The 72,089-nt window shown below is 40.0% G+C and overlaps 1 protein-coding gene across 2 annotated transcripts; it reads left to right on the top strand.

Moving 5' to 3' along the window:
- The first annotated feature begins 37,304 nt into the window (after positions 1-37,304).
- Positions 37,305-48,594, top strand: LOC136884039 (protein stunted-like). 2 transcript variants are annotated; one of them, XM_067156058.2, is made up of 4 exons: positions 37,305-37,422; positions 41,725-41,855; positions 44,164-44,205; positions 48,469-48,594. In XM_067156058.2, exons 1-3 carry the CDS (start codon positions 37,394-37,396, stop codon positions 44,178-44,180), a joined length of 177 nt encoding a protein of 58 aa, XP_067012159.1. In that variant the 5' UTR covers positions 37,305-37,393; the 3' UTR covers positions 44,181-44,205; positions 48,469-48,594. The 2 variants fall into 2 exon arrangements, with proteins under 2 accessions (XP_067012159.1, XP_067012158.1); XM_067156057.2 differs by lacking the exon at positions 44,164-44,205.
- The last annotated feature ends 23,495 nt before the right edge of the window (positions 48,595-72,089 follow it).

Here is a 72,089-nt window from a genome sequence, read left to right as displayed (position 1 = left end):
TGGAAATGAAGCGGCCGTGGCGTTAATTACAGATCAGCCCCAGCATTTGCCTGGTGTGAAAATGGGAGACCACGGAAAACCATCTTCAGGGCTGTCTACAGTGGTTTTCGTACCCACTACTTCCCGAATGCAAACTCACAGTTGCGCGCCCCTAACCACACGGCCAACTCGCTCGGTCGTACCGAGTATAACAGCCTGCCTGTATATTGGCGGGAACTAGCTGGGGAGTTAGATAACTTTCTTTTTAGGCATGCCATTTCTCTGGTTCATACATTTTCTGATACTGCTGGTACGTAAGAAACTGGTTCATCACAGCATTCGATCTATTCAATCCCTACCCTGAGGCACTGATTGGAATGAGCAGTGTGTGTATTAAACGGAACAATGGCAGAGGAGTGTTCATGGCTGTCTGCGGCCTGGTCATACCAGCGCTGGAACATTGGACTGTTAAGTTTCGATCACATTGCAGGCACGCTTGTGCAAGTAATTTGGTAGCGCGCGCGTGCGCAAGCGTGCACATGTAAACAAAATCTGCAGGAGAGCGACAGAAACAAGTGGTGACTTGTCCATCGCCGCTCACACTGCCCGCCACAAGCAAGTGCACGCTTGCGCAAGCTTGATCCGACTCCACTTCGAAACAAAAATATTTGTTTTGTAGTTGCAAGCGTGCGTGATCTCAGTTGATTTCTGACCATCGAGGCTTCTCTTCAGGTGATACACACTTTCGGAAATTAGATTGCCTCTTTATTCTAGGTGTGATTTTGTCCAGTATATAGTAGAAAGTGTCTGGTATCATTCTGAAGTATTATAAAACTTATCAGGCTGTCTAAGCTAATCGTTGAATATTCGTGCATACTCTCCATCTTCTTCTCTGTCTAAAAAAACTCGTTCACCCACTCTTCCCTGATTTCCTGCTCATCCAAAAATAAAAACTTTAAAACACCATTTTCCAAAACAATGTCCTCATCGTCTGACATCTCCATTTCGACTGACCTGTTTATAATAATTAAGTTGCACCAAATACTGTATTTGCTTGCACCTGCTTGCATTTAGTGTGAGCACATTGCTGTTCACGCCAGCTTGCACACGCGCGCGCCACCAAATTACTTGCACAAGCGAGGCTCCAATGTGATCGAAGCCTTATTAGATCGGCATCGTAGTAAAAGTGAGAAAAAAATGTGCTGTTTTTCATTTGTGCGAGTATTTTATATGATAACATTGCTTTAAATCTCTACATTACTACTGACGTTTATGTAATGGCCTAAGTTAACTAACAGTAGTTAGGAGAACCACAAAGACAGTCTTTCTTAGAATCCCGTAGGGAAGCACGGGTACATCAGCTAGTAATAATAAAAAACGTACTGTTCCGTACCAGCTTAACTGAAGCTCTGTGGATTACCGACGAACTTGATCGTCAACAGTCTCAAGTTTTGTCAAACATCACCTTACGTAACTCAAACACCCATACATCATGTCGTCCAACACTTTGTGGCATCAAACTACCCATTTCTTGTCTTGGAATTGTCCGCAAGGTCTGTGACGAAGGTTTTCTGTGGTTTCTGTGGCAACAGAGTAAATTTATTGAGAGGAGTTCAAATGAACTAACAGATCAGATTCTTAGAATAGATAAATGTAGTGAATTCTACAGTAACAATGCGGTTATTTACAGGTTGACAGCTTTCTCTTTGACAATCTGAACAATGTTCAATAATAAAGGGTAGGATTCTCCACCTGTTCAATATAACTTAAAATGTGATATAAATTAAAATGTCAAATTTTATTAATAATTTTTAGGTACCGGTTTCGGCATTTTTTTATGCCATCATCAGCCTAGGTTTAGCAAACAAGGACATTGAGTAAATTACATATGTATATACACAAATAAACCTTCTTTGCTAAACCTAGGCTGATGATGGCATGAAAAATGCCGAAACCGGTACCTAAAAATTATTAATAAAATGTGACATTTTAATTTAGATCACATTTTAAGTTGTATTGAACAGGTGGAGAATCCTACCCTTTATTATCGAATGTAATTTTTTTCAATACGGACCAGTTATGAAGTTTTTGACGTTAAATAATCTGAACAACCTCATTAATCCGGACTATGATTGAGACTCTAGGGTGTCTGGATTAATGAAAGTCTGGATTAAACAAAATAACTTTTGGAATGAGGCATGGTACTGAACCCTTTGGTCCATATTGAGGGATACCTACCTTTCTTACCTATCAGCAAAGTTCATGAGATCTGTCTCTTGGGTCGTATCGGGTTCTTCGTCACTTGCTGAGGTGAGGTAGGGTTCAATAATTCTAATCTATCTACTTGAATGAAAGGTCTGTTTAAAAGATTTATATTTATTCAGGAAATTTTGAAGCATTCTGATATGTCAACGGTATCATAAAAGTCAATTGTGTCCACTGGACACCACAATCATTTTTACATAAAGGTCAGAACACTGGTGTGAGACTTTGACGTAACTGCCTGATGGGCGTTCTTACTAGAAACCATTGTCTCAATTATTAATTATTTAAGAAAGGAAAGTCTGGAAATCCTTAAATTCGGCTTCCATGTGAGACCACATGTACCATCATAGTGATTCGTTATGGTCCAGCCCTCGTAACACGAACTCTGGACTCTGGGTATAATTAAGGCCGTCCAAACGGTGTGTGCCACACAGTGGTTCTACGGCATGGACCCTTAATTGAATCGATGTGACCTGCGTCTATGTCATGGACCGACATCTAAACTTCTAAGTTACTTTAAAGTCATTGTGGAAGATGACCGCAAGGAAAATGATGCTACAGTGGCATATGGCCCTAATCTAAGTCACTGATGTTGATGACCCCCTGACCATCCAAGTTTCTAGACTGAAGGCTAAACACAATTAAATTACATTGGTTGATGACCAAAGCTTCCACTTTACTATCCCCAGCACATTCACTGCTCAATCAATCAAAGTTAAATAATTACAACAATAGCAATGCCCACAAACTTTGTGGCAGTAAAATCCATTTCCTTCGGATATGTCCCCTTAATCGTTACTTTACATTTAAATATTCCCCAGAAAACAAACTAAGATTTCCAGAATGCATCTCCAAGTTATTCGCTTGATTAAAGTTATTTCAAAATGCGGTTTCACTGAATTTAATAATTAAAAAATTTAAATGTTTTAACGAAATGTTAAAGAACAACAATTTCTATCTCCGCGGACTCTGGTTTCTTCACAAATTCACACGCAGCTGTGATGTAAATTCAATCATGTGATGTTTATCTGGCTGGAAAAGAATTGTTACATAATTCATGTCCAGTTATATATCTTGTCTCATGATCTCACACTTTAAATCTAATCTAGTCCTAGCCATTATTAACACTTGGATATCCTAATAATCTACGTACAAACCAAACAACTCGCCATATAATTACGATGTCATATCTCGTCATACCAGTTATAAATTTTGCGCACCCCTCACAGACAAACCAATCATCACTACCATCGCTCTATATTTTGGACAACCCTGAATTTGGTTACTCTTGTTCCTTATACCCGAAGTTCGTGGTTTAAAATGTTCATTACGTCCCCAATTAAACAAATTTACAGTATTCCACAATACTCAGGTTCTTACCGGATATGAATTTCAACTAAATTCAACATTTAAAGTTCTCCCCGGCCGATAATACAATCTCAGTTCCACGTGTGTCCCGTTATCTTACGGCGAAACCCTCTCAGCTGAGGCCTCTCGTCCCCAAGTTCGCTTGGCAGTAACATGAAACACCTGGTTTGTTCTACTTGACTGGCTTCTCAAAATGTTCCCTTTTAAACTCTGCCGACATAATTAAACAAATACGATATTCTAACCAACAAAATGCACAGATTATGCTTCAAGATGCCCACAATAAATATACGCGTCGCAAAGTAATACCGCCATGGATTTCTATATATTTCTTTCCATTCCCAACATTATAAAATATTCCTCGGGCTTCCATGTCCCGGCTTCAATGACAGGACTCAACCTGATTCGCACATCTCATCTCAACTCATGCGACAAAACTAACCTCTGTTTCCCAAAGGAACTGGAATAAAATCCTTACTAGAATCCACAACGTCCAATACGCACAGTGCTTTAATAATGAATAACTTCGCATAAAATGATATCGTATTTAATAACTGGATTTTCACGAAAAATGGCTGAACATTTCTACTAGATCTTTTATTGTCAGTCAGACACAGTTTAAAATGGGCCTAGAAAAACGTTTCACTCCGTGACCAAATTCATCACACTAGATTCTCACCCGACAGCGCGCCTCCACTCGATTGAAAATGAGTAACCATGGATTTCTAAATTATTTACGTCAAAATTACAGACAGAAAAAAATTACGTCGAATGAACATCTTAATTTGACATCACAACATATAGGCAGTACACACACGGGAATGGCGATCTACATTGGACATGATATCACTTCGAAACCCTATTCAATAACTTTTTACAACATTATACGGCACTCGCAAGACTTCAAAATTTTATCCAAGTGGAAAATAAAACAAATGACTCTTTTAGTCGTATTCTCACATTTACAAAACTTAATAGGGGTGACCACTGCGTCGTATATCCCCATTCAAATACACTTTTAGAGATTATGAAACAAGATATAATAGGTAGTAAGATGGAAAGTCACATTACCTTATGTAGTCACACCATTGTTCGTCATACGGCTCACCTGCGACCCTGGCATTTTTATTTAGCCATTTTTACATTCATGGCTTTACAGATCATTATTATATTTCTTCAGGTTTCCTGGAATAAAGCATAAAAATATGCCCCTCACTTTTTTTGATCGCACACGATGGACTGTAATTACTTCCGCACACGAATCACTTTCTTTACAAATTTATTCGGTACCTTAACCGTCCTATCTGATACAATAATTTCACTCAAGAAAACTATCTCCTCATGGAGTCAAGACCCCAGCCACAATGGCTAAAATCTGTAGTTGAACTCGGTCTACTTTTGTTGTTTGATTTCGCAGAGCAGCTCAACAGTTTTTCGTCCGCTTTGTATCACAAATGCCGGAGGAGGAGACTTCGTCATGGCGTCCCTTCATATTTATACCAGTTACCCCCTCTCTTCGGGTATCTCCCTTTGCCGCCAAGAAAATTTCTATAAATATTCTGAGTTAACTAAACTGTAATTACACGAGTTTTGAAAATGACTACATACTTGCTACATTTCTGACGGTAGTGTTCATGGACATTTAAAATTATACGTGTTCGATTTGTGGGATAAATGACCTCCTTTGATAGGCACTATATTGTTTTGACTTGGCTTGGGTCACGCCATGTACACGCGCTTTGAAATAGTTCGCAAAACTGACTTAAGATTCTTCCGCCGTTAACACGTGCGGCTGACGTCACGTATCCCAGAGCGTGGGACCGAAGGTAATCACCCCCTCGTCACGTGTCAAATCCATGCTATCAAGAATCGAACTTCTAATGATTTGTCAATTTATGCATAATGTTCTTAGGGCACAAAGGTCATGGGTTCAGTACATATTTAAACACTCTGTTCAGTAAAAAAAGGGAGTGTACAGTACAGTATTTTAAATTTAAGAAATACAAAGGTTATTTAGTAGACAAGATACCATGCAATACAAAATACAGACTAACTAGTGCAGTACAGAATTAGAACTTGGCGGTCAAGCCACACCTTCATTGACCACACACGACTCGCTTATTGGTTTGAAGAAATTGCTAATCTTGTGTTGTATTCCTTTGAAATTAATCGCCTTATGGGTACAATACGTAGGCAAATTCATAGAGGACTTTCAAGGGCAATGTTTTGCCACAGCGAAGTGTTTACCAGTGGATTGAACAATTCAAAAGGGGTCGATGAGGAAAGATCCGTGCGTCCATCTGCAGCCGTTACTGATGTCAATATTGAATAAGTGCGCGAAATGATCCTGAATAACAGACGAGTGACTCTTCTATGAATTTCCGCTCCTGGTACACCCTCAAACCACAAAAACGGATTACGGAACGCTGTCCTTCCTTGGTGCAAACACAGAGTGTCACGGCCATCTTTACGTCGCAACAGCGCAAGCTGCACTGATCTAATAACTCTGAAACCAAAGAGGATATAATAGAATAGAGATGAAAGTCAATAATAAATTTCGTTTCCAAGACAGATGGCCCCTTTTAGTTTCAGTCCGCAATCAGAGATCGCGCCGCCATGCTCATTAATGCTATACTTTACTGTTATTATTAACAGATAGCGCAGAGAGCTGTCTTCCACCGTAGTGACGCACATCCGGTTATGCTCACCACCCTTCCCACGACCCTCAATTCTATTCCCCCTTCCTTCCCCTCCTATCAACAGCCACCCCTTTCTATGAAAATTATAATGCAGTTCTACTATTTCCAGTCACAATACATTATCATTAATGTCCTAAATAATGATTTGATACCCTCTAGTTCGTACGGCGTACTATGTTAATGAGAGCATAATCTCACACCACAAAGTACCTTTACCTTGAAATGAATGATTGACACATTACCACAAAGCTGATATTATGACAAATAATAAATCCCTTCTAAAGCAAGACAGCAGAGCACAGTATATGCAAGATATGGGTATCATATCAGTATCCAAGTATCAGATGAAAATAAAAATAACAGAATTAAAGTGCACTGAGACAGGAAATATATAGAAATACATTAATGGAACCATTCAGCTCCCAGCCCTTGAGGTGTACTCAAACAGCAAATATAGGATTTCAGGAGGACTGACGACGATATATTTCTAAAAAGCAAGCACAAGGAACAATGATTTACACCACAAGCACATGGACCCTTACTTGGAATTCAAACAACACAAATACTGTAGCACCATGGGAACTATCGCTTAAAATCGATATTAGTTCGAAGAAGATTAATCGATTGGGAAAAGTCGGATTCGATGCAATCCAGCAATATTATCTCCGTTATACGACTAATTCTTTGTCAGAAGGGCCCACTGATTGAGGTTAGACTTGAAACACTTCACTTTGAGACAAACGGCCTTTAATTATTAAAATTGCTCTTTTCATGCCTACTTGCCTGCCATCTACAGAACCTTCCTACAACTATCTACTCGTTGTTAATGACCTCCAGTGCCATCTAAAAATTAGGACTGGAACTACCTGAAGCTAGCTGCAGATTGGAACCATCATTTTTAAAGACTTTCACTGGGCTGGCTGAAACCTACCACAGACGTAGACAACGGTGCCATCTAGCGGCTGGTGGGCACAGAACGCCATAGAGCCAACCTGAAGACAATTAGAGCAAAATTGCAGATACGTGCTGACTTATTATTTTTGAGAGGTATAAAATGGCAGGGAGGGATTCAGCTGCTGGTGGTGTGATGGTGGAGGTGGTTATTGGTTTAAGACAAGTACGACGAGGAAACCATCTCCGCTTAACTCTAATCAATCACCGAGCAAGTGCACGTGCGGTTAGGGTCGCGCAGCTGTGTGTGAGCTTTCACTCGGGAGATAGTGGGTTGGAAATGCTGGGGCTGTACCTTAATTGAAGCCATGACCGCTTCCTTCCCAGTCCTAGCAGAGAGCTATTGCAGGTAACCCTTTTTAGTCACGCCCGACGACAAAATTGAAGAAATTAAACTGAAAAGTTTCAAAAGAAATTCTAAAGGTTTATATACTACAAAACACACCGCCAGTCAGCATCAAGCTGAGAATTTCTTATTGACAATTATTGGAAGAATTTAATATATATCATTAGAGACTCGTCGAGATATATATCAACAATTGTTTCTGCATAAAATCATAAATGGCAGTATAGACTGCGGTGATTTGCTCACCAGAATTAATTTTAACGTAAACAAATGAAACACGTAGCCGAAAATACTTTTACAATCCTTTATCAACTATATTAATTCACAAAAATTCTCCGTTCGTAAGAATGTGCTCTGCTTTTAATATACTAGGTAAGAACCACGACTTATATTTCTCAATATCCCTATCAGAGTTCGAAATTTGCCTACTAGATAATCTCACCAAATATAAATAAAAAGTTCTTTACAAAAGCAACGTAGTTTAAAAGGAAAATAGAATCAACAATGCAAACTTATTCAGGGCCATTATAATCACAATCGTAATGAATTTCAACAGTGTGTAATCATTGGCACATTATTTAATTAATCAAGCACCTTATCTGTCTTTAAACCTCTGTGCCTGCACATATATACAGTAAATGAAATTAAATGGCCGGGAGTGTCCGAGGACATGTTCGGTTCGCCGGGTGCAGGTCTTTTGATTCGACACCCGTTGGCGACCTGCGCGTCGTAATGAGGATGAAATGATGATGAAGGCGATACATACATCTAGCCCCGTGCCAGCGAAATTAACCAATGATGGTTAAAATTCCAGACCTTGCTGGGAATCGAACCAGGGGCACCTGAAACCAAAGGCGAGCACGCTAACCATTTAGCCATGGAGCCAGACACATATACTGTATAACTTATAGAAGTAATAGTCAATAGTACATCTAAAGTAAAATCTTATCTTGACTGACCTGAGTATGCCAATTCCTTTAAATATATTCTTCATTGTTGTGTTATTTTTTCAAGTGTATTATTGTAATGTTAAGTATGCAATGCTTGTTGTAATTGGAGTACAACTCTGTTATAAGCATACTAGCTGATGTACCCGTGCTTCGCTACGGGATTCTCAGAAAGAATGACTTTGTGGTTTTCCTAACCTGAGATCAACATAGGTCATTACAAAAACGTAAGTATGAATGTAGCGATTAAAAGCAATGCTATCATATAAAATACTCGATCAAATGGAAAGCCGCACGTTTTATCACTTTTAACGAACAGTGCTGCGGTTAGATTGCGGTGCTAATCTAATAGTCCAAAGTTCCAGAGCTGGGATGACCAGGCCGCAGATTGTCATGAACACTCATCTGCCATTATTCCGCTAAATATGCACACTGTTCATTCCAATCAGTGCCTCAGAGTAGGGATTGAATAGCCCGAATGCTATGATGATCCAGTGTGTTACGTACCAGTAGTATCAGAAAATTTATAAACCAGGGGAATGGCATGCTAAAGAAGAAAGTTACCGGTATCTAACTCCCCAGCTACTTCCCATCAATATTCAGACAGGCTGTTACACTCTGTACGACTGGGCGAGTTGACCGTGTGGTTAGCGGTGCGCAGCTCTGAGCTTGCCTCCGAGAGATAGTGGATTCGAACCCCATTGTCGGCAGCGCTGAAGATGGTATTCCGTGGTTTCCCACTTTCACACCAGTCAAATGCTGGGCCTGTACCTTAATTAAGGCCTAAGGCACTCCTAGCCCTTTCCTATCCCATCGTCGCCATAAAACCTATCTATATCGGTGCAACGTAAATCAAATGAAAAATACTCTGTACGCAGCAGTAATCCTATCTACCGGAGATGAGGGGCAACAGAAGACACAAAGCACATCACGACAAACAATGGTCAATGTAATGTTATTGTTGATCAATGTTATGAGCTTTCTATATTGTAGGCCTTCACAATTAGTTTTCTTTCGACTCTGTGATTTGTAAAATATTTTATACCATAAACTGTAGTTTCTTATTCTCCGACTTTACATACCGACTTTCATTAAATACTGTTTACCTATTTTCTCGTTACTCGGCGCTGATATGGACTTAGTAACAAAAATCCAAATTCATGAATATCTTTGTGATCATAGCCAGTACGGTAACAATGCATAAGACATGAATAATATGAAATTTAATACTATATAACCTTAGTTATGTAGCATTTATCGATTACACCTCTAATAAGAAATATTTGATAATTATATTTTAGGCCTTCCCCCAAACTACCATTTTACTCGGCGCGAATAAAATAATTTACAGCCTAGACTATAGCGACTTATTTCCTGACTTTGCATACCGATTTTCATCAAGATAGGACTACTAATAACAACAATATTTGAGAATTAAATTTTAGGCCTTCCCCTAAACTACCATTTTTCTCAGCGTGAATACAATTATTGATAGCCTAGATTATAGCAACTTATTCCCCAACTTTGCATAACCATTTTCTTTAAAATACGACCACTAATAACATAAATAGTTGAGAATTCAATTTTAGGCCTTCCCCTAAACTACCATTTCACTCAGCGTGAATAAAATGATTTATAGCCTAGATTGTAGAGGTTCATCCTCCGACTTCACATACCGATTTTCATTAAATTCTCTTCAACCGTTTTCTCGTGATGCGTGCACATACATACAGACAGACAGATAGACAGACAGACAGACAGACAGACAGAAATTACGGAAAAGTAAAACATGCATTTTCTTGTTACTATGGACATGACCGATACAGAAATACCATTATTTTCAAATTGTGAGCAATGTACAGACAAAACTCTTATTTTATATATATAGATAGATATAATAAATACCGGGCGAGTCGGTCGTGTGGTTAGGGGCGCGCGGCTGTTTGCTTGCATCCGGGAGATAGTGGGTTCGAACCCCACTGTCGGCAGCCCTGAAAATGCTTTCTCGTTGTTTCCCCATTTTCACACCAGGCAAATGCTGGGGCTGAACCTTAATTAAGGCCACGGCCGCTTCCTTCCCACTCCTAGGCCTTTCCCATGCCTTCGTCGCCATAAGACCTATCTGTGTGTGCGACGTAAAACAAACAGCAAAAGAAAGCTGTGTAATAAATAAATAAATAAATAAATAAATAAATAAATAAATAAATAAATAAATAAATACTTCAAAATTGGGAGTGTATTCTACAGCCCCCAACCAAAAGGGGTTGAAAGACTCCCTAGGATTGGAAACTTAATACTGGCAGGGTAGGAAAAGAACGAGAATTGACCAAGATAGGTCCGATAGGAAAGATGAGGTAGTGGTGGCTATTGTTTTAAGAGGAAGTACGGGTAGGCAACCATCCTGTATTAACACTGATCAGAGGAGGGAAAAAATGGAAGGGATCCGACGCTTCGAAAAATGAAGGTATGGGCCAAAGAAAGACAAGGGCCACGAACGGCGAGAAAATGAAGAACTCCCTAGAGCTCGCAACTCAATGCCGTCGGGTAGGAAAAGAACAAGGGTTGACCAAGAGAGGTCGGGCATGATAGAGGATAGTGAGGAGCCTGGCACAAGTAAGTGGAAGCAATGCCGGGACTCAGCTAAAGCCCCTGTGGTCGCCAACCCACGCTCCCAAGTTAAGAGACCGTAGGGTCCCTTTCATTCGCTTCTTACGACAGATAGGGGATACCGTGGATGCTATTCTACAGGAGGTAGGTACAAGTAGGCGGGAGGAGACCCGCATCCACCTACTCACTCTCCAGACCCTCTTGGTCTTCCCCTGTTTAGTTGGCTCTTACAGCGGTAGGGATTACCGTGGATGAAGTCTTAGTTTCCATCAACAGGGGTATTTATTTCATGAATACAGCAACAATCCAGGAACTTTATTTTTCCAACAGATGAAGGGTACTCTTAACTGCCCTATTTCATGAACAGTGTTGTACTTGACAGAGGAAATTCTGGTTTCAAAACGGCTGTAGTCTCAGCCAAGACAAGACCAGAGTTGATGGCCAGCGAGGTCGTTTGCGGGGATTCCCTGCAAAGTCCTGTCCCGTTGAATATTTGCTTCTCAGAAGATCCTTTCGAAGACCTTACACGTTCTGGAAAGTCGTTTATGACGTCTGAGTACACCAGGTATACGCTGCAGGCATATTTTGTATCAGATAATAAAGAGATATTTGTGTTAGTAACTTCCTTTTAATCAATATTTCAACGTAAAACCTGCGGCTGGCATGTTTCGTGGAATACTTAACAACAGCAAACAACACCTTCTAGAATTCTTTGCGGGACAGTACAGTCAAGAACAAAGTACTGTATATGCCACGTCGTGTCAGACACAGTGTTTCTCAACCACCGAGTCACGGCTCAGAACCGGGTCCTGGTATCAATTAGAGCGGGTCGCGAAATTGTTCCCTGGAGTTTGACATTTTACTTTTCAAATCATTTTTCACAAATACATATTTTACAAATTTTGCAGTCCGCCTCTGTGGTGTAGTGGTTAGTGTGATTAGCTGCCACCCCCAGAGGCCCGGGTTCGATTCCCGGCTCTGGCACAAAATTTGAACATTGGTACGAGGGCTGGAACCGGGTCCACTCAGCCTCGGAAGGTCAAGTGAGTAGAGGGGGGTTCGATTAGCTCCTCAGCCATCCTGGAAGTGGTTTCCCACTTCTCCTCCAGGCAAATGCCGGGATGGTACCTAACTTAAGGCCACGGCCGCTTCCTTCCCTCTTCCTTGTCTATCCGTTCCAAACTTCCCATCCCCCCACAAGGCCCCTGTTCAGTATAGAAGGTGAGGTGGTGGTGGTGATTATTGTTTTAAGAGGAAGTACAACTAGGCAACCATCCTCTATATAACACTAATCAGAGGGAAAAATAGAAGGGATCCGACACTTCGAAAAATGAAGATATCGGTCAAAGAAAGACAAAGGCCACGAAGGGCGTGAAAATGAAAGACTCCCTAGCCCTCGCAAACCTAATAGCGTCGGGGTCGGAAAAGAACAAGAATTGACCAAGGATGGTCGGATAGGATAGATGAAAGTGAGGAACCTGGCACAAGTAAGTGGAAACTATGCCAGGACTCAGCTAAGGGCCCCGTGGTCGCCAACCACACTCCAAAGTTCAGAGCCCCTGGGGCCCCTTTTAGTCGCCTCTTACGACAGGCAGGGGATACCGTGGGTGTTATTCTACCGCCCCCACCCACAGGGGGATAGAAGGTGAGGCCGCCTGGGCGAGGTACTGATCATCCTCCCCAGTTGTATCCCCCGACCCAGACTCTGAAGCTCCAGGACACTGCCCTTGAGGCGGTGGAGGTGGGATCGCTCGCTGAGTCCGAGGGGAAAACCGACCCTGGAGGGTAAACATTACGAACAAACATTTTTGCAAATATTTTACAGTCTGTATAAAAATCGAGGGATTTGAAAAGGAAGCGGCAGTCCAGAAAGGAGTGAGACAAGGCTGCAGTTTGTCGTCCCCCCCCCTCCCCCTTTGTATAGAACAGACAGTAAATCAAAGAGGAATTTGGAAAAGGTAATCACAGTCCAAGGAGAGGAAATCAAAACCCTCAGACTTGCCGATGATATTGTTGTTTTATCTGAGACTGCAGAAGATACGGAGAAATTGCTGAATGTTATGGACAGAGTCTTGTGGAAGGAGCACAAGAAGAAGATGAATAAGTAAAAATCGAAAGTAATGGAGTGCAGTCGAACGAAGTCGGGTGATGCAAAAAATATTGCATTAGGGAATATTAGTCTTAAAAGAAGTAGATGAATATTGTTACAAATAACTAGCGATGGTAGAAGTAAGGAGGACGTAAACTGCAGAGTAGCAAAAGCAAGGAAGGTATTTCTTAACAAAATAAATTTACTCACTTCGACCATTGATAAAGGAATTAGAAAGATGTTTTTGAAGTCTTCCGTCTGGAGCGTGACATTGTATGGAAGTGAAACATGGACGATAACTCGCTCAGAATAGAAGCTTTTGAAATGTGGTTTTACAGAAGAATGCTGTCCGACTCGTTGGCTGAATGGTCAGCGTACTGGCCTTCGGTTCAGAGGGTCCCGGGTTCGATTCCCGGCCGGGTCGGGGATTTTAACCTTCATTGGTTAATTCCAGTGGCCCGGGGGCTGGGTGTTTGTGCTGTTCCCAATATCCCTGCAACTCACACACCACACATAACACTATCCTCCACCGCAATAACACGCAGTTACCTACACATGGCAGATGCCGCCCACCCTCATCGGAGGGTATGCCTTACAAGGGCTGCACCTGGCTAGAAATAGCCACACGATATTTAAAAAAAAAAAACAGAAGACTGCTGAAGGTGAGATGGGTAGATCGAATCACGAATGAAGAGATACTGAATGGAATTGGTGAGAAGAGTTTCATTTGGCTAAATTTGATGAGAAGAAAAAAAAAATAATGGGGCACATCTCAAGACACCTAGGAATTGTTCAGTTGGTTTTTGAGGGAAGTGTAGGTGGCAAGAACGGTAGTGGTAGACCAAGGTATGGATATGACTGGCAGATTAGAGCAGATGTAGGATGCAGCAGTTACGTAGAAATGAAAAGGTTAACACAGGATAGGATGCCATGAAGAGCTGCATCAAATCAATGTATGGACCGATGACTCAAACAGCAACAATAGCAACAACAACTATTCTATAGTGGAAATATTCTGATGATAATAATTTTGGTGAATGCGTCGCACACCCAGGTCGTCCCTAAATTCTAAATTCTAAAATTTAACTAAGTGACACAGTGATTAAGCCTATTTTTCAGAAATTTCAGATGCAGGGTGTAAAAATAAGTGGTAGTAGTAGTAGTGATTGTTGCAGCCTGGCTGAGTGTCTCAGACGGTTGAGACGCTGGCCCTCTGAGCCCAACTTGGCAGGTTCGATCCTGCGGGACTAAATTCCCGCACCTCGGTGTCTCCGAAAAGCTGTAAAATTAGTTAGTGGGACATAAAGAAATGTAGTGTTTTAAGAGGAGGTACAGCTGGACAACCATCCTCTATTAACACTAATGAGACGGAAAAATTGAAGGGATCCGACATTATGGAAATGAAGGTATCGGCCAAAGAAAGACAAAGGTCACGTAGGGCGTGAAAATGAAAGACTCCCTAGGTCTCGACACCTAACACCGCCCGGATCGGAAGAGAACAAGAGTTGAGCAAGCGAGATGGGATAACATAGAGGAAAGTGAGGAGCCTGGTACAAGTGAGAGGAAGCAATACCAGGACTCAGCTACGGACCCTGTGGTCGCTAACCCACGATCCCAAATTTGGGACCCCTTTTAGTCACCTTTTACGATAGACAGGGGATAGCGTGGATGTTATTCTGCCACCCCGACCAACACTGGGTGTGTAACTATAAAGCACGCCCAAACTTTCAGGACACATTTCTCAGATGTAGAAGAAGAAAATATGTTATATAAACACGGGTCTGGAAACGCTTTATTTCTGTGTTAGGACTCATGTTCTACCACTGTACATTAATTCTGGGAAACACACAGGAACAGAGCGTACGAGCTACGTCATATGACACTTATAGAACATGGACACAGCACGAGATGGCGGTGCGTTGGACAGGTACCACGCACAGTGATGGGACCAAAGAGGACAGAATAGAATAGAGACGTCACTCAATGATAAATTTCGGTACCAAGCTACTAGGCGCTATACTAGACTTAACTAAAGTTGGTGTCTGACAGGTAAGGTTGGAGGGAGGAGCACTGCACGTGCCATTTTACGATGTTGCCACATTCCAGCATTCCTTTCTTACCCCTCGCTTCCGGCTCACTTGTTCCCTCCTTCATTCTGACCGCTGTGATCTGTTGTAGACTACCTGGCCAGGCGGTGTTGTCCCATTTGTGCGATCACTCTTATACAAACAATTAGGTTCTTATCAGAGACACTGACAGGTTTGGCAACTCCCAGCAAGACGAGCTGCCCTGAAGTTTTATCTCCATGGCAACCGTAGTCGCCCCACCCTCGTTTCCATGGCAACCACACAGCCACTCCCTTTATCCCGCCTCGGCAGGCAGTAAACGGACCTTCCTCTAAGAAATGTCAGACACCAACTTTTGTTATTAGCTGTATAGCAGCACAAGAACTTGATTCATAAATAAATACTTTGAAGGAGTGTTTTATGTACGAAGCTATCAAAAGTAATCACAAGTAAAAAATAATAGGACTTACTTCATAAAAGTCCTATCGCTGTACATTATGTATTTCATGATACGAAATGTAAAAAGCTCTACCATCAGATGTACTGCCTGAACAGTCTCCATTGGGAAATGTAGTTCTCTAAAGGAATGCTCGCTTTCTAAACTCATTCCTTGATTTAAAACTATATTTCTCCTTCTCCAGATTTATCATGTGTGATCATCATGGGCGCCCATGCCCGGGGGCAAGATGGGAACGCGACCCCCCCCCCCTAGTTCTCAGGGAAAGGAAAATATCTAATATAGTCAGGTGTTTTTCTTTCAAGAAAATGATTTAAAAATCGTTATTACGTAGAAGTGGTAGGGGATACCGTGTGTGGTATTCTACCGTGGAATACAAGTCGCCATTCATCTTCCAAAATATTAAAAATACTACATACCCCCAGGTCTAGCCTCCGCCCCACTACAAACTATCCTATGGGCGCCCATGGTGATCATTGTTAAGTAATAAACACTTTCCTCTTCTTTTACGACGTCTTCACAGCATGCTTACCTTGAGACCATTGACTATTTAACAGACCAGGCTGATTTGAAATGTACAATCAACTGAAAACAAGAGTTTGAAAATACGCTTTACGTTGTTGTCAGCAATCCCCAAATACATAACAAACAAAAATCAACATTAGACGTTATAATCGATACATTTCTCCCAAAACGTGATAAAAAATACGTCGTTTTATACGATATGTCGTTATAAGCGAGTTTTTAAATATAATGTTTATATGGGATTTAGACGCGCCGTTAGATTTCACCGTTATATCCGATACGTCGTTAAAAGCGAAGTCACAAAAATTGTTTCCACGTATTTTCTTATGAGAAATATCCGAGGACAAGTTCGGCTCGCCAGATGCAGGTCTTTTGATTCGACTCCCGTAGGCGACCTGCGCGTCGTGATGGGGATGACATGATTATGGAGGCAACACATACAAGCGACGAGCAGAACGTTTAATTAACAAACACATCCCCTTAAACACAGCCAGGTCATTGCCACCAGTGAACTCGTTATGTACACACATAGATGTAGCCTTCCTTAGGAAATCCCTGACAGATAACACACACATCTCCCCTTTCCACCGCCTGCAGCTCAATTACCGCTCTATTAAAAGAGGTCGGAGTTACTCTTGTCCCTCCCTTCGCTAGAACAACCTCATATTTAAATGGGTTTTACGCAAGGTCTGCTCGTACCTGGAACCTTCTACCATCAAAGGTAAAGCTGCTTCCTCTTCCTCACTTCCTCCGCGAAGTAAAGAAAATGTATATGTAAATAGAAACCCATATGCGATGTATATAACTTGTATAAATTAGAATTGCAAGAAGGATGGGTGCAAGTACAGGTGTATGTGGGCGAATGTGTATGCGTGCGCGTGTGGGAGTGGTTGTGAATGGGTGTGTATACAGGGGTCTGAGTGAGAGTATAAATGGCCGGGTGTTCTTACTCTAATATTTTCAGGGTAAATCAAGATAACTATTATTCTAAGGGTACAGTGTTTGTAGTGGAAATATGTAAATTTAAAATTGTCTGCATAAGATTATAAGTAAATATTCAGTAGAGTTTATGTACACATGTGGAGATGGAGGCACTTCCGTGTATGTGTGGCTTGCCCTTTCTCCATCTACCACCCCTACATTGTACATGTACAATTTAAGGAAAATAAATTAATAATAATAATAATAATAATAATAATAATAATAATAATAATAATACACCCCGCCCTGGTACCAGCGGAATAAGCCAATTGCAGATGAAACTCCCAACCCTGCCGGGAATCGAACTCGGGACCCCTGTGACCAAAGGTCAGCACACTAACCGTTTAGCCATGGAGCCGCACATTTTCTTATGAAAAAAAAAAAAAAGAAATGCTTCTTTATATCAGCCGTACTAACACGTACATTACCGAGCTCGATAGCTGCAGTCGCTTAAGTGCGGGAGATAGTGGGTTCGAACCCCACTGTCGGCAGCCCTGAAGATGATATTCCGTGGTTTCCCATTTTCACACCAGGCAAATGCTGGGGCTGTACCTTAATTAAGGCCACGGCCGCTTCCTTCCTATTCCTAGGCCTCTCCTATCCCATCCTCGCAATAAGACTTATCTTTGTCGGTACGACGTAAAACAAATAGCAAAAAAAAAAAAGTACGTACATTATGTCCTGGTTTTGGACTCGGGGATAACGACAACCTTATTCTGCACATATGCACCTGCCCTGGTGTGAACCTTGAAGTCAAGTGCACCTACACTGGAGAAATGCGATAACATCACGCTAACATTGCAGATACGGTGATTTTTCAAGAGCCCCAGTAATAACGGTTTGGCCAGTTAACTGTCGCTGGTTACCATGTCGTAATCCTGTACACAGATAGATTGTTAGCGAAGGCCAAGAGCTTGTTACTATTGTGTGTGCTACTTTCCTTGACTGCATTACAGTACAGTACATGCGACGTTTTCTTGGAACTGCTGCTCTCCTGTGGGAAGTATGCATGCATAATGAGTAGTCTGTTTGTCCAAAACACTTGTGGTAAACAAGTTCATTGAAAATCGCATTTTGTTTATCAACGATGATGTTATACTGTATAGAGTAATAAATAAGTTACAGGAATGTGTGCAACTGTAAAAGGATCTCGACAATGTTGTGAGATGGACAGCAGACTATGTTATCATGATAAACGGGGTTAAAAGTCAGGTTGTGAGTTTCACCACAGGAAAAGTGCTCTCACTTTTAATTACTGTGTTAATGGGGGTGAAAGTTCCTTATGGGGATCACTGAAAGAACCTAGGTGTTATTATAAGGAAAGATCTTCATTCAGATAATCACATAAAGGGAACTGTAAATGAAGGTTACAGATCTATTCTCAGGGTATTTAGGGGTTGTAAGAATGTAAGGGAGAGGGCATATCATTCTCTGGTAAGATCCCAGTTAGAGCAAGGTTCCAGTGTATGGAACCCTCACCAGGATTACTTGATAAGAGAACTGGGAAAAATCAAAAGAACGCACGATTTCTTCCGGTCGATTTCCGACAAAGGAGTACTGTTACAAAAATATTGCAAACTTTGGACTGGGAAGACTTGGGAGTAAGGAGACGAGCTGCTCGACTAAGCGGTATGTTCCGAGCTGTCAGTGGAGAGATCGGATAGAATGACATTACTGTAGTAGACGAATAAGTTTGAGTGGTCGTTTTTAAAAGTAGGAAAGATGACAACGATATGAAGATAAAGTTGGAATTCAAGAGGACAAATTGGGGAAAATATTCGTTTATATGAAAAATATGCGGTAAAGGAAATCAAACAAAGAGGAATTTGGAGACGGAATCAAAACTCAAGGACAGGAAATTCAAACTCTGAGATTTTCGGATGATATTGCTATTTTATCTGAATCTGCAGAAGACCTGGAGAAATTGCTGAATGGTACTAACACAGTCTTGGGTAAGGAGTACAAGATGAAAATAAATAAGTCCAAAACAAAAGCAATGGAGTACAGTCGAATGAAGTCAGGTGATGCAGGAAATATTAGATTAGGAAATCAAGACTTAAAGGAAGTAGATGAATATTGTTACTTGCGTAGTAGAATAGACAAGGAAGAGGGAAGGAAGCGGCCGTGGCCTTAAGTTAGGTACCATCCCGGCATTTACCTGGATAAGAAGTGGGAAACCACGGAAAACCACTTCAAGGATGGGTGAGGTGGGAATTGAACCCACCTCTACTCAGTTGACCTCCCGAGGCTGAGTGGACCCCGTTCCAGCCCTCGTACCACTTTTCAAATTCGAACCCGGGCCTCCGGGGGTGGCAGCTAATCACACTAACCACTACACCACAGAGGCGGACAATGATAACTCTATTTTTTAAATATTCATACATTTCTGTCGAGATGTCGCTTGACAGTTGAGTTTACTGAACAGAGCGCATGCGCTGGGTTATTGATTTTCCGTGAGTGGATCAGAGACCTTGACAATGTCATATGTTTTAAAAGTTTTTATAGAAGGTTATCTTAACCTAGCTTTAGTTCAAATACATATTGTTTATTGTACAGTTGGTGAAGTGAATTTGCGGGAATGTGCCGTGTGGTTGTGGAATATTGGAAGTAGTTTTTTTTTTTTTTTTTGCTAGGGGCTTTACGTCGCACCGACACAGATAGGTCTTATGGCGACGATGGGATAGGATAGGGCTAGGAGTTGGAAGGAAGCGGCCGTGGCCTTAATTAAGGTACAGCCCCAGCATTTGCCTGGTGTGAAAATGGGAAACCACGGAAAACCATCTTCAGGGCTGCCGATAGTGGGATTCGAACCTACTATCTCCCGGATGCAAGCTCACAGCCGCGCGCCTCTACGCGCACGGCCAACTCGCCCGGTATATTGGAAGTAGAAGGTGCATTGATGTCAATATGTGTGTCCGACATGTTTGATTTTGGGAACAAGTGCGTTGAGCATAGGTGTTATGCTATCCTTACCTAATTGGTCAAACAATTGTATCATAATGAAAATCTGAACTCTGATTGGTGGAGAACCTGTATCATAATGAAACTTGAACTCTAATGAGCCTCATTAAGATTCAGTTTTCTGACATATAATATTTATATTTCGGCATCGTCGAGCATAAATAAATAAATAAATAAATAAATAAATAAATAAATAAATAAATAAATAAATAAATAAATAAATAAATAAATAAATAAATAAATAAATAAATAAATAAATAAATAAATAAATAAATAAATACCTCAGTAACTTCGATATTGTCATAGCCATGGATGAGACTGTGTCTTCGGAGAAGCTACACAGTGCTCTGGATTGTGCTAAGGCCTCTGTGGTGTAGTGGTTAGTGTGATTATCTGCCACCCCCCTCCCCAGAGGTCCGGGTTCGATTCGTGGCTCCCGGTCACGAAATTAGAAATTTGGTACGAGGACTGGAACGGGGTCCACTCAGCCTCGGGTCAGCTGAGTAGAGGGGGTTCGATTGTCACCTCAGTCATCCTCGAAGTGGTTTTCCGTTATTTCCCACTTCTTCTCTAGGCAAATCCTAGGATGGTACCTAACTTAAGGCCACCCATGCTTTCTTCCAATCTTCCTCTCAAGGCTCCTGTTCAGTACAGCAGGTGAGGCAGCCTGGGTGAGGTACTAGCCCTCCTCCCCAGGTGGTGATTATTGTTTCAAGAGAGAGTTCAGCTAGGCAACATCCTTTATATAACACTAATCAGATGGGAAAAACGCAAGGAATCCGACACTTCGAAAAAATGAAGGTATCGGCCAAAGAAAGACAAAGTCCACGAAGGGCATGAAAATGGAAGACTTCCTAGGTCTCGCGTTCTAATACCGTTAGGATCGGAAAAGAGAAAGAGCTGACCAAGGGAGGTCAGATAGGATCAGTAGCGTAGCACTAGCAAGGATCAGCCGATGGGTGGGGGGTATAGTTACAGAATGATGATGATATGACATAATGATGGTGCTTGTGAGTGTGTGGTGCGCGCATGCATTATGAAGACACTGACAAGTGAATTATGTTGATATACAGATTGCAGTACACTACAAAACCATACACAGAACAAGAACAATACGATCAAGATGAATAGTTTTACAGTGAATGGTGTATTCAGATTGCAACATAAAACCCAACTTTCGGGGTTTCTTAGAAAATACATTATGTATCTGTGAATGTTCAGAAGAGCCAACCTATTGCGTCGAATTTCACTTGTTTATTGTTAGTTTCTGTTTATCTTTTATAAAAATGTATTTGGGGGTTTAACTCCGAGTATCCCCCCGCCCATCCTGGATAGGATAGACGAAAGTGAGGAGCCTAGTAAGTGGAATCAATGCCAGGACTCAGCTGAGGGCAACATGGTCGCCAACCCACGCTTCCAAGTTCAGAGCCCCTTAGGCCCCTTTTAGTCGCTTCTTACGACATGCAGGGGATACCGTGGGTGTTATTCTACCGCCCTCACCCTCAGGCGGAACCTCCCCAGTTGTATCCCCAATTCAATGGATCACCCTTGAGGCGATAGAGGTGGCATCCCCCGATTATTCCCCCTGTGGGTGGGGGCTTTAGAATAACACCTACGGTATCCTCTGCCTGTCATAAGAGGCCACTAAATGGGGCCCCAGCGGCTCTTGATTGGGAGCGTGGATCGGCGACCACGGGGCCCTTAGCTGAGCCCTAACATTGCTTCCTCTTACTTGTGCCAGGCTTCTCACTTTCATCTATCCTTCCGACCTCCCTTAGTCAACTCTTGCTCTTTTCCGATCCCGGCGGTATTAGAGCGCTCGAGGCGTAGGGAGTCTTCCATTTTCACGTCTTTCGTGGCCTTTGTCTTCCTTTAGCCTATTACCTTCATTTTTCGAAGTGTCGGATCCCTTACATTTTTTTCTCTCTGATTAGTGTCATACAGAGGATGGTTGCCTAGTTGTACTTCGTCTTAAAAGAATAATCACCACCACCTCTCTCTGATTAGTGTCATACAGAGGATGGTTGTCTAGTTGTACTTCCTCTTAAAACAATAATCGTCGGGCTGAGTGGCTCAGACGGTTGGGGCGCTGGCCTTCTGACCCCAACTTGGTAGGTTCGAACTTGGCTCAGTCCGGTGGTATTTGAAGGTGCTCACATACTTCAGCGTCGTGTCGCTAGATTTACTGGCACGTAAAAGAACTCCTGCGGAACTCAATTTCGGCACCTCGGCCTCCTCCAAAAACGACAAAAACTCGCCATGGTGGGACGTAAAGCAAATAACATTGTTATTTAAAAAGTAATCACCACTACCACCTTGTTGAGTCCGAGGGAAAAACCAAACCTGGATGGTAATCAGATTTATTTTTTTAAACAATGTGCTAAGACACAATCGCAAAAATACTGCAACAATTAATAATTAGTACGGGTTAATTGTTTTGATATCAATTATTATCAGGAAACAAAGACTGGACACAAAACACTGACAAGAGGCGGCTGCAAGTTTAAGGAGTGTTAGCCTCAAGATAACGTCAGTACCTTCAAGTTCTATGCAAAATACGTGAAGGAAGGTATTTTCATTACAAGTTTAATGTACACAGTTGCACATAGCAAGGAAGTTAATGCCACTAAAAGTATACCAGTTATTTTTATTCAGAATGAAACACCATTTTCTACAAAAGAAGAGAAAGTGGTAAGGTACTTTCGTGAATGTGTGTTCTATTCTGTTCGCTTTAGTCACCTAACTATACCAACCAGTGTTTTGATTAGCGGTACTTTGTGCAAGTCCTTGAACCACTCCTGAGTTGATGTAAATAACACAAGACGTACTGTAGTTTACTCCATACGGTCGCTGTCCGAAGTTGTATCGCTACTTATTACTAACTGTACTGTTAGGTACCGGTACCGTCCTTGGTACTGCCAGATATTTAAGAATGGCAGGAGGGCTGGTGTGGCTATTTCTAGCCGAGTGCAGCTCTTGTGAGACCCTCCGATGAGGGTGGGCGGTATCTGCCATGTGTAGGTAACTGCGTGTTATTGTGATGGGGGATAGTGTTATGTATGGTGTGTGAGTTGCAGGGATGTTGGGGACAGCACAAACACCCAGCCCCCGAGCCAATGGAATTAACCAATGAAGGTTAAAATATGGTTAAAATGGTACATACATCTCATCTCCTTGGGGGCTAGGGGGGAGGGTGCCTAAAAGAGATGCAGCACCTCAGGATGAGTACATAAGTTTATTTTGGTTCGGCTCCATGGCTAAATGGTTACCATCGTCATCATCATCATCATCATCATCATCAATGATCCGCATTTACGGCTGTCGCCCAAGAGGCAGATCCCTATCAGTTGTTTACCTGGATTTTTCTTAAACATTTTTTTTCAAATAAGTGGGAAATTTAGCGAACAATTCTCTTGAAAATTTACTCCAGTCCCTTACTCCAATTTGTTCTCTTGAATTGTAATTTTATCTTCATATTGTATTTCCAACTTTTAAAATCTCCGCTCAAGCTTATTCTTCTACTTAGGTCATTCCACGCCAACTCTCGACTGACAGCTCGAAACATACCGCATAGTTGAGCAGCTCGCCTCCTTACTCCGAAGTCTTCCCAGCCCAAAGTGTACAACATTTTCGTAACACTTCTCCATTGTCAGAAATCACTCAGAACAAATCGTGCTGCTTTCTTTTGAATTTTTTCCCATTCTCGTATCAAGTAGTCCTGGTGCGGGTCCGATACACTGGAATCATACTCTAACTACGGTCTTAACAGAGACTTATATGTCCTCTCTTTTACATCCTTACTACAATACCTAAATACCCTCATAACCATGTGGAGAGATCTGTGACCTTTCTTACAGTATTCCCCATGAGGTACTATCACCCCATCAACACAGTAATTAAAACTCTTGGTGAAACTTACAACTTGATTTTTCATCCCATTTACACTCTTACCGCTGTCTGCTGTAAATCTCAGTTCATTGCTGAAGTCCCCCTGCAGTCGCTCACAATCCTTCAACTCATTTGCTACTCTGTACAGTATAACATCGTCCGCAAATAGCCTTATCTGTGATTCCAGTTCTTTACTCTTATCATTTATATACATAAGAAAATATAAAGGTCCAATAGTAGAACCCTGCGGGATCCCTCTGTTAATCATCATAGGATCATTATGAGGAGCAACCAATCAAAACATAAAATGTGAACCTCTCGACAAAATCGAGTTTGATGCAGTTTCAGGGAGTATTTTTCATGCTCTACATGTTCCCGCATTCAGATTTGTTTCCCCCTGTATACTTTAACGTTAAAATAATATGAAATAATATGAAAAAAATCAAATGGCGTATGGCTTTTAGTGCCGGGAGTGTCCGAGGACAAGATCGGCTCACCAGATGCAGGTCTCTTGATTTCACTCCCGTAGGCGACCTGCGCGTCGTGATGAGGATGAAATGATGATGAAGACGAAACATACACCCAGCCCCCGTGCCAGCGAAATTAACCAAATATGATTAACATTCCCGACCCTGCCGGGAATCGAAGCCGGGACCCCTGTGACCAAAGGCCAGCACGCTAACCATTTAGCCACGGAGCCGGACACCTTTCGCAGTAATGACTTCATACATGTATAAAACGTTCCACTTATTCTAAAACTAAATTTTATTCACATTATTGCGGTTGCTATGTGGAAATGAAAACTAATTCTATAAACATGAATAGTTCTGATGGCAATAACATTTGGCACTAGTTAATGTTTAGTTGGTGTCATCGTCTCTGAAATAAGACTAGTCTATAGGATATATTATTTCCATAGTCAGTGAATGAGTTGAGGGTACCATTACTAAATTCTAGACATCTTCTAGATCTTATTAGAGTATCAACATCTAGGATATCGCAATGGGGTTTATTGGTGTATGTAAGATCACTAGTTTTATCCACAGATTTAAATTTCAGTCTGTATCTAAACCTGTAGACTTCCTTCTCCGGGCCGATAAACTGAACACAGAAGAAGATCGACTTGCTGCCACTTTCCCTCTTAGCAACGAACCAAAATAACTCGCCGTAGAGATGTATTAGTTTCATATCGTAACCTTGTTCGTCGAACTGAATATTCTGCCAGCATGAAATGTCTCTGTTTCCCTTCTTTACTAGAAAAGAATGCTCCGCTTCAAAATGATCCAAGAGTTCGTGCTTCCTTCCAATCCAGTGGCAACGACTTAGGAGACAATTGTATAGACGATAGGGACACCGCCGTCTGTGGCCTTCTAGGTTCACAATTAAAAGTCTTACTGTACAGCCTGCATCAGCATTTTCACACGGATGTGGTATTTTCTTGGCCAGTTCTTCTGCCGTTCTATTTCGCACATCGGTGAGCGGTGATCTGCATTTTGGACATTGATATAATCTTCCTCTGCAGTCACCACAAATGTTGTGGCCGTTGGCGCATTGGAGAATGGGTGACTTCATGTGTTTGTAGCAGACAGGGCATTCTAACAGCTCCAGTAGTTCGTCGCTAAGGATGTACTGGTTTTGTTGATATACCGGCCAGTATTCGGAAGTCATTTTTCACCTGAAACAATACGCACAGTACATTAGGAAGGGTGACAAGAAAGTATGTGATGCAATTAGATCGTGAGAGTCTTCAGTTGGAAAATAATTATATCGGCAGGATAAAATTAGAAGGAATTTTAGCAGAAGCGATTGGGGTAAATTTTCCTTCATTGGGAAGGGCGTGAAGGAGTGGAACAGTTTACCAGGGGTAGTGTTTGATCCTTTTCCAAAATCTGTACAGATATTCAAGAAGAGAATAAAGAACAACAGAGAAAATTAATGAAATGTTAGAGGGCATTCAACCAGTGCAGGTTATTGTAAATAAAAGTGTGTGTGAATAAATTAATTCCATCTCCTGGTCTATGGAGATTGGACAGCCGAAGTAGGGGACTGCCTGTAGGGGTGAAGTACAGTGGGGACTTCGAGGGCCCTGGGACCACTACGGTAGCTGTGAAGGTCCTTCAGGAACTCTGAAAAGCGGTGGCAAAAGGGGCTCTGGTGAAGACGCAGCAGGTCGTTATACCACTTAGGTTACAAAATGGGTTTAAAAAAAGGAAATAAATGCAATGTAAATTTTAATCTTATACCAGATGTATAACATTATTTGAAGTAATTCCACGTACTGTATATGAGTTGACTATGTTTATAAATACAAGAGATATTATAAGTAGAATTTTGTAAACAATATAAATTTATTAAGAATGAGCTGTGCGTTTAATAGAAAAAAATTGTTAGCGTAAATTGTATAATATTGTATTCTAGGAAAATGTCTTTTTCTCTTGTTAATTTAAAATTTAGTGCTTGTCAATAATGTATTTTAGTGTACCATTTGCCACCGTTGTAGACACCTCATTTGCAAATAAAGAGATTTTGATTTGATTTGATTTGATTTGATTTGATTTGATTTGATTTGATTTGATTTGATTTGATTTGATTTGATTTGATTTGATTTGATTTGATTTGATTTGATTTGATTTGATTTGATTTGATTTGATTTGACCTCGAATTTTAGGCAGAAACCTACTTTGTTTCTTAAGAGATAACTTAAAATGAAGTTGTATTTACACGTTTCATGTATTGGTAAGCTTAGAAACGGTGGTTCTATAATGCCTAAAAATGCTTAAATTGACGTCAGTACCTATATTTGTCTATATTCCTATAATCCCCATTGTTATCTCTAAATCGATTTAAAAGTGCCTTTAATTTATTCCGAGAAACTAAAATATTTGTCAATTCGTTTTCATTATCTTGAACAGTATACTGTATTCTTGATATAGTTTTCAAACATCTTAAATCGGGAAGCTGTATACCACATTCCCCGGAAGTCCTTAAGAACCTCCCGCTGTAAACACATCCATAGCCTGTGTCACGTGTGTCCGCTGACCTGCTGTGTCAGCTTCCGAGTCATCTTTAATTAAACTTAATTAAGCTTCCCCATTCCATATCGGATGGTAAAATTATATTTTGTGATGTTTGTAGCAAAGAGGTGAGTAAAATTTATTTTATATTTCCCCCTAAAGAGTTATTATCAATTTAGTGAAATGCAAATGGTATTTTACACATTGATGAAGGCCTATTAAATTGAAATTGAGCTGCCTAAAATATATATTTTAGGACCTAATTTTTCACACTTGATAGCCTATTTAAAGCACCTAAAATCTGAGGTCTAGTGATAATTATACAGGAATCACGCTCATATAACAAGTAAAAAAATTAATTGAAAGGGTACTAGAAAAGGGAAATGGACAGATACGGTCACATATGATGAGGTATGAGGCGATGGGGGGGGGGGAGAGGGGGGGGAAATTTGTTTGTTTGTTTGTTTGTTTGTTTTGTCCCGTTTCTCTACGGGGTCGGGTATGAGGTGAGATGAATCCGTCGTGGTGGCTTTTTATGACCGGATGCACTTCCTGACGTCAACCTCATCAGAGGAGTTAATGAGATGAAATGAAGGACGTGATATATGATAATAGGAAGGGAGAGGGTGAAACCCGGTGCCGGCACATAGTCTACTCCTGTTGAATAGCACCAAGGGTTCTGCTCAAGGCTTAACGCCCCTATCCGACGGACGAATCGCCATCTACAGCATCATATGTCCTCACTCCATATGAGCAGTGCGGAGAAATTTGGAATTTAATCCACGCTTTTGGCACGCAATCTAGTGATTGGAATGTATACCACCACCTCTCCTACCCTGCCGGCGAACATTCTGATGGTGACAGTTTTTTCGACCAACGGGACTCGAAACGGCTAACCTGGGAGTAAGACCGTTTAGACTTCCACGCCTTAACGATCATGGCCACCAGGTGGGCTAGAGATCATCTACTGCAGATGGTAATTCAAGGGAAATGACAAGGCAAGGGAAGACAGAGAAGAAGACGATTACTTTGGACTGATAATCTGAAAAACTGGTTCAACTGTCCCACTATTGTTCCATGCTGAAAGAAAGCAAGAATCTCTGTGATGGTAGCCGACCTTCTGAGAGGAGATGGCACTTAAAGAAGAAAGAAGAGAACGATACAAGGACAATATGGTTTTAGGAATGACAGATCATCACCAGACTCCCCATCTTCAATATGTACATGTAAAGCACTCAGCTCGAAGGCTGGTTTGATCCTCAACAGCTCCGCCCGATCCAGGTGAAGTTGGAAAACGAATTATTGATTATTATTATTATTATTATTATTATTATTATTATTATTATTATTATTATTATTATTTACAAGTTGCTCAACGTCGCACCGACACCTATAGGTCTTATGGCGACGATGGGATAGGAAAGGCCTAGGAGTAGAAAGTGGTGATTATTGTTTTTAGAGGAAGTACAACTTGGCAACCATCCTCTATATAATACTAATCAGAGAGAAAAAAAAATGGAAGGGATTCGACGCTTCGAAAAATGAAGATATCGGCCAAAGAAAGACAAGGGCCACGAAGGGCGTGAAAATGAAAGACTCCCTAAGCCCTCGGAAACCTAATAGCATCGGGGTCGTAAAAGAAGAAGGAAGGTCGGATAGGATAGATGAAAGTGAGGAGCCTGGCACAAGTAAGTGGAAGCAATGCCAGGACTCAGCTAAGGGCCCCGTGGTTGCCAACGCACGCTCCAAAATTCAAAGCTCCTGAGGCCCCTTTTAGTCGTCTCTTACGACAGGCGGGGAGTACCGTGGGTGTTATTCTACCACCCCCACCCACAGGGCCTAGGAGTGGGAAGGAAGCGACCGTTGCCTTAATTAAGGTACAGCCCCAGTATTTGTCTGGTATGAAAATGGGAAACCACAGGAAATCATCTTCATGGCTGCCGGCAGTGGGGTTCGAACCCACTATCTCCTGGATGCAAGCTCACAGATGCGCGCCCCTAACCGCACGGCCAATAGGGTATATAAACCCTAAAACTTTTTCAGCTCTTTGCCATGCATAAAATGTTGCTTGCGACAGAGTTCTTATCAGATTCACCTGAAATTGTCAGGAATTAAAAGTAGTTCTGTGTTTTATTATCGCTTGAATATTACCTTCATATACTTACTCCTGAAATAGCACGAAACTAGATTTTTGCCTATTGAACGAATAATGAAAAATTGAAAAAAAAAATAATACAGGATCTCCAATAATTTATACTTGACTGCAAAACCCGGAGTTGTTCTTAAACATGTGAGTATTTTTGACATGTCTGCCAAATTACAGCCCAAACAAATGAAAACTGTGCTGCAAAGAGCATTTTCCATGCAACATACCAAAAATAAAAATTATTTATCAGTAATTTTGCAACCAACAACTAATCAACTCCAAGTTTCGTGTGGTACTATATCTTATTAATGTGTGCTTTTGTTTTAAATTTGGTTTTGATAAGTGGTAAATTGTAGAAGTTCAGTATTTCTGTCATGACTCCCCTTAAACCAATCACCAAATTCATCAACAATGACTCTGAGGCATGTTGTTCCATTCACTGCTACTACTTTGGGCCACTTACAAGAGGCACATAAAGTGCCTGGAGAAATATCATCAGCGCTGTCTGAGGAGGATCCGTAGGGTTAAATGACAAGATCACCGAACTAACTGTAGAATAATTATTGGTGAACTGAAGCCAACTCCTCTCGAGAAAATCAATTACCTTGCCGGTATTGCTCCTTGTGATGTCAGGAGAGAGGTTGCTGCTAATAACGAAAGTCTTAAAACAAATCTATTGCCTTCACATCCACTCTTTGGATACCAACCTGGCTCAACGAAGACTGAAGTCCAGAAAAGCATTTTTAACATCTTCAGAATACCTGGAAAGATCATCAGAGAAAGTCAGGATTACCAAATGGAAACAATAGACGCCTGGCCTCTTGAAATGGATGGAACCACGGGAAGTGTAGCCTCCCGGTCACACCGAGGACTGGTTGATATGGAGGTCCTTAAACAGACTTAGATCTGGAGTGGGTAGAACCAGAGCGAATCTGCAAAAATGGAACTTCTCCATCGATACGGCCTTTTGTGACTGTGGTGAACTTCAGACAACCGAACACCTGCTATGTTGCCCCCTGTGTCCATAAAACTGCACAATGGAAGACTTGGTGTTGGCCAATGCAAATGCCCTTGAAGTGGCCAAATTTTGGGCCGAATCGGTGTGACATCTGTATGGCATATATTGTTGAAGACCTTTTACTTGTATATATCTGTGTATATAGTTTGTTTCTTTTAAATGTAGTATTATTCTGTTGTACTTCTGATTCGAATAAAGAATGAAAGACCGAAGTAACATCAGCATCTTGGAAGAAGCCTGTACCATCAGTATTGAGGCTATGATCATGAAACATCAACTTCGTTGTACAGGTCATGTCGTTCGTATGCCGGATTTTCGTCTCCCAAAGCAACTGCCTTGCTCAACTGAAGGGTGACCGTCGACACCACGGAGGACAACAAAAAAGATTCAGGGACGTACTAAAGTCAGATATGAAGAAATGCCACATCAGCACCACTAACTGGGAAACAAAAGCAGGTAACCGCCTGGTATGGCATCGTCTTATCCACGGAGGTCCTAAAAACTTCGACGATCAACGCCGGAGATTTGAAACTGAGAAGAGAATTGCTCGGAAAGAGCGAGCGTTCGTCAGGATGAATAACCGTCAACAACTGGACCTTAAAGCTGGCAATGTTTGCCACCACTGTGAAGACTTTGTGGCTCGAGGATTGGCCTCCACAATCACCTAAGAACTCACAGACTCACCAGTAACATACTGAGGAAGACAATCGTACTCGTCAGCGAGTGATAGCCTGTCATCTATCACTACTTGACGCGTGGGAGGAAGAAGTATTGTAGAGAGACTGCTTACGTAAAGGACTGATATTCTTAGAAGATAATTTAAGGTAATATAATTACGTGAAATGTCGGTCTAATTGCGAATGCAAATATTAACATGAATTGATTTCAGGTACGTAACTAATGAAGCAATTCGTTTGTAATAGTAACCGGATTTCAGACACTGTTTTTATTATGTATTCCAGGAATTAATTAATTAAGATAGCAGCATATCATAACATTTAGTGGTGCCTCGTTGCTTAGGAGTAAGTATAATTTTAAAGGAAAATACTCTTAAAATTACCAGTGATAACAGAGATGATGTCTTCTTGTCTCAAAACTATGATTAAAGGTCGTTGTTTACCTAGAGAAATCCTTGAACCCTTTTAATTACGGAATTGACTCCTTAATCACTTTACTTTCTACTAGAGTTATTATTGAAACACAATGACCAATAACATAAAAAAACTGATCGTTTAAGTATTTTTAAGTACAGATTTCCAATGTCTGCGTATTATTTTCAAAGAGAAGTAGTAATTGTTACTGCACAGAATAGCAATATCATAATGCGAGAACCATGGCCTGCTAGAACATGATCGTCCCGCCTTCTCTTTCATTCTAATTATACAGGTTATGAAGGTTAACGTTTTGCGAAAGTCTTTAAAACACTGACGACATAATGATGTATTATTTCACAGAAGATAGCTACCATTCTGTACCTCAGCTATTACAGCTTTTCCAAGGCGCAGGGCATGAACCTAGTCGTAAGGATCTTTCAGATTTACCAGACTGTATTGGAGGATACTGGACAGCAGGGAACTCTTAATATCAAGTAAGTGATGCCAAACCGGAAACATATCGTTAGGGTAACCGACTTTTCGGAAAAAATAAAATTGAAAATAAAAGCATGTAATTATTTTTCATTAAATCAATCCATAATAATAGTAGTAATATAATAAGATAGAGAAGATCACGGACACAATGCGCAAACGCAGGGCTTGCTTCTACGGTGCCCCAGGGGCTCTGAACTTTGGGAGCGTGATTGGCGACCACGGGGCCCTTAGCTGAGTCCTGGCATTGCTTCCACTTACTTGTGCCAGGCTCCTCACTTTCATCTATCCTATCCGACCTCCCTTGGTCAACTCTTGTTCTTTTCCGACCCCGACGCTATTAGGTTTGCGAGGGCTAGGGAGTCTTTCTTTTCACGCCCTTCGTGGCCCTTGTCTTCTTTTGGCCGATATCTTCATTTTTCGAAATGTCGGACCCCTTCCATATTTTCCCTCTGATTAGTGTTATATAGAGGATGGTTGCCTAGTTGTACTTCCTCTTAAAACAATAATCACCACCACCACCACCACCACCACCATCACCGCTTCTACGGTCACTTAAGACGGATGGATGACTCTTGATGGACAAAACACATTTTTAACAATTTCGACTCAAAACAAAAAATACACACTTCAAGGCCTTCAGGCAAGAACTTAATATTGAAAACATCCTAAGGATATGTTGTACGAATTTTAGATATTAGAATATATATTCTTTATTTATTCCTAAAAAATAACAATCCTTTTCTTAATCGTTGTCCGGCTCCATGGCTAAATGGTTAGTGTGCTGGCCTTTGGTCACAGGGGTCCGGGTTCGATTCCCGGCAGGGTCGGGAATTGTAACCATCAGTGGTTAATTTCGCTGACACGGGTGCTGGGTGTGTGTATTGTCTTCATCATAATTTCATCCTCATCACGCCTACGGGAGTCAAATCAAAAGACCTGCACCTGGCGAACCGAACATTTCTCGGACACTCCCGGCACTAAAAGTCATACAGTACGCCATTTCATTACCATATACTGTACTAAATTCAACATATTCCCGATAACATAACAATTGAAGTGTTCCCAGTCCAGTCAAGGGCGCCCATAGGATAGTTTGTGGGGGGGAGGAGGCTAGACCTGGGGGTATGTAGTATTTTTAATATTTTGGAAGATGGCGACTTGTATTCCACGGTAGAACACAACCCACGGTATCCCCTACCACTTCTACGTAATACCGACTTTTAAATCATTTTCTTGAAAGAAAAACACCTGATTACATTAAATTTTTCCTTTCCCTGAGAGCTTGGGGGGGGAGGGGGGCGGCCCCCCCTTGCCCCCGAGCATGAGCGCCCTTGTTTCCAGTTTATATATGCATGTATTATTTTCTTATTCTATCATCATTTCTGCTTCGTTAGGGTACCGGTACCAGTATTAATTGTTCTCGTTTTAAAAAACTGTAATATTTTATTTTTGCCTTTGTTTTAATTCACGGAAATTCCTAAGCGTACTTTAGATCATTATTTTTATTGTATGTCCATTAACCTCTTCCTCTTCTTTGTCTTCATTTTCGCTGTTTGGTTTTTAATTTGCTTCGCATAGATTGTGACGATGGGGTAGGAAAGGGCTAGGAGTGGGAAGGAAGTGACCGTGGCCTTAATTTGCCTCGTGTGAAAATGGGAAACAGTTTACATTCTGAAGATAGTGGGTTCGAACTCCACTGTCGGCAGCCCTGAAGATGGTTTTTGTGTGGTCATTACGACCGTTGCCTACGTTACGACATTGAGGCTGTCAGTCAAACATACAATTACAAGAAATGACATGCAGAGGATTAGAGCAGGGCGGGGGAGGAAAACGTATGCGTAATGTAACTCATTATTATATTCCCATGACACTTACAGAGCCAGCTGATGAGCCTCCACTGTCCACCAGTTTCAGAGCTTCCTATGATTTTTTAGAATTCATGATTCAAACAAGCACGAACAACACACACATAAGTAAAACAACACGAAACTTGAAATAAATAAATAAAATCTAACACTAATGCTAAAATACTCGAATGCTAAACCATGTAACCTAAATATTAAGCATTAAAACGCTAGGATAACACTTATGACTTATAAAACATGAATCAACGGGAATTACAAGAAAAACACTACGAGTTTCCATTGCAATCAGAAATGTAAGCGACAGGATTATATGGAAAGGCGCGGGTATAAAACAACTAGCGATCGCAGCACTCAAATGTCAAAGCTCGTCTCTTATTGAATATCCTTTAGGTCGACCAGAGATGATGTATTTTCGGTAGTCCCTATCTTTCTTCTTCTACTTGAATGGTGTGGTTGGACTCATTTGTTATCGTCCAGTCACGAGACCAGATTAATGACACTGACACATATATCACTCGTAGTGAAAGTTAAAAGTATAGTTGATAGAAAAAAGAAAAAAAAACACCATAGGACTCATACAAAACATTTATATCCCACCAAAGATATGACAAACATTTTGCAATGGCAGAGTGAGAACAAGGAGGCTGTTAAAGGATTATAATACAATATGTGCATCATCAAGAAACTGATTTATGCTGTAACAAGAGCAGGAGTTAGAGAGGATAGTAAACACGAAATACTTGTGGGGAAGGGGATGTCCATGTTAAGCAAAGAGGATAGGAAGCGCTGGCGGCGAACATCAAAAGCAGGAGGTGATTACTGTCGGTATCAGGCAAGCCACAAACACAGGAAGTTGGGGGAGAAAGATGAAAAAGATTTTTATATTGGGGAGTAAGAGCATGATTAAAACGTAGACGAATAATAGATGTGATGTGGCGCCGAGAGTACGTGCCATAATACAACTACGGTTTAGGAGGAATAACAGGTTGTAATAGATGAAAAAAATGTCCCTTTTCTCGTGACGATTCATTTCAATCGGACTGACATTGTTGATATCTTTAAATGAGGCGAAAGACCTTATACTATTAGATTCTTTGATGATTTTAGCAGCTGACTGAGGGCTGAGGGTCGAATTGAAACTTACGACTAGTCATGTTCCTAGTCACCGAAACTGTCCTAGCCAACGCTCATATTCCTCATCGAGGGTAAAATAATGCAGAGTGTGAGAAATGTTCAGACGATGAATGAATATCCTTGGTTTACTAGGATCTGAGGTTCGAAAGAGTAAAGGTTTGCCCTAGCATGGATTGAATTCTTATCGTACGAAGTAAAAACACTTTTGAACACTTTTGAACGACATTTCAAATATTTGAGCCCTTAACCCTTTCTTACCCATACCTACCATATGGCAACAATTACTTTTACCCTTTACAGAAACAATATTATACTGAACACCGTGCTATTTTAGCCCACATTAGCCACTTGGATATATTTTCTTCGAAATAATTGTGTTTCTGAAGTTGGTAACACTGTTAGAGCTCCATGTCTTCTGTTTAAGTCTCAATAGCTGCTTCAAACATGGAATCTGAATGGCGGGTTTCGTTTTCAACTGGGAGTAGAAAGTTGATTTGAAGCATGCGTCATTAAATAATATTAGATACATGTCAGTAAATGGCTCTAAATTATATTTGTACTTTGAATGAAGTCATATCCCTAATGTATTTTACTGTAATTGGTTCCTAAAATAATTATTGCCAAATGGCAACCACAGTCATTGGAGGTTTTCATACCCTTATCTCATATGATTCAAGTTTCTTGATGAATGTACTATGTACTGTACTGTATTATTATTTCTTTATTAGTACAGATAGGTCATTCATATTAAAACTAAAGTTACGAGTTATTTTCTAACGTAGTCACATAACCTAACAAGAGATGTTTTCTTGGTAGGATCCCCACCTCCTACTGTCATATGAAGATTTGGACTTTATGCTGAACGAGGCAGTAATTCCTGATGGGGATTTATCAGATGTTGATATTGATGACGATGACCCTAAAAAAGTAGAAGAGAATATTGTTCTCAGGGGCGTTACAACTGATGAACCACCAAATTCAGTAGATATAACTACACTGACTCATAGGCCCAATCTTCCTGCAGTAGATAATTCTGCTGTAATAGACATTTCTGGTACCAACGGTTCACCCACACAACTGCAGCAAACATCCAGAGACACAGCATTAACATTAATTGACAAAATTAAAGTTTATCCGAAGTGGAGAAAAGTCGATTTTGATTCTCCTTGCACTTTCATTGTTGAAATTTCAGACTGTGATTGCGAATTTACTCACAACTGCAGAAAAGTCAGAAATTAGGAAAAGAGGTGAACCGAGCTCAGAGTTGCATCCTACTATGAAAAGAAGGCGAAAAGTAGCCATGCCAGTTTCTGATGTGAGGTTTGATGGTTTGTGCCACTGGCCAGTTTATATTCCAAAAAAACAGAAGTGTAGGAACTCTAAAGTGGGTTTCACCAGGGTGATGTGTAAGAAGTGCAAGGTTGGCTTATGCTTGGATGGGAATAATGACTGCTTCTTGCCATTTCACAATCATTAGTTAAAATTCAGAAGAACTAGGCCCACATCATATTTAGTATTAAACTACAATTGCAATTTTTTCACTGTTTTACTATATTAAGTGATGTGTTTATTGTGATGTATTCAACTGTAATTTTAATTTTAACTTTTTTCCACTGTTTTACTATATCAATTGATGTGTTTATTGTGATGTATACCAATTGTGCAATAAGAATATGAAATTTTGTGAGTGCCTATTACTTTGACACCATGCCCCAAAGTTGCCATATGGCTATAATAATTACTTCAATAATTACAATGGGAATTTCTTTAAGAATGGTCATATTATCTTATTTGAAAGCCAAATAACACAGTAAGAACAGTGAAAAAAATTTTTTTGCAAAGAAAAATAATTCAGGATAGAAAGGGTTAAACCGGGCGAGTTGGCCGTGCGCGTAGAGGCGTGCGACTGTGAGCTTGCATCCGGGAGATAGTAGGTTCGAATCCCACTATCGGCAGCCCTGAAAATGGTTTTCCGTGGTTTCCCATTTTCGCACCAGGCAAATGCTGGGGCTGTACCTTAATTAAGGCCACGGCCGCTTCCTTCCAACTCCTAGGCCTTTCCTATCCCATCGTCGCCATAAGACCTATCTGTGTCGGCGCGACGTAAAGCCCCTAGCAAAAAAAAAAAAAAGGGTTAAGAGCGAAAATGGTGTTATAAAGCCTTCAAAAGAACGTTTCCGGAGAAGGTAGATGTAAGATATTAAATTTTATATCGTTGGCTGCATGCGAGTCAAAAGATACGAGAAATCCAGTTCAGCATCTGTCACTATAAATTATTATCGTTTCGGCATGAAGAATATTCCTAATTTTAAATGTTAATTATTTTATCTGTGTACCATTATTTAATATTAAGTAAAGAAATTTGGAACTAAAGAATAGCAGCAGATGGAAGAAAAATATTACCGTAGTTACTTCCTTCCCCCTCCCTCATCACTGCTAGTCTTGAGAGGACGGTGATCTTTTTGGTCTATTACATTTTCTCATATAATTAAACTAAAATGGGTAATTGGCGACAAGCTGGTTTGAAGTAAGATATAAATTCTGTTTATTTCTGCAATATACTATAATTCTTTGATTCTCCTTAAATTTAAAAAATATCGATGTAAGCAGAGTTCTGTTGCAGGGCAGTTTTCTTTTTTGCTGTGAAAATCAATTTTTGCCTTATTTCTCGGTAATTGATCGCATATTACCGGTAGTCTATGCGTGTTAGAAGTTAATCATTGACATATTTCAATTGTAATCTTTTGTCTATAGGCTGAAGATTTCAAGCATAATTCAGTGTAACCCTAACCTCGTAACTGTTCGTCGTTAGCGTAGTGCATAGGCCACAACAGTGAAAGCTGATTAAATATAAATGTTTCCACATATTTCAGTATCCTGTGAGCTCGGTACCATTTTGCTGGCAAACTACATTTATTTAATCCTAATCTATCCACTTGCCAAACACTGCACATTCCCTAGCAAAACTAGAAAGGGGGTAATAATACTTTATTCTGAAACATTTCATTAACTTAGAGGTGCTTATAACTAAGAACTCATTGCATAAGAATTAAGAGAAAAATTGATATTGAAAGAAATGTCTCATAAGTTTAGCTAATTTTCCTATCAGTTTTGAATTTAACACTTAAAATTTTATGACTTTTTTGTAAGCAGAGAATGCGAAGTCAAAAATATCAATATGTAATTTATTTATACTTCCCATCATTCTATGTAATAGACTATAAAAGGCATAATTGATTCTATGCCAATCAGTTTCAAATGGGTGATTAATTCTCATGCATCTAGGAGGAACAATTGTGTTCAGCTTCTGTGTAATTCAGAATATTTTATTAGAGAACGAAGTTTATGGATTAAACTAATATATAGGTCTAAGTTTACTCGTCATTCTTGAAGAGATTGTAATTTCAGAGAGATTTCCAATTTTGTGTATTTTATGCAGTCATACAGGATACAAATTCTGTAGGGAATTATTATTCTATTAAGAATAAATTTGCAAAATATGTTGGACAGACTTTACCCTAGATATGGAAACAGTATTGTTAGGATTCTATATCAGAGTACAACATTCTAGCAAGGGACATACCAGTGTTACATACAGGTACATGTTTATTGGTGAGCAAATTGGGAAAATCTCTGGAATATCTTATGCAACCAAGTGTTTGTTTGTAAGGATTTTAAAAAATCGACATATTTTTTCATTGTGAAAACTACAGCTCCAGGTCCAAATGGTTAGCGTGTTAGCCTTTGGTTCAGGATGCCCCGGGTTCGATTGCTGGCTGGGTTGGGGATTTTAGCCTTCATTGGTTAATTCCCATGGCTTGGGGGCTGGGTGAGTGTGTGTTGTCTTCATCATTAGAATTCATTATAGGTAGGGCCCCATCCTCATAGACCTGCAGATTGCCTATTGTGTCAACTCGAAGGACCTGCACCAGGCCTCTTCAGAGGCCACACACAATTATTATTATCATCGTATGATAACTGAAGTTCAAGATACTTGCTTGGGGGCTGGGTGAGTGTGTGTTGTCTTCATCATTAGAATTCATTATAGGTAGGGCCCCATCCTCATAGACCTGCAGATTGCCTATTGTGTCAACTCGAAGGACCTGCACCAGGCCTCTTCAGAGGCCACACACAATTATTATCATCGTATGATAACTGAAGTTCAAGATACTTGTGATTAATACACCTAAGTCATTTATCTGTTCTGTAGTATTTACAGGAATATGGAATTTTATTTAGAATTGAAGAAAATATTTCATTTCCTCTTACAAAAACAGATTAAGGTAACTTGCATTTTTTTTGTGAGCTTTGTACCATTATAAGATGATATTTAGGTGTACCAATTCTTGTGAATAATTTTAAATCATCTACAAATATTAGGAAATATCATGAATAAAAGTTAGGGCCTATAGTAGAAACATAATTGGAGCAAAGCGAGCAGTTTGTGGGACGAACAGTGATGTCTACTGTTAAAATTAAGGGTGTTAGGAAGGGAACAGAAACAAATTCATATCCAACAGCATTTAACTCTTGGGTGCTTGCACAGATGACTGTTCTTATCCAGGAGTAAAATTTTCTCAGCATCTGTTAATATCCTTACAGTTTTTCACAATCATCTACAAAGAAAGGAAAATTTTGAGATATTTGTGAAATTTTTACGTTTACAAATGATTCATTATTATAGCATCTTAGAAGAGGTCTATGTCAGCACTGGCATTAAAATCTTTTGCTTAATTTCCCTTCAATCGTTACCATATGTCCGGCCCCGTGGTGTAGGGGTAACGTGCCTGCCTCTCGCCTGGAGGACCCGGGTTCGATTCCCGGCCAGGTCAGGGATTTTTCTCTCGACCTGAGGGCTGGTTTGTGGTCCACTCAGCCTACGTGATTAGAATTGAGGAGCTGTCCGACGGTGAGATGGTGGCCCCGGTCTCGAAAGCCGAGAATAACGACCGAGAGGATACGTCGTGCTGACCACATGGCCCCTCGTAATCTGTAGGCCTTCGGGCTGAGCAGCGGTCGCCGGGGTTTGGGGGGAGGGTTACCATATCATCTATATGAATTTTTCCGAGTGATTCCAATATGCCATAACCATAACATGGGCCATTACTGACAGAGTGGAGGAGTAGTGATCATTCTGTAGTCTTCACAAAACTGGGACATGAAATTCGATGTTGACCATGAAAGTATATACATCACAATGAGTACAGTACGCAAAACTTTTAAGTGTTCCTTCGGCTTCCTTGTGCTGAATCGGAAGACCGCGGTTATCTTCGAGATTCATATTGGCAACCTCTGACACAAAAAATATGAATCAATTATGCATCGCCGTGAGACATCTGGCGGTATAATTGCAACACTTAAAATACTGTTGTTATTTACACAGCAAAATCAAAATATAGGTTAAGCTTGAACATGAGTCAGGAAAATCGAAGTGTATCACAGGAAGAATCTAGAACTCCTACACGGAAACAAGATTTAGAAAATTCATATCGATTGATCATACTACCGATTCAATTCAGATTTCATTTCCATTCAGTTTGCAGTAATAGTGGAACCGGGTTAGCTCCCTCCTTATTCCTTGCCTCCATAAAATGAAGTATCACTAAAAGTTTTGCAGACTGTAGAGATAGATTTACATTCCTAGTGGCCAGACATGGTGGCAGTTCTATTGGAGACAATAACAACTTGCCTTTGTAACACCGAGAATGGGCGTATTTTGTACATTTGCGCAGTCTTAATTTTAATTCTTCTATATAAGTAACAATACTTCTAGCTGCGCGTTGGTGGGTCTGTGTCAAACTTACAGGATTTGCTCTCTGCTACTTTAGGTGTCACTTTACATCATTTCTGCACGATTTTCTCATTCCTAAGAATGCATGCCTATTAGTAAAGTGCTACCCTTTCCTAAACACTGATCATATTATCACTGTGTAATGCAGTTTAATTGACCTATGAAAATGGAAAAAGAGATGTCTGAAGAACTGAAAGTTTCCAAGTTTTGAGTGTGTATTCACAAAACAAGTAGTTTATATACCGGTACCAAGAGAAAGAATAAGGCAAAATGCTGAAAGTTGTAGTAGTTCTTCCCACATTGTATGAAAAAAGGGAAGTTGATTTAATTGACTAGGTCCTGTGACATTCGAAAACTAAACATAGTTTCCTATCCATGGGTGACCTCTGTGTATGCGAGAATGGGGGCCTACCGAGGATGAAGTCTAATGTTTAAGATGGTATAAACACCCAGTCTCCGAGTCAGAAGAATTAACCAATAACCAAGCGAGTTGCCCATGCAGTTAGGGGCAAAGAGTTGTGAGCTTGCTTTCGGGAGATTGTGGGTTTGAATCCCACTGTCGGCAGCCCTTAAGATGGTTTTCTATTTTCACCCTAGGCAAATGCTGGGGCTGTACCTTAATTAAGTCTGCATCCCTTCCTTCCCGCTCCTAAACGTTTCTTACTTCATTGTTGTCATAAGACTTACCTGTGTCAGTGCCACGTAAACCAAATTGCAAAACAGTTAACCAATGAAGGTTAAAATCCCTTACATGATTGGTAATCAAACCCAGGACACCTTGGACCAAAGGCCATTGTTAACAAGTTAGCCAGGGAGCCAGACAACAGACCAATAGTGTTTAATTCACATATACTCCTTTCACCATGGGCACTGAAAGTAGACCCATTCCACACAAATTCACTACCATAGTTTTGATGACTTGTTACCAAACATTCATACAGCACTGAATTGGCAGCCACCATCTCAGAGGTTTCTCTTTTGTTCATCCTGAGGAGTGAGTAATGTTAACAATTCCTGACATCTTGTTTTCTTTTCTAGCTACGTTCAGTACTCGAACATTGCAGCGAAGTTGCTGCGAAGAGCCCTGAAGCCAGAATTTAAAGCCGAAGCTATGAAGAGGGAGGAATCTCACATCAGGTTCACCCCTTGGAAGGATGGCAAGGCACAGAGTAAGTAATATGTTACTCACAAAATCACAATCATAACAGACCAGTAATGACATTTGACATTGGAAAGGTGGAGCTGTAGGCCTTTTGTGTTGACACCCATGGGCGACCTGCAAGGCTAAAGAGAAATTAGACATACAAATAATTTGCCAAGGGAGATGTTCAATAGATTTCTAGCTTTTATGAAATCATTTAAGTGAAGATGATGTAAACAACTGATGTGGAATCTTTCACCTGGGTTACAGCCCGAAATGCAGACCAGATTAGACTGAATGGAAGTTGTAATTTTCTTCAGGTATAGGTGAAGTAACTGCTTACATGTAAGGTTAGTATTTTGGAGAGGGATGAAATCGAATTAGATCTTTAATGGTACAATACTACAATTTGTGATAAGAGCACGCACAATGAAGAGAGAAAGGTTATGTTGGGAATGAGCTCGATGAGTGAACTGACCTGGGTGACGAAGGAGATTAAAACTTTGTCATGGAGGCGGAGAGAAATACATTTTTTAATTACTTAAAGAGAAGAGATGGAACTAGTTTGTGGGACATAAAACCAATATCATAATAATAATAATAATTTAGTGCAGGCAGGATATTTTATTAAGTAAACTACCAATTTTTGTAGCTTCGAGCCATCTCAACTTTCACCCTCTGTCTTATGTTTCTTTGGCTGCTTATTTTCACTCTAACCTGTCCTCCAAAAGAATTTAAGACAATTTGTGCAGAATGTATATGATATAGGCTGTTTAAAACTATATTTTTTGTTACTAGAGTATTCTTCAAAATAGTGCTGTCAAAAATGACAAATGATTTGATGCACACAACTTCAAAAGACTAGAAAAAGGGCAGTTAATGAATCCTGTTCAGAAAATAATGGGATTTTGAAAATAACTTCAGAGGCTTACCTGCAACCTCATTAGTTTCTCTTTTGAAGTAATTCTCTCCTCTGTTATACAGTACAAATGCTCCCACTGCTGCTTCCACTTATGGAAGCAGTCCTGGTATATAATTTATGGGTTTAATTTTTTGGTTTGATCTCTTCAGTTGATTGAAGTAATTACCCTGTCATCCTTCCAGGGTGAATATCAATTTGAGGAATAGATAAAAGTTTGCCATGCGAGTAGGGTGCATAGGGAAGCACAAAACTTGGGTTGGAATTTTAAATATTTTCCTATATACTTCATTTACAGCACCATCGATATAAAAAAAGACCATCAGCATCACTTTCACATTCGACCTTACCTGCCATGCTTTTTTTCGGTGCTGGAAAACATTTTTCATCCCCTGTGTCTATTGGTTAACATTTTTATCATCTTTACTCCAGCCTGGTTAACAAGATATTCACACCCACGTAACGACTGTCGTTTGTTTAGACGCTCGCGGCCTTCTCGGGAAGGATGTTGTCAAGCGGTGCTCAGTGCTGCCAACCTCTCTTCTTTAGAACTAATGAGTGAGTGGTGCTTTGACGGCTCGTGGTGGTGATTATTGTTATACGATTGGTGAAGAGTTGTTCTTGCCGAGCGGGCGTTATGATAGGACCTGGAGAAGACCATTGGTCTGGAGTGGTTCTTGCCGTGCGGATGATTAGGATAGGATCTGGATAAGACCTGTGATGTAGGGACAAGCACTACTAGTAAGCACTACTAGTAATCATCCTCAAGGTATATTGAAATTTTCAATATTGTACGTACGATCTAGGCCTGTTACATTTCCTTGCACTTTTTTTTGTGCTGGGATTTGTAACGGATTATGATTAACTTTATTGATGGAAACGAGAGGAATGCAAGTAACTACTTCAGAAATGAAAATGGTGTGTAATACTCTTCATTAGGTTATAAAAGCAAATGTACTTCTTGGGGTGCGACAGTGGATTCCTGGACATCGCGGTGAACACATCTCTCCTCTGAGACGCACTCCAAGTAAGATTTCATTAATTCCACTTATAGCATAAGAAATATGTTGTCAACCGGGCAGGAGTAATATCCATATCTTCATTTGGTTCTGTTTTTAATACTGTATTTACGCGAATAATACCCGCACATTTTTTTAAAATAATTGAGGCACAAAATCGGGGTGCGGGTTTTATTTGCGTCAATGTTGGCTTTTTTTTTTTTTTTTTTCAAAATAAGCCTACCTAAAGTTAGGGTGCGGGGATTATTCGCGTAAATACGGTAGTTTGGTTCTTGATCATGTCTCATCCTGAGAGACCAGCTTGGTTTAGAAAGTGTGATTCTCTGCTCATGTTATTTGAAAGGAACATTGAATGAATCCCTCTTATGTGATAGATGTCAACTTCATTTCTTTTTCAGTTCGTGAAGGAAAATAAGGAAGTCTGAAAAGATCTAAGTTTTGTAAGTTCATGGTATGGTGTGGGTGTGCATATTATTTCTGCATTGTTTTGTGATTGTCTTTTTATAACCTGCTTGCAGATTGAAGTTTTTGAACTTTTTGGAAAACTAACCTTGACTTTTGGAGTGTGTATTGAAGTTTAATATTTTTGCATTTATTCAGAAATTGCATTGAAAATGTGTTTGTCTCTTTAAGTGAATTGCCCTTGTTATGTAGGTGGAAACCTGACTAAGGGGACTGAATTATGAATCAAATTTTGTGTGTTATAGAAATAGGCTCTTGATGTGCTTTTTCTTAGCCTATTTTGTAATTTAAAGAAAATTGCTTCATGGTATAATATTTTGCACTTGTGATACATTTTCTTACTAAATTCAGTTTCTGAACCTTTCAGGCATACTAAAGCAAGGAAACAATTCTGATTATTAATGGTTTATTTTATTTGACATGAAAATTGTCTGTTACACCTGCCACAATAAGATAGCCATTTTCATATGATTTCATTTCATGTGGCTCGTTATGTAGGGTGTTTAAAACCCAAACTTAATCATTTTAAGAACATTTTAGTCATTGAATTGTGCATTTATTTAACCCAATATACCATAGAACAAATTGTAATATTGTATAGGATAGACAAGCCTAAAATTGATAGAAATATAGAAAATATTAGAATCGTCGTTGGCAGTTCGTTGTTTCAGAGTTTACAGATTTCCTGGCTAATAGCTCACTTCAATTCACAGCGGTTTGTGTTTAAATTCCGGTGATTGTAGAGGCCAATTCTTCCGTGGAACATACGTCCACACATCTGTACTTTGTTGGGAACTTAATAATGGTCTGAAATAGGGTTAACTATTTTGTCTTATTAAATGATATTGTGACAGTGAGCGATTACGACTATCTACCATCTAGATTCACAATTAAGTATTTATTATTTTCCACCTAGTCGATACAATGATTGCTTAAGGCAATGTAATGGTTAAAAGTGGTACATATTTCGTATTTTATCAACATCTTCAGCCACATAACACTGTTTAGATGAAAAATATATAAAATTGACAAAGTAATGCTTAAGAGGAAGTGTCCTTAAAATTAACATAAGATTGACAACATTAAAACAAACAAAAACTCAAGAGAAAATATATAAATTATTACTACAATTGAAAGCAGTTGTCAAGGAAACACTTGTACAATATTCCAAGAGAGTATGTCCTAAATGAATATTCTTTTCTTAATAATTCATAATAATTGTGAATCTATTGAAGTGCGATACGGACCATGAAACTGATTTTATGTAACATCTACCATCTATGTAAAAGTGTGGATTAATTAAAATATTGAAAAATAAATCTTCAATAATATCAAATAATTTGTACAATCCAAATGTATGTCAGATCATTATGACTATGTCTTGTTCTACAAATAACCAACTTGTACTTTTTTAGACAAACACTAGTATTCATTCCATGTACTTATAATACTATGACAAGTTCATTATTGAATTTTAGTAGCAATAAGCATCGCTTTCTCCACAGACTAGATTTTAATGACTGTTTTATCTTGCATTAAAACATATATTATACTTTAATGAGGAACCCAGTTCAGGGCCCTGACTTAGCTTTAGATTAAGTATGGCTGAAGATGCTTACAAATCCTAAGCGAAACATGTCCCATTTTAACATATATGTAATATTTGTATCTTAAACTTAAGATTGTAAAGTATTGGAATGGTGGTTTTTTAAGTAAATTTGTTTGAAACTTTTACATTCTGTACTCCAATACGGCTATCATAAGGAAACTCATAACATGTAATATCTACCATCTGGAAAGTAGTACTAAAAGGACAAGGAAAACTCCGCAATACCGAGAGGGCAGCACTTTGACTATGCAGTCCAACCACCAAGTATAAATACTCTTGTTTTTCTCTCCACATCAGTCATCCTTGACGAAACCTGCAGGAATGATAGCAAAAGGTCAGCCACTCACCAACCCAGGGTAGTCGAATGAGTGGCTAAATTTCTAGGAAATAAATTATCTGATTTTGTAATGATTATGAGGGGGTCCCCCAGGGCAGTATTATTGGAACTTTGTTTCATTTTGTATATAATTGGCCGGGCTGAGTAGCTCAGACGATAGAGTGCTGGCGTTCTGAACCCAATTTTGCAGGTTTGATCCTGGCTTAGTCCGGTGGTATTTGAAGGTGTGAAAATAGAAGTGGAAGCAATATAAGGACTTGGCTAAGGGCCCCGTGCTCGCCAACCCACGCTCCCAAGTCGAGAGCCCCTGGGGCTAGGATGTAGAGAGTGAAATAAGCCTTTATCTCACCCTCATTAGTGTCAAACCACCTTACATCATCCACCCATCTCATTGGGGTTATTCAACTATTTACTAGTGACATGTTTTGTGCACAATGGCTGAAAAGAGAGGGTTCATGTGATCTGACGGAACATAATCCTGATGCTTATTCTCATGTGTTTCAGGTACTTCATAGTTTCCGGTAAACGAATGAACAATCGGACTGTTTTCCCCTGCCATCCAGTCACATTTGTCCCCTCCCACACCTTTTCATTGTGGCTGCGCTATAACAACCGCATTCTCACCAGCACATTTGGACAATGAGCCATCAGCCTCATGCACTCTCTCTTCAATGTCACTTTTGCTTATTTCTAATCCACTATCTAAAACTCTTTCAGGCAGATTCTGAATTCAGTCACCTTCACTACCCCAAGCAACAGTGAACTGAAAGTCATGCAAACTAAGGGATAATTGCTGCAGGTTAAACAAAAGATAGTGAAGCAGGCAGTAAGAGACACAAGACATTGCTTAGCTATTCATAGAACCTTGAAAATAAGAGCTATATGTAGGCTTAGCCAACGCACCAGCAGAAATGTAACAGCCTATGCTTGGCTAGCATGTCTTGTCATCCAAGGCTAATGGTTAATCTTCTACTTAGTGAAGGATGTATTTTAGTCTTTTTGAAAATAATCTAATCAGAATACTTCTGTCAATACGAGGTTAGTAAAAGACGAGTTACATTTTCCACAGTTTCCCACAGAATTAACATTTTTAACCCTTTGGTTATGGTTATGGCGAGAACGCTCACGGTGCCGATACATCGGCTCTGTCCTATTTAGGGATTTTGGTCATTTGCGTGGCTGTTAAATGGTAACAGTTGATTATGACAGTAACTTAAAGCGTTGAATTTGCGTTTTACTCTACAGATATATCCTTTAGCCCTACAAATTTGTTTTTTTTTCGACAAATAAAATCTGTTTACCATGAATGTTTATGTTGTGGTTATTCAAAGTTGTTTTGCGTGGATCTGTTTTGGTTGGCTCATGAATACAACAGTTTGATCTTGCTATCAGTTTAGTTTTGAGTTTATTTCGTTCCTGTGGTATATCGTGTGTTCTCTGTACTTAGCAAACTATAATTTTACACCTCATTACTCCGTTGTTGCACGTGCTTGCGTCATCCTGTTATCGTAATGGCTATGCCATATTCAAAGCTGAATGAGGCTGATGTCCTTGAATTTTCAGATGATTCAGACAGTAATAATGAACTTCTATTGCCAAAAGTGATTCCCGTTATGTGGGAAGTGACATAGTCACAGCTACTCACCGTACATTGGACCACGAGGACCTGACATCGATGACAGTTACGTGTACAGTGAATAACTGTGTGTCATACTTCATGAGTGAATTGGAGCACACACATCGTATTGATATTAAATTATTCAGAATTAAATGTTCTTTCTTTGAGGTCTAAGAGTAAAGAAGAAAGGCGCAATAATGTCTGATCTTTCTGTCATTGAAAACCATAATTAAAAAATATTATTTTCAAAGTTTAATACTTTTTTCGGCATTACTAATAATAACATCCAAGGTATGTTAATTTGTGAAATGCTCATAGTTTCCTGTATTAGTGTGATTTATTTGCTTTTAATATGTGTCAAACTGTTTTCATGTTGATATTTTGTAGTTTGGTTAGAAAATCACAAAAATTAGTTCGAGCTTCTTCGAAGCAAACCCCTGCATATAGGCTGAGTGCGAAAGGATTAAGAGTTCTAACACCCATTTTCTGTGCTAACTGTGATGTTCAGAGTATGAATTTTATTGCTTGCAGAAATGAATAATTATAATTTTTTCACTTTGATAAGAAAAACTTGATTCGCATTCTCCTGAAACTCATTCCACCTCATGTTCAGAAGTTGAGAGGGTTGAATATAGATTATATTTGTAATATATTCTTGTTTATCTTATTACTTTCAGAGCATCTATCCACTCCAGCACCTGAATAAACGTGGACGTTATTGATGTGGGGAAATTAGTGCGTGAATGTTCATACATGTAAAGTTTGTTGCCTGTGTTTAAATAAATGTTAACTCTGTACAGCTATTCCAATTTTTACTCCTGTTTTATTATCCAGTTACTGTTCATTTTTATGGATGCATACCACAGTCTGGTGTATGCCTAATGAATGACATAAGTGATATTTATTAAATGTTATTGTATTACAATTTAATTGTTAATGCGATAAGGAAGGTGGAAGTACTTAACATTCGAGGACGATTTTGTAGTTGAGTAATGGCAAGGTCTGGCAGTTAAATTCAAGATTGGTCAGTTCTCCTTAAGTCATGAAGTGCATATATTTTCAACATTATAAACCGTGGATTTAAAAAGATTACATTGAATTTGCATAAGTTAATACCAGGGAACACATCAAGTTTCAGTATTCTTTTATTTGTTGCTATGAAACATGTGAAACTGTTTATTAAACCATCTTTCTCCCTTGTAAGTTAACATTTGTCATCAGTTGCAATCAAAAATATACTGCTAAGACCCACTTACTTCCCTAGAAGCAATGTAATAAACAGGATACTTACTATAGTGGAAGTTGAAAAAGTACGTATATTTCTTTCTCTTTGACTGTGAAATCTCGAGTTGTTTCCGATTGTCATCAAGGAAGTTTTAACAGTTGAAACTTGTGACGCAAAATATTGTAATCTGCAATTTTACTGTTGGAAAAACTTGACTGTCATTTCATTAGTGTTGCTTCCTTTCCACTAAAATAAAACTCCTGATTTTGGTGGGTTAAAACACATGCCCAGATTCTTCATCATCTGTAGCTCCCCGTGTGGGTATTTCCCAAGATCACGGAACCCAGCAAGGATACTCAAGACTTTTGAAGGGCAGGAAATACCTAAGATTCACATGTGCAGCCACAGTACAAGCAAGAAGCAGCATTACCATTGCATTCCACCATTTGAGATTGCCGTGCGGTCAGCTTGTAAGCTTGCATCAGGAGATAGTGGGTTCGAATCCCGCCGTCGGCAGCCATGAAGATGATTTTCTGTGGTTTCCCATTTTTATACCAGGCAAATGCTGGGGCTGTACCTTCATTAAGGCAGGACCAACATCTTTGGGGGTCCAGAATGTCCTCGGTTTTTTTCATGAGCTGTGAAATGCCCTTTTTGAATTGGTTTTGGAATTTCGTCTATAATTCTTGCCACATTTTGACCTAAAGAGTGTAGGGCTGTCACTCACACTAGCCATTTCAATTCTAGAAGCTTTCCAACACGTGGGTGAGTTTTCCGCTTGTTTGTAAAAAATAAAAAAAGTGTGTTTTTCAAACCTGTTTCCCTGGTAACTCTGACTTCTCAAAATACTCAGTTAAAATGTTGTACTCTTCTGTAGTGTGTAGGGAAGAATAACTCAAAGTAGAATTGAAGCCCCCTCTTTTAAAGCTTAATTTAAAAAACAAATTTTGGTGGAAATTTGAACAAAGATCTTGTGCTTAGAAAACAACTATAAAAAAATACTACTGTAATACTTCAAATAATTCACTTAATGTACTAAGGCTTGCACATACAACAATGGTAAGTAGATTTAAAAAATAATCACAGAAAAATATTGATTTTCATAAATGTTATAAGGGAAATGGCAGACGTGTGTACATTATATAACCACTGAGCTTGATAGCTGCAGTCGCTTAAGTGCGGCCTATTCAGTATTTGGGCCCTGAAAATGGTTTTCCGTGGTTTCCCATTTTCACACCAGGCAAATGCTGGGGCTGTACCTTAATTAAGGCCACGGCCGCTTCCTTCCTGCTCCTAGCCCTTTCCTGTCCCATCGTCGCCGTAAGACCTATCTGTGTCGGTGCGACGTAAAACAACTAGCATTATATAACCACCAATTTGAATACCGGTACCTGATTTTCTGTTATGACATGCATTTGTAACATTTATTTATATGATCATGTTGGAAAAGAATTTTATATTTTCCTCATAAAATTTCATGTTAGTCACCTATTCTGCTGTTGAAAAAAAAAGTCAATTGTTGTTCTTAGTTAAATGTTTTGTTTCCCCCTTAAGGCCATGGTTGCTTCCTTTCCACTCCTAGTGTTTTCCCATCCCATCATCTCCACAAGACTTACCTGCGTCAGAGTGACATTAAAAAAAAAAAAAAAAAAAAAAAAAAAAAAGTTATATTTCAAAATATAATCTGCATGCCATGAAAATTTTAAAATGAGATCAATCAAACCAGATTCTTGGGGATATATTTCATAAGTTTTATTAAATAAAACCCTTACTTTGTGGATTTACTTTTATGAAATTTGAGGTTGTGGTGAAGTATGACTGCACGCTCTGGGTAACTGGCATTAGAAAGAGCAAGTTCAGGTTTTTTCAAACATAGTCACATTGATTAATTTTGTCTTGATAGTCTAATGCTGAATATAATCTGAAATTGATTTGACTTCTTGTATATTATCATCATCATCATCTGTTTTTACGGCCTCATGGTACCACTTCAGTCAATCATTTTCTGGTCATCTTTTTCGATAAGTTTTCTTTCTGAATTGCCCAGTAGCTTTTCATTTGTTCTGATAAGTGTACATTTAATAAGACGGGAATTTATAAATTGATGTGCCGAACATGTAGGCAGCGATACACAGGACAGTCTGGAAGAAGTTTGGCTATAAGTTACAAAGAACACGTTAATGTGGTTGAAAGCAATCATAAATTTACTGAAATTTCTAATGACAAGGAATTAATAATACATTCGGTCAAAAAGGGAAAATTCATGAATGTTTCAGAAAGTTTAGAAATTTATCTTGCTCAGAAAAATCACTTTGAATCAAGTTTGAATGAAGGAATTACATATGAGAACCCATTGTATAAACTAGCAACTAGCATTTAATCATTTGAGGAAGAAAAGGAGAAAAAGATAATACTTAAAGATCTTAAATTTATTTAGGAAGTGATTTTCATTCAACGTAGTCTAAGTATTAAAAATTTTGTGCAATAATTTTCCTAATACATCACTAAAGTTTGTTTATTCATTGATATGGCAAATTATGATATAGTTTTTTGAAATTTTGGGATAAACAAAAGAAAATGTTATATTGTTTTTGTTCTTTGATATTTCTAAATAAGTTGAACTTAATAATGACTGATGAAGGGAGTGTATTATGTTCCTGAGACATGTTCGATGAATAAATGGTTTTCGGTGATAAAAATGTATTGACAAGGTGGATTCAAGCATGTACTATTTTAAATAGTTTTTAATAGGTTTAGACAATACAGGATCATATACAACACCCATTATGGTTAAGTTATCAACAGTGATCTTTTCTGTCGTTCCTCATCTGTAAATGCCCTTAACGTTGTATGTCGTTTGTCTATTTTTTGTTTAAATCTTAATTTTATGTCTTTCAGTTTCCTAAAATTTTCTGTTTTGTTTTGAAAATCAAAGTTATTTGCAGTTCTTCCATATCCTCCCTAATTTCCTTGTTGTTGCTATTGGCTTTACGTTGCACTGACACAGATAGGTCTCACAATTAAAAATAGGAAAGTTTTTCACCATTCAATACATGTTTATTGCTTATATTAAGCTACAGGACCGGTTTCGACCCCATCTACAAGGTCATCTTCAGCTGAACTATGAATACATATTTATATAATGAAGCTTTGATTAAATTGCATTGTCAAAGGAATGTCATACGATGATGTGCATTTAGTCCCATACAAATGGGGCATGTCTTAACGTGAATTGGCATATATGTTAGTATGTACAATATTGCAACTGTATGTCTAAAATATTATGTTGAGGTCCTAAAATTAGTGTATAAAACATATCTTCACTTAAACTAACTTACTGTATATATATGTACAGGATAAAATACAATATATAAAAAAACATTTCGTGCACATGAATATTCGTATCTTGCTTGTTGGTCAATTCATCAACTCTCGTATTTAAGTCCCATTTACAGTTGTACACTCAGCTGCTGTTCTTGAAGTTTAAAAGATATGGTTGTAAAATTGCATGAGTAAAAGATTTAGTCTTCATGTGGGATAAAACACTTTCCAATTTAAAAAAAAAAAAAAAAAAATTGCCAGATGTATGGATAAAATTCGGCTAAAATATGTTTAGCTCTGCTATATATGTTGCCTTATGTTAGAATCAAATCTTGTTGTCCTGTGGCGTCCGTAAAATTGGGTTCAAAGTAGTGGCATATAGATTTCGAAACTTCAAGATTACGACAGATAGGTCTTACGGCGACGATGGGACAGGAAAGGGCTGGGACTGGGAAGGAAGCGGCCGTGGCCTTAATTAAGGTACAGCCCCAGCATTTGTCTGGTGTGAAAATGGGAAACCACGGAAAACCATCTTCAGGGCTGCCGACAGTGGGGTTCGAACCCACTATCTCCCGAATACTGGTTACTGGCCGCAATTAAGCGACTGCAGCTATCGAGCTCTGTACCTAATTTCCTTAATATGTCCTACATGTTGCTTCAGATTCCAGAGTTCCTCTATAATATTTCTTGGCGATTTTGGTTTCTGGGGTCCTCATAATGGCCTCTAAGTTCTCTGTACACTACTTCATTTGGCACTATCCACCATTGTCTATCTTTTTGATATTTTTTATTTACGCATCCTGTTATCGTTATTACTAAAATCAACTTTGAACCTAGATGTTAAAATATTGATAGGATAGGCCTATCGTTTTTCAAAAACACAGATGAACAATCTCATGAAATTTAAGAAAATGCTAGAGAACCCGTGTTGCTCTGCAACATTCGTTATAAATAGGTCAGATAACCCGTCTTGATATGTCTGTCATCATATTGTTTTGCCTACTCTATTCAGTGGTTTTATGAACACTTAATAAGAAATGTGTTATGATTCGCTGCAGTTCGTAGTCAGAATTCATCCATTCTGACGCCATCATGCCGTCTGTTTGGTAAAATATCTATCCATATATTTACTTTTTTATATTGCAGCTCTTGTTGTAAAGCTTGGTATCGTGTCATCAAAGGTATTTCTATATAGAACAGCTGTTTTGTGAGCTCATAGGTTAGTCTGCCAGGCAGAGAACCTTTTTTTTTTTTTTTTTTTTTTTTAAGGTACATGGCCTTAACTCTTTCTAGTGTAGCTAGGTTATACTTCGATAGGTGTTCCCGGATAATGTCTAAGATGTATGTCATGATGGGGGTCTGTATGTACATAGACTTATTAGGAACGCTTTGCCATTTGTTGCTGGAAAAGGTTAGAGAATCAGAGTATCTAGCAGGGAATAATATTCTTCTGTGATCAGAGGAAGTGTATACGCTCTGGCTTGACAGGTAGTAATCAAACATGGCTGCCTGCAAGACATTACCAAGGATGAAAATCATAGACAGTATATCAGAATATGAATGAAAGTGTTCGTCGCTTAGCAACCTGCTAAGTACAAAATGTATTGCGCACCGAGCTCAATAGCTGCAGTCGCTTAAGTGCGTCCAGTATTCGGGAGATCGTGGGTTCGAACCCCACTGTCGGCAGCCCTGAAGATGGTTTTCCATGGTTTCCCATTTTCACACCAGGCAAATGCTGGGGCTGTACCTTAATTAAGGCACGGCCGGTTCCTTCCCACTCCTAGCCCCTTTCCTGCCCCATCGTTGCCATAAGACCTATCTGTTTTGGTGCGACGTAAAGCAAATAACAAAAAAAAAAAAAAAGTATTGCGGGTTAGGGTGAGCCTTCGCCTGCAGTTATTGGAGTGATCATTTAATGATTTGATTTTATGATTTCTCAAAGTTGGCTTAACTTAGATACCCAACAGTGTCTTGTGATTCACTGGCACGTAATTCTGGAGAGAATAAAGCAAATCAGTTCAGTAGAACTGGCGGACGGATTTGCCAAAGGTGTTTTAAGTAAACTTTTAATATATAGATGGTTAAATCAGTAAAAAAATTTGTCCATTCTTTCAAAACAACTGAAACATTTAGTTAACACTTGCACATCAGAATTGTGATCACTGCAGCACTAGAGTAGTCTAAAGTGTTAACAAGCTCTCCTATACAACTGGGTTGGTAAGTCTGGCAAGTGGCTACTCTGCTGAACGCCCCCCAGCATTGATAGCCAAGTTTCCCCTGCGTCCAAGGGAGCAGGTATACGAGACTTAACCTCTAAGTCTCTCCTGATGCTACGTCACTGTGTCAAGGTATATCTTTGTAAAAAAAAAAAAAAGAGACTAGAAAACAGTTGAACCAAAAAAATGGACAAAATCAAAAGTGTTGGAAAATCAACCAGATAAAGCTTGAAAGGAAGCAGTGGCAAATTTTATTCTCAAGATAGGCAACAACTGTCTTAACTGCTCATGCAAACTAATTAGAGATATATCTAACAAACCACATAAGAATTGGAATTACATAACAATACTTTCAAACCTTACCATAGCCCACCAGGCATAAAGTGGTTAGTTGGTTCGAGTCCCATTGGTCAGAAAAGTTTTCACCATCAGAATGTTGGCTGGCAGGATAGTAGAAGTGTTGGTATAAAATTTCTAAACACTAGATTGCATGCCAATTCCAAACCGCTCTGCATTGCTTATATGGAGGGAAGGCATATGATGCTGTTGATGATTCGTCCGTTGGATGGGGACATGCAGCCTTGAACAGACCCGTCTGTGCTCTTCGACAGGAGTAGGCTATGTGATGGCACCAGGTTTCACCCTCTCTCTTCTTACTATCATGTATCACATCATTCATTTCATCTCATTAACTCTTCTGCTGAAGTTGACATCAGGAGGGGCATCCAGTCATAAAAACTTGCTGCAAAGTTTCCTCTCACTTCATACCTGACCCCATAGATAAACAGGACAAGGGTTGGACATACACACGTACAAACAAACTTTACCTTGTCAGTCACTTGTCAAAATTAGTATTGGGGGCGTTCTCCATAGATGGATTCCCACGTGTGATCGACTGTGTAGGTGCAGTGACGGTGTTACCCTCATTAGGATCATTTTACATTAGTATAACTATATGACAGATTAAACGAAAATGTCATGCTTTATATTAGCTAGAGCCTACCACTTCAAGAGATAAATGGTTACTACATGTTGTGATTCGTACTTGCGCATAACATCATTTACATCGACTAGATGTAGGGGAGAGTTAAGAGATTCTTGCGATTTTGGCTGCCAGCCTAGAGACTCTAGAACGAGAACTCCCATGAAATGAAATGGCATATGGCTTTTAGTACCGGGAGTGTCCAAGGACATGTTCGGCTTGCCAGATGCAGGTCTTTTGATTTGACTCCCCTAGGCGGCCTGCGCGTTGTGATGAGAATGAAATGATGATGAAAATGACACATACACCCAGCCCCCGTGCCAGCGAAATTAACCATTGGTGGTTAAAATTCCCGAACCTGCCCCGGGAATCAAACCCGGGACCCCTGTGACCAAAGGCCAGCACGCTAACCATTTAGCTATGGAGCCGGACGAGAACTCCCATCATCAGGATAAACTCAACAAAAGGCCATAGTGGGAGAAATAGGGAGGACAAATGTGAAATGTAAAAGAGAAAACTCCACTATTTACATATTGATATTTTCATAGATTAGCTCTTAGCTAATCAGTCCCATTTCTTCCAGATCTGTTTTTTTCTCAGTCTCCGAGGAGTTGGTTTCTGCTTCCTGCCTTCACACTTGCATATGGAGAATTCTTATTTCTCAATGTAGGAGATGTGTTGGCCCCATAGTCAAGGGGTAGCGACCCTTCTTTCTACCCAGCGACAATTCCTGGCCAGGTCAGCGAATTTTACCTGGATCAGATCAGAGTGCTGGTTAGAGGTCCTCTCAGTCTACTTGAGAACAGTTGTGGAGCTACCCGACGATGAGTGGCCCTGGTCTAAAAAGTTGTCAGGATTCGTTGAACTGACCACAACGTTACCTTCAACTTGTATAGTGGTTGTTTGGTAGGCTAGGGCCCATCTGTGCTCAAGTGCCATGGGGTTGGTTTGAGATAGGAAGTTTACAGTATGGTGGAATACTGATAAAGTGGTGGTAAGAGTCTCACACAAGTCAAATAAGAACAATCTGAACATCCCTCTATATACGTGTCACCCCCTGTGGGTGGGGGATGCAGACGAAGAATACACCCATGGTATCCCCTGCCTGTCATAAGGGGCGACCAAGAGATGATTGTATTAGAACCATGAAACTACTTGTGATTAGTACCACCACGCAACAAACACCATGGGTCGCTTTTACTTGCGCATAATACCACTATGTTAGGTACCAAATAGGTTTGTGATTAGTAGCATGCAGGAGCACCGTGTGGTCAGCCCCCCACTTAGAGAGCACTGTCGGCTTTTACAGTACCTGTGATTAATACCTCTATATGAACGACACCATGGTTTTGGCTTGCCTATGATTAGTACCCAGTGTATGAGGAACACCACGGGATAGTACGAGACCCTGTGGTTAGTACACTTATGTGATGAACACCATAGGTTTGCGTTGCCTGTAAATGGTGCCAAAATGTGCGAAACACCATAGATCTGTATTACATGTGCGAATTTCATTACCTGTGAGTAGTACCAAAATGTGTGGAATACCGCAAATCTATGCTACTCTTGATTAGTACCACAATATGACAAATACCATGGTTCTACTTTCCTAGCGATAAGTACCATTATGAGGGGCCGATGACATGGATTTTGGACCTCTTTAGACTGCAAGCATCGTCGATTCAGTGTTGTGCTTTAGAAGCAGTCCCTTGGTCAGCAGTACTATTGTTTTACGTCAGTTTCTGTGAATGTGAGGCACTGCCGGTTGGATCCAGTGATTGTTTTAAATTCATATCCATCCATTCATTTTTCGTTGTCACGTTTTGAATTCTGGTCAGTGGAGGATTTTGGACTTTTAAGTTGTCATTGCATTTCGTACCATTTGGGGCCGATGACCTAGATGTTAGGTCCCTTTAAACAACAAGCATCATCATCATTATATATGTGTCACTATGGCCACTGCTCCTATAAAAGTTGACTAAGGGCTTTATATTCTTAAGTGCTATGAGATACCTTCAGAAAGGGTGGAGCAAGTGATTTTGAATGTGGAATGGTTATTGGTTGCTAAATCAGTAAGCAGTAAGCACCATTTTCAAGTTGCCCAAGAGTTATTGTGATTGTGAAACAGGGAAGGGGAAAACAAATAAACTACGGCATGGTAGGCCACATATTTTGACGGACAGGGATCGTTATTGTTGAGCAATGAAAAAGGTGTTAGGAGAATCGTGTGATACCATCACCTGTCAATTCTGCAGTGCCACTAACTGTGCCACTAGCACCATGACTGTGAACTGGGAGATATGAGCGCTTCTACCAGTCTGTGGGCGACTGGACACGTGTGATTTGGAGTGATGAATCATGCTATACTGTGTGGCAGTCAGATGGAAAGTTTAGGCTGGGCCAGTGATACATGCCAGCTTGTACAGTGTCCACAGTGAAATTTGGTGGCGAGGGAATGACAATGTTGGGGGTTTTTCTTCTCTTAATACTGCAGGTGGAAGGATATAAGGACATTTTGTCTATCTGCGTGTTGCCTACATTTGGCGACCAGTTCGGAGTCGATCACTGCGGGTTTTGTTGCGATAAACCAGGGTATGTTAGTGAGTGTTTTATGGACATTAAGGTTCAGGAAGGGACTGGTCGACACAGAACCCTGACCTCAGTCCTGTCGGGCACATCTGGGATGAACTAGAACGGTTACTTCGCTCCAGACCCCAACAACCCATACCATTAACTACTGTACATTTACTACAGCATTCTTGGAAGAATTGCCTGCTATTTCCCCAGAGCCTTCTGATACCAGGTAGACAGTCTTTCCTGCAGAGTTCTGTTTGTATATAAGTCCAAGTATGGACCCGTCCTCTATTGACGTCCACTGCTGAGAGTATATCCAAGGAACATCTAGAGGACAGTTTTGAGGACATCTCTGGACACTTTTGATCACTTACACTCGGCACTTTTTTTCTGAAAAAAGATAACCAGTACTCACTCGATCCATCCCAAACAGAATATGGAGTCACAGGCTACAGTTTCTGTGGTGTCGTATAATCATTATACTACGAGGGAGCCGGTTGCAGCAAATTAGTTAAAAGTGAATTTAAAACACATAGTGCACCATAATCTCCAACCCAATCTATAGGCCAAAACACAACTTAACTTAATCTTTACATTCACTTTCAGACTTCAACATAGGTAACTGAAATGTTAGTAAATATGAAGACACGACATTCTTTCCCATTACTATAACTACCAAACTGGACTCTTGATGCTGATGCTACCATCTTGTTCCTTGTGTCGATCACAAGTTGTCTTCCTTTCGTGTACCATTGGTGTCAGTATTAAGTTCATTTGCGAGAAACCACGTTCGGAATCAGAGATAGGAATGGGAATGCTGTTGATGGTGCTTACAAGTGGTAGTAGTGATAGTGTCATTTTCTTCTCAACACGGAATGCACGATAAGCTCTTAGAACTTGCCTGACATGAATCCTTAATCGCCTTCACCGAATTTGTACTTCAACAAGTGACAATCTTCTGAACATTATCTGGCCAACATTCAGGATACAGTACTTTTGTCCATTCTGTATTTGTGTGTCTTTCATTAATAGAAACTTTTCCGTCCATTGTCTTAATCTGTCATAGAACATTTCAGGATCAAGAGAACATTTTGCATTGGCAGCTCGCCTTTTTTCCTCTCTTTTCCAGGGTAACTCCCTTGAATTTCAAGTTCTCATCTGCCCTTCGAGTTTCATGATAGTAGGACCCACAATAAAATTTCCTGTGATCAAACAAAAGATTTTGCCCAGATATTACTTTATGAGCCTTATTAACCCAATGCCATGTAGTTATTTTCCTTGAAAAATGTACCCTGGAATGCATTCTTTTTTTTAAAGTTATGGATGCTAATATGGTTACAAAAGCATACTGCATCAAACTGACAACATTTTGGGTTACAGTTTAACTTCCTACAATTAATTGTTGTCTTTTAAGATATGGTACACCTTGAAACATCCATCCATGTGGAGGGCAACTTTGCATTTTTTTGCACTCAAAGCAAGATTCCATCTGGATACCACGCCTCAAAACAGACTTTACATCTCCTTGATGGGGCTGATTTTCTTGCTGTAGGAGCAATCTTCCGAGGAAAATGACCCCAATCCTCAATGCCTTCCCTGTAGAACACTGTAGAATCTGATATGAACATCCTCTAGTGGCATAATTAGGAAGGGTGACATCTTCCAGAATTTGCTCTGCAATGACTCGGAATGATGAGCAGCTCATTCTCTTTTCCCTTGCGCTCAGCATGTCATGTATGTAGCCAGAATTCTACAATGTCACATCCAGCAAGTAGGAGTACGATTTCTTGTACCCTTTTACACACCTGCATTGCCTTTCGGAAAATTACTGGACAAATTCCAGTTCCAATTGTTTGATGTGGTGAAGTTATGTACGGAGTTATCTTCATCCTCACTCGTTTTCTTGAGTGGAGTCAGAATTCTCAGATGCACTATCGCTGCTAAAACTACTATCAGGTAATTCTGAGATATCTTCATCACTGCTATCAAGAAGAAATTGCAGAATTCTTTCCTCTTCCTCCTCACAATGTTTACACAATATCTTGCTCAGTAGTATTCATTTCATGAACAAGATGACCAACTTTAGAAGAAAAATATGCATTGATGAAATGGACTTCGGATAATAACATTGGCATGTAAACATGCTAGCACTATCTAGGAATGTAATTCTAAAGTACAACATCACAATCTAAAAAATCGATGGTCAGACACATGTATTTCTGACCTGAGTACTCGGTGACAGTTGTAACCGTCATTGCATGTTAATGAATGTGGAACTCTTGATGGTTTTACCCATCACTGTAGCAGATTGGGTTAAGAGTCATATTACGTGCTTGTAGTTCAACACTTAGTTCTGACAACTCTTTAAAATGCACTACACTTAAGAGCAAGATTAAAACCAGCATTCGTAATTTTTTAAGAGACCATGATGATACATAACTCTTTCATACTTATCCCTGTTCTCACGCTGGTTTGCTCTTTTAAAATGTGTCACAAGTGTTCCATGGTTTTTCCAAGCTGCAGATTCATTTCTGAAACTTGAAGCTACCCAATGAGTATTTAGAATTCTTCCAATGAGGTACAGCTGATCACAGTCACACAAAGGAAGTTGCCATATTTTGAGCGGCATGCACATGCAGTCGAAAGAGTATTGCTATCGAACTACTACTACTAAACGTGTTCATTCCTCCCCTGAAGGGGGAGGCGGGCCTCTTAGCTGGTAACACCATCTCTCAGGCCAGGAAATTTGCTACTGTGAAAGAGATGTGTGGAGAAGGTGACGGGGTGGGCGGCCGTGGCTTACACTACAAACTGTTCCGGCATTCGCCTTAGTGCAGGAGAATGGAAAACCACGGTAGAGCCGTGGCCAATTTTCCTCTGCTCGGTTGGCCGGTCAGAGTACAGAGCTGTTGGACCATGGACAAGCCGTGATGTCTTCAGGGACGAAACCCACTCTGCATCTACCGACCTGCTATCAGACCAGATCAGTATCATATACTTATGATATGGTTGATAACTATGGATGAGAGTTAATCTATCTACTCTTGCTCATGCTATCAAGTGATGATGGCAGCACTTAAGTGCAAACACACTTTTAAACAATGAATCAAATCTTCACAATTTTACAATCTGAACTTTACCGGTATGTGTACCAGAACGTATCAGCAGGAAAAAAAAAAAAAAAAAAAAGCCCTGGTTACACTACATTGGCATTAATGAGTGGACACCTCCTGAAAGGAAAGAAGACTGATTTTATATGTCACTCAAAAGTGTGTGAACCTATAAAACGTCAGTACAGTACAGTACAGTGAGAGTACAGAGCTCATGAGTCTGAAAGGGGCATTTATTTGTGCTCAGCGATTTGGTCATTGCATCTATGAGTTTTCTGACACCATGTTCAACAGTGGGTGATGTGATGGTAAAATGGAAATGCCAAGTGACTTGGAAAGCCAAAACAAGTAACGGATAGGGACCGTCAATGCCTTCGACATGTGAAGTCAAATTAGCAGCTTTGGTAGAAACCATTGCTGCAGAATTTTGGTTAGCATCTGGAAGTGATGCAAGTACTCATACCATTTGTTAGGAAGTGTTTGCACCTGGATTCCATGCGTGAACTGTGGCATGTAACCCAAGGACCACTAAACTCAATGCTCACTGCCGATTATAGTTGTGCAAAACATGTCGCCTGTGATTTCTAATACAATGGAAGAGTGTCATATGGAGTGATAAATAACGCTACACATTGTGGGAGTTTCGTTGACGTGTATGCCAAGTGAGTGTTACTTAATGGAGTGTATTGTTCCCTCTGTGAAATTTGGTGGAGGAAGCATTATGGTTGCAGGCCTGTTTTTCATGGTTTGGTCTTGGTCCACTGGTCCTAGTTCCTCCAAGCATGAATACCAAAATGTAACAAACAGTATTGGAGAATTATATGCAACGCACCCTATGAAAACAGTTTGGAACAGACTTCCTATTTTCAACACAACAGTGCACCCATTCATAAATTGAGGACCATAATCTGGTAATTTGTCAAATGGCAGCGAATGAAATTGAACATGTAAAATCCACCTTTTTGCCACTTAATAATCTTTGATTATTCTTACATTAAAAGAACATTTCTATTTTAAAACGGTAGATCTTTCATTTTCTTTTGAATACATCTCCAACTGTGAACACAGGTTCACATTTCATAGATACACACAACAACACATTGTTAAGAACGTCCTGTCCTAATCGTAGAAAAGGCTTAAAAAACTATGAGTCTTGGAGCATGTGACATATCTTGTTCCTAAAGGCACGTTACATGTATTTAAAGATAAAAATGTCATAATGTTCCGTTTTGAACTGTATCACAATTAAATTGAAACAAGATAAGTGGTTCAACGTATTCAATACAAGTAAATAAGAAATGTAGTGTTACATTCTTATATGGCTAAAAGCGGTACCGGTTTCGACCACCAATCTGGGTCATCATCAGTTACTGGCTGATCTTCGACTTCTTGTGGACTTTATGATTTAAAATCGTGCAGTGCTAATCCCTATTGTCTTATATTGCTTCTTGAACTGCTTTTGTGAAAGATTTATCCTTTAATTTTTTGTTTTCCTCTGCATTGTTTTTGTATTTTTAATCGGCTCGTGTCCACAGTAACAACGAAATGCACTTTTTAATTTTCCATAATTTCTTCCTGTCTGTCTGTATGTATTTACATGCATCACTAGAAAACGGCTGAAGAGAATTTAATGACAATCGGTATGCAATGCCAGAGAATAAGTCGCTACAATCTAGGCCATAAGTTAAATAATTTTATATACACTGAGAGAAATGGTAGTTTAGGGGAAGGCCTAAAATTTAATTTTTAAATATTTATGTAATTAGTGGTCCTATCTTAATGAAAATCGATATGCAAAGTCGGGGAATAAGTCGCTACACTCTAGGCTATAAATAATTGTATTCATGCTGAGTGAAATGGTATTTTAGGAGAAGGCCTAAAATTGGATTCTTAAATATTTATGTTATTAGTGGTCCTGTCGATAAATACTATATAACTCAACTTATATAGTATTAAATTTCCGATCATTTGTGTCTTATACAATTTTACCATACTGGCTATGATAACAGGGATATTCATGAATTTGGATTTTTGTTGCTTAAGTCCATATCAGCGCTGAGTGAAAATGGATGAACAGAATTTAATGAAAATCAATATGTAAAATCGGAGAATAAGGAGCTAAAGTCTACGCTTTAAATAATTTTATAAGACATCCTAATATCACAGAGTCAAAAGAAAACAATGTGAATGCCTACAGAATAGAAAGCTCATAAAATTGATCAACAGTAACATTACATTGATCATTGTTTGTTGTGATGTGCTTTGTATCTTCTGTTGTCACTCGTCTCCGATAGATGGGATTACTGTTGCGTATTGGTACCGAGTACTTTTTAAAAAATTTCCTTTACGTTGCACCGATACAGATAGGTCATATGGCGACAATGGGATAGGAAAGGTCTAGGAGTGGGAAGGAAGTGGCCATGGCCTTAATTAAGGTATAGCCCCTGTATTTGCCTGGTGTGAAAATGGGAAACCACAGAAATCCATCTTCAGGACTGCGAACAGTGGGGTTTGAACACACTATCTCCCGGATGTAAGCTCACAGCTGCGTGCCCCTAACCGCATGGCCAACTTGCCCGGTCGTACAGAGTATAACAGCCTGCCTGAATATTGGCGGGAAGTAGATAGATAGATAGATAGATAAATATATAGATAGCGGGAAGTAGCTGGGGAGTTAGATGACTCTCTTCTTTAGCATGCCTTTCCTCTGGTTCATAAATTTTCTGATACTACTGGTACGTAACACACAAGTTCATCATAGCATTCGAGCTCTGAGGCACTGATTGGAATGAGCAGTGTGCATATTTAACAGAATAATGGCAGAGGAGTGTTCACAGCTGTCTGCAGCCTGGTCATTTCTAGCTCTGGAACTTTGGACTGTTAGATCGGCAATGTTGTACTGTTCGTTAAAAGTGAGACAGGCGGCTTTTCATTTGATCGATTATTTTATATGATAACATTGCTTTCAATCGCTACATTCCTGCTGACGTTTTTGTAATGACCGATGTTGACTTCAATTTGAAAACCACAAAGATAATTTTTCTGAGAATCCTGTTGTGAAGCACGGGTACATCAGCTAGTGTTATTATAATGATCAAGAAAGATATGCAGGTTCTACATTGCGTTCAAGAAGTATCCTTTCTTCATTCTCTTTATGACCCTTAAATCTTGTTCTATGGAAGTAAATGTATGTCCTGTCTCTACCATGTGGGTACTCATGGCAGAGAATTTCGGATGTTTGCTGGCATTTACATGCTCCATGTACCCAGTTGCGAAGCCTTGCCCTGTCTGTCCGATGAAGTGGTGGAAAGGTGGAATTTTTTAACTTATTAGTTGAGTTTTTAACATACTAAAATTCCATGATGGAGCAATATGAAGTTATAACATGTAATGAAATTGAACAGCCAATCCAAATCCCTGATCTGAATCCAATTCATCATCTCTGGTGTAAGTTACAGCCAGAACAGACTGCCCAAAAATGGCTCCAGAACTGATCACCATGTTTCAGGAGAAATAGAATAAAATATGAAGTGTGTCCAGAAAGTTAGGTTCTAGCCCACATATGCGGACGAGTATTATTTTATTGTGTACGTTAGCTATCTTGGCTTTGACCTTCATCTTTCCGCTTTCCTCTTGCAGCCATTCCTCGTTGGTTGCCTGGAGTCTAGTTTGAATAACACGTGTTAACAATGACTGTGCCGATTCAGAGTCCTACCCCTGTGGGTGGGCGACACTGACGAAGAATACACCCACGGTATCCCATTCCTGTTGAAAGGGGCGACCAAGGGATGTTGAATTTTTAACTATGAGATTACCTGTGATTAGCACTGTCACGCAAGGAACACCATGACCGGGCGAGTTGGCCGTGCGGTTAGGGGCGCGTGGCTGTGAGCTTGCATCCAGGAGATAGTGGGTTCGAATCCCACAGCTGCTTCCTTCCAACTCCTAGGCCTTTCCTATCCCATCCCTATGTCGGTGCGACGTAAAGCCACTAGCAAAAAAAGGGACCACCATGAGTCGACTCACCTTGCAATTAGTACCACCATGTGTGGAATACCATTGATCTGTGGGTGGATCACTATGGGTTTACAGTACCCATGTAGAGTATCTGTCACTATGACGGAGGCTTCCCTCTGCTTTTGACTCAATAGATCCTTGTATGGAGAGAAACTCCGCTCGACATCTACAGAAACCAATGGAGCATTTCTTGTCAGCACTCACAAAGGGAGTTCAGTCAAAGTTGCAAAGGTTTTCACATTTGGACTGCTCTTTAAATTTAATTCAAATTTGTCTTTAGCAAATCCATCAAGGTTCTCCCTAACACTAATCAACTTCTTCCAAGCTCTGAATCACAACTTCTTCTTTTTAACCTTCGTCATGATTTTGTGTTGTGGAAAATACATTAAGGGTTGTACTGGTAAAACACTAACATGGCCAACAGAGAATACACAGTCGACGAGTGGAACCGTTAAATTCATGCCAGTACTAACTGAACTTGGTTTAAATTGTTGCAGCGTTATTGTTTAAATTTTAATTTGATTTAATAGCTGCAGGTTGGCCATTCTTGCTGGGATATGAATTACTTGTGGTTTCCATAAATTATATTACAATATTTATTTATTGACTGTTGTTGATTTCTGATAAAACAAAATTTAAAAAATTTGGTCAAGAAGAAAAAAAGAATCTATATAATCTTAAAAAAATACAAGTAAAAATGGGGGAGGTGGGTGGCAGGAGGTGCTAAAGTATGAAATAGATGGGAAAAGGTGGCAAAATGTAGTAATCTCACAAAAAAGGAGCAACAAATGGTGTTTATTTTGCTTCATTTCATGTCCACAAATATACTAGCGGAAATGGAAAAAGTTACACCATGAACACCTTGACCGAAAGCTACCAAACTTATACCCCAGTATTTCCATGCCTGTAAATGAAATGTCGTATGGCTTTTAGTGCCGGAATATCCCAGGACGGGTTCGGCTCGCCAGGTGCAGGTCTTTCTATTTGACGCCCATAGGCAACCTGCGCGTTGTGATGAGGATGAAATGATGATGAAGACAATACATACAAGCAGCCCCCGTGCCATTGTAATTAACCAATTAAGGTTAAAATCCCCGACCCGGCCGGGAATCGAACGCGGGACCCTCTGAACCGAAGGCCAGTGCGCTGACCGTTCAGCCAACGAGTCGGACCCCATGCCTGTGAGATATGGTGGTTAAAATTTCATCCTTGTAGGACCTAATTGTTAATACAGGAAAACGCCATTCGAAATGATGGCAGCTGGTGTGTGTACGTGATGGCTGTTGGGTGTGTCTAATGTTACTGTCTCTTTTCAAGTAGAGATTGTAACACAGCATGCGTAGAGGACGTGCACAGGCAGCTTATCGCCATCTTTAGAACTTTGTGAAAGGTAGAATCATTGGCATGAGGGATATGGTAACATCATACCGAAGGATTGCGCAGACAGTTGGCTGAAGTGCAATGACTGCAGAACGAGTAGTGACGAGATGGACTCAGGACAACAGTGTGGCACAAAGAACAGGCACAGGTCCTTCCAGAAGGACTACACCATGAGAAGATCGTAGGATTTGTCGGTTGGGTCTGGCGAACAGACGGATGACAACAGCTGAAGTCTGAGCAGAGGTTACAGGCAGAGTGTCACCACGAACCTTCGGGAATAGATTACTGGAAGCTGGGTTGATATCTCGAGTTGCCATGCACTGTTTACCACTGACACCAAACAACAGACAGCAGAGACTTGCATGGTGTAGAGCCAGAGTCAACTGGGACATCGAGTGGCATTCTTTGGTATTCAGCAATGAGTATTGCTTCCGTTTGTGGAGGTCAGACCAACGTGAACATGTCCGTAGACGACCTGGTGAAAGGTCACAGGAAGAAGAGATTATCGAGGCACATACCTCTCCAACTTGTGGAATCACGGTGTGGGAACAATTGGATATGACAACAGGACGGATTTAGTACGTGTTGAAGGGGGATTACATGCTCGCCAGTACGTTACAAGAATCGTAAACCCAGTTGTCATACCCTTCATGACGAGGGTACCAAGTGGCATATTACAGCAGGATAATGCAAGAGCCCACACTGCAGATCACACCAGAAATGCCTTTGGGAATGTACAGATCCTTGACTAACCTGTCCGGTTCCCTGACTTGTCGCCCATAGAGCATGTCTGGGATGTGATAGGAAGACGTATACAGTCATCCCAGCTTCCAGCCAGCAATCTTCATGAACTGACACAGCATGTGTTTCAGGTATGACAAGAAATTCCTCAAGATGACTTTCGGGAGCTGTTTGCTTCCATGCCACACCGAATACAAAAGTGTATTCATGCCCGTGGGGGTCACACCTCATACTGATGATGATGGTAATGGACAGTTCCAAATCGGCTGAAAGTTTGATCATTTAATATCTGTTATGTGTTGAGCATCTCCACAAAGTTTGATAAATATCGGAGTGGTTCTTCATGCTGTAACACTTTCCATTTCCGCTAGTGTACGTATATTGACCTGTCTATATGAAAATAGCTATATTTTGGTAAAGGTGCTGCACCTTAAAGGTAAGATTTCATATAAGATCGTATACATGATTAAACCGGGGCGGCCGCGCGCCACGTAAGTTTGGCTGAGGCAGCTGCCGAACAACAGAGTACAAGCACCGTGCATTCGGTCTTAATTTATATGAGGCACCCTGTATATGTAATGGAAAAATTTAACTGTACTTAATTATTTTATATCCATACATTTTTTGTTCTATATACATTACTAGCAGTCAAAGATTGGTACATATCGTTAGAACATGAACAAAGTATTACCATTCTTGCTAATCACTGTAAGAGAGAAGTATGTTGTTTTGCATTTGGTATTCCTCCCACAGACTCTTCCACTTCCTGTGCAGGTGCCAGCCGTGATCGGTTCCTTGCACAGAAATTGCTCACGAACTGTTTTTTCTTCTTGTGTTCTAGCGACTCTACGACGTAGTAGCATACCATCCCGATGGCTAGAAATCCTGCCATTATGTACAGCTTGGGTCTGATGCAGATGTAAGGGCTGTTCATATAGGCCAAAGCTAAGCCTAAGGATTCAAACAGACGATAACTGCTGAATGCAATTTCTTCGTTGTTGGTAAACAGTGATCCATAAAGAGCTGAGAAACAAAAAGTCAGATTTGTTTTAATGTTGTGGATCTAGATTATTAATTTATTTAACATATGGCTAATATAGACATATCTTAGAAAAGACTGTGATCTTAATAATAACCGACCGACTTGGCTGGTGGGAAAATGGGAAACCACAGAAAACCATAATCAGGGCTACCGACAGTAGGTTTTGAACCCACTATCACCTGAATGCAAGCTAACAGCTACATTACTCAAACCTCACAGCCACTCGCTCAGTTTACAAGAACTTGTCATAAGGAACCCAATATGAAAAACACAACAGAACTTGATGATAAGAACTACCAGCACTTGAAAAGCCATCTAAGACCAGTCTCATGCCACAGTCCTAAGTCTTGTACATTTAAGTGTAGTAAACAAACCATTAAGCTGAGTCTGCCAAACAGCATCACACATGCCCCAGAGTCCTGCCACGGTGTAGAACAATATGGGGTCTGCCGGCGTGGGGATCCAGCGGATTATGATGGTGATGGTGATTAAGTTGAGAGATGCTCCAAATGTGAAGACAGGCAGGCGACCGACTATCTCCGTAATGGTGCTCAGGCTCATACTGAACATGGCAGCTATCGCTCCATACGTCATCATCACGAACCCCACCTGGTGGATGCTGAGTGCACAGCTTACAAAAGCCTGCAAACATTCCAGATTTATGACATGCAGTTGAATTGGTCTAATAAAAGTTGTATGGGAATATCCACAATTCAACTAAAAACTATGCAGTTATCTGATTACATTTTCTTTGAGAATGATAGACCATGGGGCAGTTGTGGCCGGCCCTTAAGGACTCCCGGGTGGGTCCTCCCTAGAGAACGAAAAGGTCCTTTTATTTTCTGTCAACATTTGAAGTCAAATATTGGGCTTGAATAGTGCTAAGAAAATAACATTTCGTTGTAAAACTGTAAATTACCATCAATAAGGAAGACTGTTCAGATATATCAAACTTGGGTGACTGGCTTTTAGAGCACAGTTCACTGGTAAATGTTTTCAGGTTGAAGATAAGGCACGGACTCTTGAGATTCCATCCCGGGACATAGTGATGGTGATGGGGGTCGAAATGTAAGGGGGAAACGCGCTGGGGGACGGTCTCAGGGGATGGAAGGGTGCAAGAAGAGGCTTTTACTTGTGCAGAGTCTGTAGCAGTAAAGATGTCCTCACAAATCCCTATACGAACATGCGCCAGCCAAATCTCTATGTTCGCATGCAATAAAATGAAATAATAATTTACGACCTTGTTTTCCCTATTATTTATATTTTAAGAAGAAAAAAATAAATAATTATATTGATATGTAAAATTTGAGACTAGGAATTTTGATTCAAATTGGGCCTCTGGTTTGCATCCCGTATTTTGTGAGGTTTGTCAGCAGTGAATTAGTTTGTTTCCGCGTGGAAGACTTGAATGAGTGCGGTGGTATTGGTCAGTAGCAAAGAAAGAGCTGTGGGGAAAAAGTACTGTTGCCGCCCCACTGACCTGAGAGTCCACCGGCTGCCACTGCCATGGGGTGACGTCTTTAAGAGTTCATCTTCCTATTGACCAACAACAGTTGGCTTCTACCTTGTGCTGAAGGGATTGTGCTGCTCAGCATTGTTGATCTAAACCTGTTGACGAGTGCACCTAAGGACTGTCAATAGAGTGTGCAGGGCATTTGCCGTTTGGTCCCACATGAAGGAGCACAGCATTTGTCGTTTTAGGCTAGTACTAAGAAATTAATTGCTTACTGACGTAGTATGACATCTGGCGGCGTTTTTTGGAACTTTTTCAGTTATTCGAATAATGTCGCTGTACAAATCCTAGTTCAGTATGGCGGTGGTCTGTGACGGAAATGTGTATGTTTCCTGCAATGTAAGAGTTTGGCGCGCCATTAGCTTACAGGTTACAGCAGTGTTACGATTGCCGCCGATGTGGATAGATGTTTGTGCTCTTCATAGCTATAACTATTTTTGGTTTTCGTAAATGTAACGGTGAATGTTTCTTCTTTTGTAAATTACAAGTGATGCTATGGAGTTTCTGGACAGAAGTGATTATATTATAGATGAACTAAATAGAGATATTAGTGAAGGTGATGTATTAAAGTTTTGAAATGACAGTGTTTTCTCGATCCAAAATATCTTTTCTTGTGTCCCATAGTCTCTCAAAGTTGAAATATATAAGTTTATTGAAATTTTGTTTTTTAAAATTCTTACTTCCCAGAGGTTGTTTACCGGTCAAAATATGTACTCGGATGCAGCTGGCATTATTGCATGGCATATGCCATGTGCATTCATCAAAAGTTTAATCATTTTCTATGATAGTAGCTAGTGCTAAGGTGATCAGCGATCAGTGAGATATACTGTGTTTTGTACCCGTGAAATAAAAGATGATGATGATGATGATGAGGTGCCATCAAGTCGACGTTGATTCCTGTTGACTGCGTGGATGGACTGTTCCGGATGTTTTGGTCTTCAGTCACATACTACAGATCATTCAGTGACATGTTCATATTGGATTCAATGGAGTCTATCCATCTTAATGCTGGCCGCCCTCGTCTCCAAGACCCCTCCACCTTCCTGAGCATAACAGTCTTTTCCAGTGAATCGGAGCGTCTCACAATGTGTCCAAAATATGACAGCTGTAATCTTCTAATGAATGCCTCAAGAGACAGATCACTGAACGAGTTGGCTGTACATTTAGGGATGCGCAGCTGTGTTCTTGCATCCTGGAGATAGTGAGCAGGCCTGAATATGGTTTTCCATGGTTTCCCATTTTCGCAACAGGCAAGTGCAGGGGCTGTACCTTAATTAAGGCCATGACTGCTTCCTTCCCACTCCCATGCCTTTCCTATCCCATCATCGCCATAAGACCTATTTGTGTCGCAGTGTAAAGCAAATTAAAAAAATCAAAAAGAGGGAGATCTGGTGTGATCCTTTGAATGGCCCATGCATTTGTCTTCTCGGCTGTCCAAGGGATATGCAATATCCTTCTCCAGCCCCAGAGCTCAAATGCATATCAAAGTGAGATGATTGTTGAATTAAACTGTTCATGCAGTGTGCATATTCTAACACGGAGTTGCTCAGCTAAGCACCTCTTGAGGCTAGCCCAAGCGTATGTGACAGTCAAGCGAGAGAGCAAGTACAGAATATATTTATAAGCTATAAATTTAATTTTTGTTCTGTATTGAAGTGCAGTTATAAGAAATACATTAACAAGAGGGTCCACCTTTTCAATACAATATATCAAGTAAATAATATTACATAATTATAACATTAAAATACATATAATTACAAAAATTATGGTTGTGATCTTTTTGTCATAATCAGAGAGAAAAAACGGAAGAGATCCGACCGAAAAATGAAGGTTTTGGCACCACGAAGGACATGAAAATGAAAGACTCCCTAGGCGTTGAGTGCTCTAATACCGTCACGGTCGGAAAAAATAAGAGTTGACCAAACGAGGTCAGATAGGCAGAGGTGCCAACTATTGCGGATTGTCCGTAATTATTACGGGCACCGAGCTCGATAGCTGCAGTCGCTTAAGTGCGGCCAGTATCCAGTATTCGGGAGATGGTAGGTTCCAACCCCACTGTCGGCAGCCCTGATAATGGTTTTCCATGGTTTCCCATTTTCACACCAGGCAAATGCTGGGGCTGTACCTTAATTAAGGCCACGGCCGCTTCCCTCCCACTCCTAGCCCTTCCCTGTCCC

This window comes from Anabrus simplex, chromosome 12, assembly GCF_040414725.1.
Source record: "Anabrus simplex isolate iqAnaSimp1 chromosome 12, ASM4041472v1, whole genome shotgun sequence".
Classification (NCBI taxonomy): domain Eukaryota; kingdom Metazoa; phylum Arthropoda; class Insecta; order Orthoptera; family Tettigoniidae; genus Anabrus; species Anabrus simplex.
Note: the sequence above shows the minus strand (reverse complement) of the source record. Positions and strands in the feature narration are given on the sequence as shown.

Excerpts from the sequence above, each read along its gene's own strand:
- LOC136884039 (XM_067156057.2), top strand. The coding sequence starts at position 37,394 with ATGGGTAATTGGCGACAAGCTGGTTTGAA. Across the intron at positions 37,423-41,724 it reads TGGCGACAAGCTGGTTTGAA|CTACGTTCAGTACTCGAACA; the intron begins GTAAGATATAAA and ends TTTCTTTTCTAG. Across the intron at positions 41,856-48,468 it reads GAAGGATGGCAAGGCACAGA|AGCATCTATCCACTCCAGCA; the intron begins GTAAGTAATATG and ends TATTACTTTCAG.